General features: G+C 32.2%; 5 protein-coding genes, 1 long non-coding RNA gene and 1 pseudogene across 9 annotated transcripts; 4 read left to right on the forward strand and 3 right to left on the reverse strand.

The window, feature by feature from the left end:
• LOC132037941 (protein GRAVITROPIC IN THE LIGHT 1-like) overlaps positions 1-93 on the reverse strand; it is a 5077-nt pseudogene extending 4984 nt beyond the window's left edge.
• A 5566-nt stretch (positions 94-5659) lies between these two features.
• On the forward strand, positions 5660-9482 carry LOC132037635 (uncharacterized). Its single transcript, XR_009409940.1, has 2 exons — positions 5660-7255; positions 7576-9482. It is a non-coding gene; the product is annotated as an uncharacterized LOC132037635 (long non-coding RNA).
• Positions 9483-23577: 14095 nt separating this feature from the next.
• Positions 23578-29316, forward strand: LOC132036226 (uncharacterized). Of its 2 annotated transcripts, none has more exons than XM_059426508.1 (7): positions 23578-23912; positions 24047-24115; positions 24262-24429; positions 24520-24690; positions 25277-25486; positions 28004-28080; positions 28548-29316. In XM_059426508.1, the coding sequence occupies exons 1-7, from the start codon at positions 23828-23830 to the stop codon at positions 29199-29201; spliced, it is 1434 nt and encodes a 477-aa protein (XP_059282491.1). In that variant the 5' UTR covers positions 23578-23827; the 3' UTR covers positions 29202-29316. The 2 variants fall into 2 exon arrangements, with proteins under 2 accessions (XP_059282491.1, XP_059282492.1); XM_059426509.1 differs by having other exon boundaries at positions 23579-23912; positions 28554-29316.
• Positions 29317-30680: 1364 nt separating this feature from the next.
• On the forward strand, positions 30681-33031 carry LOC132036251 (uncharacterized). Its single transcript, XM_059426536.1, has 4 exons — positions 30681-30914; positions 31014-31142; positions 31934-32053; positions 32657-33031. Exons 1-4 carry the CDS (start codon positions 30836-30838, stop codon positions 32719-32721), a joined length of 393 nt encoding a protein of 130 aa, XP_059282519.1. The 5' UTR covers positions 30681-30835; the 3' UTR covers positions 32722-33031.
• Positions 33032-37069: 4038 nt separating this feature from the next.
• Positions 37070-38395, forward strand: LOC132038309 (F-box protein At5g07610-like). Its single transcript, XM_059428990.1, has 2 exons — positions 37070-37433; positions 37554-38395. The coding sequence occupies exons 1-2, from the start codon at positions 37070-37072 to the stop codon at positions 38393-38395; spliced, it is 1206 nt and encodes a 401-aa protein (XP_059284973.1).
• A 281-nt stretch (positions 38396-38676) lies between these two features.
• LOC132036509 (gamma-glutamyl hydrolase 1-like) lies at positions 38677-42033 on the reverse strand. The gene is made up of 10 exons (XM_059426864.1): positions 41628-42033; positions 41351-41437; positions 41047-41136; positions 40620-40714; positions 40403-40463; positions 39777-39866; positions 39617-39679; positions 39288-39376; positions 39041-39133; positions 38677-38953 (listed from the first exon to the last, which is right to left on the reverse strand). The coding sequence occupies exons 1-10, from the start codon at positions 41970-41972 to the stop codon at positions 38899-38901; spliced, it is 1068 nt and encodes a 355-aa protein (XP_059282847.1). The 5' UTR covers positions 41973-42033; the 3' UTR covers positions 38677-38898.
• A 2676-nt stretch (positions 42034-44709) lies between these two features.
• On the reverse strand, positions 44710-51737 carry LOC132037672 (gamma-glutamyl hydrolase 2-like). Of its 3 annotated transcripts, none has more exons than XM_059428219.1 (10): positions 51360-51711; positions 49701-49787; positions 49345-49434; positions 48160-48254; positions 47688-47748; positions 46226-46315; positions 46037-46099; positions 45478-45566; positions 45148-45240; positions 44710-45063 (listed from the first exon to the last, which is right to left on the reverse strand). In XM_059428219.1, the coding sequence occupies exons 1-10, from the start codon at positions 51645-51647 to the stop codon at positions 44982-44984; spliced, it is 1038 nt and encodes a 345-aa protein (XP_059284202.1). In that variant the 5' UTR covers positions 51648-51711; the 3' UTR covers positions 44710-44981. The 3 variants fall into 3 exon arrangements, 2 of the variants coding, with proteins under 2 accessions (XP_059284202.1, XP_059284203.1); XR_009409961.1 differs by having other exon boundaries at positions 45020-45063; positions 45458-45566; positions 51360-51737; XM_059428220.1 differs by lacking the exons at positions 49345-49434; positions 49701-49787 and having other exon boundaries at positions 51360-51710.
• Positions 51738-72089: the final 20352 nt, after the last annotated feature.

Here is a 72089-nt window from a genome sequence, read left to right on the forward strand (position 1 = left end):
CGGAGCTCAAGGGAGAAGAAATAGAGCAAGTAATAAATGAGAAAATGGAGAGAAAGAGGGCAAAGGGAAAAAGACGAAAAGGACCAGGGAAATTGGGGAAGTGTTGGACAACTTGGGCATTGGGAATTTAAATACTCTGATTTTTGGTTGTGTCAATTTAGGGCCTTTAAAATGACAGAATGGTCCTTTGTATTTACTCCCTCCAATCCACCGTAAGTTTTTCTTTGGTCTAAGAAAATGAATTTTACAAAGCTCAAAGAAATTATTAAGTAGGGGTTTGGCCATGAAACCTAAATATTTCTTATTTCATTTGAAATTTTGAAGTTGGAGTAGGAATTGAAGATGGAGTTGTGCTCGATTATAGTTTTTGTAAAAAAATATTTGGTTGTCTAGATATATTGAAAGTGAAAAAATAATTTTAGGTATTTTTCAATTTCAAGTATAACTTCAAGTTGTATTTAGAATTTTTATAGTCAAATGCTGATTTTCAAATAAAGTAAAAAAAAAAATCGAAAAAAATCGAAAAATCCTCATGGCCAAACAGATCCTAAAGATATGTAGAATATATCAAATATCACTTAATCTTTGTAGTCTTCAAATGCTATGCGGAAAGTTGAAATTTAAAATTTGTCAAAAAAGAAAAAAGACATTCTTTTTTAAACGCACTAAAAAAAAAGTATGACAAATAAATTGAAAAAGATGGAAATGAAGTATAATTACGTGGATTCGTGCAGGTAGGAACTTAGCTGATTGAAGGGTGATTTGGTAATTGGATATGTACAACTGACGTACCGCGTATTCACACAGGTGTACGTATTCAGGAGGAACGAGAGGTGGACATTTTTGAAACATTTAAAATGAAGAGGAAAAAGAAAGGTGGTCGCAACGAAAGAGAAATTATGTTGTCAGTATATAGCATATCGAATCCCTATGAACCTGTCTAAAAATAATGAGAATCTCAAGCAATTTTTGCATTTGAATTTACATATTTTTCCTGTCTTTTTCCTTTTTTCACTTCTCTAACTAAATATTTATTTTTAGTTTTTGAAAATGAACTTATTTGTGATGATTTTTAGCTTATATTGAAACAAATAAGTACTCAACCGAGCCTAAATTGTTTTTTACATTGTTTGTTAAAGCTTTTGACGATTAAAGAGTTAATTGGACAAAATTATTATTTTTTAATATTCAAAAAATACTATATATAAAATTAATATTTTCTATATTAGCATATGAAACAATGCATCGTATACTAATAGGAACTAATGTTCACTTAGTTTTACCACTGAAAAGTTAAAAGTAACAAATAGTGTTACCTTTTTATATTGAGTATTTTTATTCCAATATTCGACGTAAATACTTAAGATCATAAAGTTTAATATTCATTTTGGTACGGTATACACAAATTATATTAATAGAAACTGATGTTCACTTAGTTTTACCCGCGAGAAGTTAAAAGTAACAAATATTGTTACCTACTATTTCTGTTTTAGTTTAAATATTTTTTATCTATTGTTTTTATATTTAGCAATTTTTTAATTCCAATATTCGATGTAAATATTTAACATCATAAGGTTCAATGTTCACTTTAGTACACTATACACAAATTATACTAATAGGAACTGATGTTCACTTAGTTTTACCCACGAGAAGTTAAAAGTAACAAATATTGTTACCTACTATTTCCGTTTTAGTTTAAGTATTGATTAATCTATTTTCTTATATTTAGTAATTTTTTAATTCTAATACTCGAAGTAAATATTTAATAACGTAAGGTTTGATATTCATTTTGGTTCATTATACACAAATTTAGTGTAACGTACAAAATTCAAAAATCTTCTAATTAAATACAGTGTTACATAGTCCAACGGTAATGCTGTTTCGGACTTGATGGCCATTACTAGGCATTAAGATACATACCAAAAGTGAATAGGCCTTACACATATATCTTGGGCGAGAGGAGAGGGAGGGGACGGGGTCAAATTCATCACTTTTGGAGGAAGTTGCGAGTCCACTCCCTTTTACTAGCTTCTTACGAGCTTAATAAAAAGATATTTACTGTATAAAATGAAAAGGAAAACAATCAATTAGGGGACATTTCCTTTAGAGATGTCATTTCACATTTGCAACATCCTTTAACATCGTCAATGTTTTTGTCATACTGGAAAATAACTTTATTGTCGTAGTCACTTAAATATATTCTCCATTATAAAATCCTCATTTTCGTTATCAATTTGTTCAAGAAACATAGAATTTTAAGCTTCTTTAATGTTGTGCAGAAATTTTCAAAGAAAATCTAATCTCAACCTTTCGTAGTTTTCATATCTTGTGATGATAGTGACATTTTTCTTCTAAATCTCATCACAATCAATGAGCATTTATTGATGATATAATTTACTTTGAAATATTGGTCCTCTGACTTCCTCTGCATTTTCCATTGGTTGGTGTATCTATTACGAGAAAAGGTCATAAATAGGCTTATCTGGGGAGTAGATGCAAATGCCCTTAATTATACACTTATCGATTTTAGTCCTTTAACTATCCAAAAACTTATCAAATTTGGTCTCCATCTATTTTTTTATACAAATAGCGTACAAACTCATAAACCCTCGTGAGATTAATCGTTAAACCATTCCTCAGACCTATATTTCTCTCTCCCTGCTTCTTTTTTCTCAAGTTCGTTCTCTAACCTCAACTTTTTTCCTCAAGTTCTCTCTCGCTTTTCGTAACCGATGGACTGCGTCGGTTAAAACCGACCCAGTAGGTCGGTTTTGTTAAAAAAAAAAAAAATTAAAAACCGACGGTCTCATGTCGGTTTTTTTTTTTTTTTTGAAAATTAAAGAATGAAATGTAAGAACTTGAAATCGAACCCGGGTATGTTCCTTGGCATTACAGGGCTTTACCATTAGACCACTGATATTTTTGTTCATATACTTACATTGATTTAATTTATACTGTTTTTTCGCTCTAAAAACCAACGGAGTCCGTCTCCGTCGATTTTTTTATCAAAAAAAATAAAAAATAAAAATAAAAAATCGACGGACTCCATCTGTTTATTTTAGAAAATAATATAAAAAATAATTATATTTTTTCGCGCATTTTTGTGCAAAAAATAACCGACGCAGTCCGTCGGTTTTCTTTAAAAAACAAAGATTTAAAAAAAAATTATTGAAAAAACCGACGGAATCCGTCGATTTTTTCCATCGATTTTTTTCCGTCGGTTTTTACTAGTTTTTTAGTAGTGTTTGAGAAGAATGGTTACAGAAATTTTGTGCCTGAGTTTGTCTTTTCGAATTTTAGAGACTCGAGAGCGGCTTTAAATAATGTTCTTTTTTTTTTTTTTTTTTAACAAGAGGAACTTGAGGAAAAGAAGTTATGTGTCCGAGGAATGATTTAACGATTAATCTCACGAAGGTTTATGAGTTTGTACGTTTGTATAAAAAAATGTGACGGAGACCAAATTTGATAAGTTTTTGAATAGTTAAAGGACTAAAACTGGTAAGTGTATAGTTCAGGGACCATTTTAGACCTACTCCCATAGATAAGGGACTATTTATGGCATTTTCTCTATCTATTACTTTTACCAATTGCTATCCCTGGTCATTTTTTCTCTATTTATTATTGCCTCCTTACATACTTGAGTAACTATATATGTCATTTTCCCATCAAGAGAGTAATATTTTTTTCTTTTATTTTACACAATATGATCGATGTATTAGAGTTAATTTCCCGAATGGTCATCCATATTTGAAGAATTACCTTATAAAATCACTTTTATTTTTTTTAGGACTATAATATCACTCAACTATCACTTTTTTTCTCAAAAAATACAAAACATCATAAAAACTTTCTTCTTTCCTAGTTGGCATAACATGTCACTTTAAAATTCTAATTTTTTAAAAAATAAACTAATTTAACTCATCAATCCTATTTAATCCAACCTAACCCATGTTTTATACCCGATTTTAGATCTGGTTAAAAAAGAAAAGACGTTATTTTATACCCAAATAATATTGGTGATTTAATACCCGAAATATCCAAAATTATTTACACCAACAGCGTATAAAACTTAAACTCTATATTTAAATGTTCTTGAGAAGATATTTTTTATTTACTTATCAAACAGCAAAATATAATAAAAAAAATGACCGATTTATCAAGAAAACATTTTCCATTGTACCACCAAACACACTGTAAGTCTTGCACGTTTTCCCCAATATTTTTTCTACCCTTTATCTTAAATCAAACGCTGATTATAATTATGCGAATTCTTATACGACTAACCAAATGTTTAGGAATTATTATTTTTTATCCCTCTAATCCCTCTCTAATCAAAATATCTTTTTCCTCACTTTATGCTAAGATGATTTTTCAATCCGTCCAATCCGATGATGACCTTGATCTATATTATTGTACCTAAATTTTCAATTATACAAGACTTCTGTCATTTGTCTCTATAGCTAATTAAATAATCGTTGAATATACATAACTCAAATTCCATAGATCTTATCATTGATTGTTGTCATGTCTCATTCGAATGTGCAATCATTTTTTTTCCGATCCGCTAATAGTTGTTAATTAATAGTGATGAAGAAGCTGTGTTTGTAATATGGCTTCTTTCTCTTGTTTTATTACATGATTTTTTTTTTCAAACAGCATTGTACAGTATACTAATCATGAATTAGATTCTCTTATATTTAATTCCACATATACACTATACTTTAAATTAATACTAAATTCATAATAAATTAATTGATAAAAATAAAATAAGAAACATCATAGACTATACAAATGCACGTACTCTGAAAAGTCAGCATAATTTTTTGCTAAAATCGCGTCTTTGGATTTTTTTAATCAGATTTAAAATCGGGTATTAGATATGAGTTGGGTTGGATTAAATGGGTTTGATGAGTTAAATAAGTTTATTATTAAAAAATAGAGTTTTAATGTGACGTGGCACGCCAACTAAGAGAGAAAGAGACTTTTGTAGTGTTTAATATTTTTTAACGAAAAAAGTGATAGTTCAATGATATTATAGTTCTAAAAGAAACAAAAATAACTTTATGAGGCAATTCCCAAAACATGGGTGATCATTTAGGGAATTAACTCATGTTTTGGGTTAGGGGGATGCCTTTCCTGAATTTCTTAACACGTCATCCACATATTTGGAAAATTTGTGTCGAATGAAACCACTCGTCTAAAAGTTAATTGACTAGAAAATGATCATCTTCATTCGTTCCAAACATGTAATTCGTCTTCTAACATGTATATTTCCTCTTTCTCTCTCGCAAATCAAACGATAAAAAGTGCATGTTGTACATATAATTGAAACTTAGGGCCCGTTTGGCCATGAAATTTTTCACTTTTTTCCAAAAAAATGTTTTTACTTTATTTGGAAATCAACGTTTGGCCATGAAAATTCCAAATACAACTTCTTGAAAAACACCAAAAAACTTGTTTTCACTTTCTACACATTCAAACAACCAAATATTCTTGGCAAAAACTATAACCAAACACAACTCCATCTTTGTTGAAGTATGATAAGGTAGAAAGGCAGTTTAGACATTTCACAATGTTAGTTAGTTAGCTAAGTGGTTTGAAGTTAAATACCTATAAATAGGACCTCAAAGTGTAATATGCATTAAGTTGAATAGATCAACTAATAGCTACATTTCTTCTCTCTACTTTTTTCCACTTCTCAATATCAATTTTCATCTTCATGATCCTATTAGTGTTTATTACTTGAATTCATTGATGATTTCATGGTATCAGAGTAGGATGAATTGAATCACTGCTATAATTAAGCATAAAACAGTCGATTGCTAAATTTCAATCGAAACAGAGAAATCAAAGAATTTCAAGGTTTTTCCAATCAAATTAGGGCAAAATTCAAGGTTTGTGAACAATATCAATGGAGATTACAACTGGTACTGAAGCTGGAAACACGAGTACTATAATAGGTGAATCGCAAACACATGTTGTGGATTATAATCATCCACCGTATCTTCAATCTACTGATGTAAGTTGAATTTCCACAATTACTTTCCAAATGAAAGGAACTGAAAACTATACTGTTTGGAACAAATCATTGTGTATTGCACTACTAGGAAGAAACAAATTAGATTTTGTGAATGGAAAGTGCAAGAAAGAAAACTATCTCGAGAATCTATGGGAACGTGTAAATGTGATTGTGTTATCCTAGCTTATAAATATTGTTGCGAGTAACTTGATAGGAGGATTAGTGTATGCAACGAATGCTCAATCAGTATGTGAAGATTTAAAGGAGAGGTTTTAAAAAATAAATGATTCAAGATCTTTTAATATACCTCAAGAAATTGCAAGTACAGTTCAAGGAAATCAGTTTGTGTCTGTGTATTATTCAAGATTGAAAGAATTATTGAATGAATTTGAATCTATGGTTCCAGTACTTGGTTGCAATTGTGATAGGTCTAAAGTTGTCATGTATGTACAGAGGCAAAAATTGTATCAATTTCTCATGGGACTGAATGAATCTTATTCTCAATCTAGAAGTCATATTTTGTTGCTAAGTCCTTTACCAAGTGTAAACCAGGCCTATTCAATGATTGTTAGTGATGAAAACCAAAAAGCTATGACAACTAGTAGTCCATCACTTCATCTATTTTGTTTGGGTCAGTATTTGGGAAAGAATCAAGCAATAAGTGAGACAGATGTTGTTGCAATGTATTCTAGAGCTGGAAACCAAAGCCAGAAATTCAAGAAAAGATACAATCCTAACTACAATCCAAATGCTTTTTGTGATCATTGCAAACTTAAAGGTCACTACAAGATAGATTGTTATAAGTTGGTTGGCTATCCTCTAGATCATCCTAAAGCAAATCAAGGAGACAACAGGTTTAATCAAAACCAGATGGACAACAAGTTTTAGTCTGATAACAGGTTCAAAGAAAGAGTAGGAAAAGGAGGACATGGTATACATACTGCACATAATGCAGTTGCAGAGCATTGGAATACTGGTAATTGGAATGCTGGTAATAGTCAAGGTGTACAAAATCAAGGATTTCCACCTATGAGTCATATGATGGGATCTCAGGCAGGATCTGGTGTCAACAATAGCTATCAAACAGACAATAGTGGCACTCCAAGTTTTCAACAACAGTTGGCACAGTTTCAAAAGACTGAAGGACCAAATCTGTCACAATCTCAATATGCTGAAATTTATCAAATGTTGCTGCTCAGTCTTAGTCTTCAAACACACATGCTACTAATATGACAGGTACCAATAGGGCCTTATTAGTCTCAAATGGTTTACCAGAATAGATCATAGACTCAGGGGCTACTGACCATATGACATCTGACTTAAATTTATTAGATAAAAATACTGTAGTTAAACCAGAAGTTGACAAGAGAGTAGTTCTTCCAAATGGAGGAGTTACTCATGTTAAACACACTGGTACTAGGGCAATATCAACTAGAAGAAATGTTCAAAATGTATTTTACATACCAGAATCTAAGTTTAATTTGCTTTCAGTGTCAAAACTAACTAGACAATTGAATTGTTTAGTCAAACTTTATCCTGATTTATATGTTTTTCAGGATCTTTTCACTGGAAAAGTGAAGAAAATAATGGTCTATACTATCTCATAAGGTCAAAACTCAGACTCACTAAGGAACAAATTGCTGGTTATAGGTTATCTTCTTCAATCAGTAACATCACTAGTGATGATGATCTTAGGCTATGGCATAAAAGAATGGGGCATATCCCTGCTATTACTCTTCAAAAACTATTTCCTGCAAAACTATCTAGTCTTACATTTCTGTGAAATAACTTCACAACATGTCCTTGTGCAAGGCAAACTAGATTGCCATTTCCTAAAAGTACTATAGTTAGTTCAAGACCTTTTGAGCTTGTACATATGGATGTGTGGGGACCTTATAAAACTGGTACTTTTGATGGTTATAAATCCTTTTTGACTGTAGTAGATGACTTTACAAAATTCACTTGGGTGTTTTTGTTGAGATTGAAATATGATGTATTCTTGCATATCAAAAATTTCTTATCTCTTATTCAAAATCAGTATGACACAAACGTTAGTTGTTAGAACTGACAATGAAACTGAATTCGTAAAATCTTTTTGTCATGCACTATTCACAAATCTAAGCATTATTCATCAAAAATCATATCCTTATACCCCTCAACAAAATGGGGTAGCTGAGAGGAAACATAGACATATTCTTGAGATCACAAGAGCTATTAGATTTCAAGCTCAAATTCCCATAAGGTTTTGGGGACACTGTGTACAGGCTGCAGTTTATATTATCAATAGATTAACTTCAAGTGTAATCAATAACTATTCTCCATATGAAAAACTAAACAACAGAAAACCTTCCTCATTACATTTTTGAGTACTAAGATGCCTATGTTTTGCTAAAATACTACAAACAACAGACGAGTTGCAGTCTAGAGCAAGAGCTACTATTCACATGGGCTATTCTGAAACACAAAAAGGATATATCCTATATGATATGGACAGTAAAAATTTCTTTGTACATAGAGGTGTGATTTTCAAGGAAGATATATTTCCTTTCTCAAAAATATCACAGACTACTACTCTATTTTCATCACCTGCACTTGGTCTTGAGCATGCTACTCTTACTCCTACTTTTCCTGTCTATACTAACATTGACAGGAATCACACAAATAGTTCGGAAGAAAATACAAGTGAAACATGTAATGCAAATGGAGAAATGCTCATAGAACATGCTGAAGTGCAACATGCAGAGATGCCTATTCAAGAACAACATGCAAAAATACAAGACGATCAACCAAATCAAAACATACAATAACAGGTGTAGCAAATTCAACCACCAACAAGGAAATCAAGTAGAGACAAACATCCACCATGTTGGATAAAAGAGTTTGTATCTCTAAATGTTCATGATGATATTTCTTATGCCTTATCTAAATACTTGACTTATGATCATTTATCTGCTAAATATAAAACATTTATATCTATTGTTTCAAATACTACTGAACCTGGTAATATGCAGAAGACGTAAAAGATCCAAGATGGGTTGAAGCTATGCAAGCAGAAGTAGATGCACTGCAGCAAAATAACACTTGGAAAATAGTTCCTCTACCAGATAGCAAAGTACCAATTAGATGCAAGTGGATATTCAAGATCAAGTATCAAGCCAGTGGAGAAATAGAGAGATTTAAAGCAAAACTAGTGCAAAAGGCTACAGCCAAAGACGAAGGAATAGATTATCAAGAAACCTTCAGTCCAGTTGTGAAGATGGTAACTTTGAGAACTATCTTGGCATTAGCAGCCGCTAGGAAATGGCATATACACCAAATGGATGTGTATAATGCTTTCCTTCAAGGTGTCTTATATGATGAAATCTACATGGAATTACCACAGGGATTTCAGAGTTAGGGGAAAACTAAACAAGTATGCAGACTCACAAAATTCTTATATGGACTGAAACATGCTCCAAGACAATGGAATGCAAAACTACAATAAGTTCTACTCAGGTTCAAGTTTGTCCAAAGTCAGTATGATCACTCATTATATACAAAGAAGACAAGCAGATATTCACAGCTATACTGGTGTATGTTGATAATATGTTAATCACTGGAGATACCTTAGAGACAATAATTAAAACCAAAACTGCTTTACAAGAAGCCTTTAAGATGAAGGATGTACGGGAGCTAAAATACTTCCTTGATATAGAATTTACAAGATCATAAAAAAGAATTTTAATGCATCAAAAGAAGTATGCATTGGAATTAATATAAGAATCTGGCTTGAATGCTGCTAAACCTGCAACCACCCATATGGATGCTAACATCAAAGTCACTATTGAAGAATATGATCAGCATATCAGAAGAATCAATGCTCAGCAAAGTAAAGAACAAGACAAGAAAGAAACACACACATAAGATGAACTACTTCAAGATAAGGCAGCTTATCAAAGACTGGTAGGAAAGTTGCTATATCTAACAGTCACAAGACCTGATATTGCTTATGAAGTATAGAATTTAAGTCAGTTTCTACAACAACCTAAAAGGTCACATGTAGAAACTGCACTGGAAATTGTTAGATACATCAAAACACAGCCTGGACAGGGAGTATCGCTGTCAAGTAACATAAAGGATACAGTCACAACATTTTGTGATGCTGAGTGGGCTGCATGCTCATTTTCAAGAAAATCAGTAACTGGCTTTGTAATAAAGCTAAATGATTCTCTTGTCTCTTGGAAGTCTAAGGAGCAGTAAATCATTTCTAGAAGCTCAACTGAGGCAGAATATAGGAGTATAACAACTACAGTATCAGAATTAACTTGGCTAACTGGTTTGGTCAAGGATTTGGGAGTACAACTACAATTGCCTGTATGCATTCGTAGTGATAGTAAGGTAGCTATTCAGATAGCAGCCAATCCAGTGTTCCATGAGAGGACAAAACACATAGAGATTGACTGCCACTTCATAAGGGAAAAGATTCAGCAAGGTTTAATCAAGACAGAGTACTTACAAACACATGAGCAGCCTGCATATATACTTACAAATGGGTTGAACAGAGTTCAACATGAATACCTTGTATCCAAGCTAGGTTTACTTAATATTTTTATGGCACCTAGCTTAAGGAGGAGTGTTGAAATATGATAATTAAGGCAGAAGGGCAGTTTGGATATTTCACAATATTAGTTAGTTAGTTAAGTGGTGAAAAGTTAAATACCTATAAATAGGACCTCAAATTGTAATATGCATTAAGTTGAATAGATCAACTAATGACTACATTTCTTCTCTCTACTTTCTTCTACTTCTCAATATCAATGTTCATCTTCATGATCCTATTAGTGTTTGTTACTTGAATTCATTAATGATTTCAATCTTCAACTTCAACTCCAACTCCAAAATACCAAATAAAGTGAAAAATATTTGGTTTTCATGGCCAAACGCCTACTTAGTTTTTTTCCTCTTTTTTTTTTTTTTCCAACTAAAATATCCTTTTGAACGTGCCATGAATATCTTGTCTAAAAATATTATGTTAAGTAAAAGGATAAAGGGATACAATCTAAACTAAATTGCGATGATAACAAGTGGACGATTATCCAATACAATAGTTTTTTTTTTTTTGAAAAAAAAAAAAAACTAGGAACCCTCAACTGCTACCCTTTAGGTGCGATCTGGATAAACCCTGCTTCAAGTTCAATAGCCCGCAAATCACACAGAAAATGTAAACAACACTAAACAAGTTCCGTCCGACGAGCTCAGACTGAGAAGGACGTTGGCAAGGAAAATCCATCTGAGGTCTCCAATCGTTAAGCATTGTTTTTCTTGTTGTTTTTTCAACTTTCAGATCCCACGATTTTTCCCTTTGTATTTAATTTGAGGAATTGCACTTCTGTTCACATACTACTATTTCAAGAGATCCTCTAAAGTTTACTTTAAAATACAGAACAAACCAAGCGCTAAAATCCAGCTTGCTTACATGCCAATGTGTTACTTAGTTCGCCGATCCTATTCAGGAATCAGAATTAAATAATTATTTTATTACTTAGTAGTAGATTGTTTTACCTTCCAAAAATGAACTCTTTTCCTGTAAATAGCTAAACATTCATGAATTATTATTTGAGTGAAGACGCTTAACAAGCCTTTATTTATTAGCGCAGAGTAATCTAATTGTTTATTCTTTCTGTTTTTGTAAGTCGAGGGTCTTTCGGAAATGGTCTCTTTGTCACATAAAGATAGAGGTAAGGTCTGCGTACATCCTATCCTCCCATACCCCACTTGTAGGACTACACTGGGTATGTTGTTGTTGGTGGTGGTGGTGCTGTTGTTGTTGATGGTGGTGCTGCTGCTGTTGTTGTAATTTTGTATTCACTAACTCGGATAATTTGGATTCATGTCATGTAAAGCTCCTTAAAGAGAAAATTGCTAGCTACTAAAAATTTCTCCATTCTCAAAGACTCGAATCTGAAACTTCTCATTAAAAATATGAAAATTTCGTACATCCAACAAATCTCTTGGTAGTTTTTGATTATTTATTTAAAAGATGACAATGTTGTCAAAGTTTGTCTCTTTTTCCCGTTGATCTAAAGAGATAGATTTATGTCATGTTTCATTGTTATTCTTGGATTCTCTCGAATTAATGAAAATCAACCAATAAGTTGGGTCTCTTATTTAAAAAGGAAAAGGAATAAGTCAGACATCCAATTGATTCTTAATCCTTATTCCTTTCATTGATTAAATTAAGTGGTATCCTTCTCATAATTTGTAACGAAACAGCGTGTACCCTTGCAAGTTGCAAGAGTTAACACATAAGTAATTAGTTATAATAAGGTTACCCAGGTGTTGTTACATTCAACGAGTACATCGACATAATCCTTACATTGGTCAATAAAAGCTATACAATAATGTATTTTGTTGTTTGAAATGTCCGAAAAGGTAAATTAATTAGCAAAAGTATATGATTATTTTGAAGCAACTCTTGGAATTGATTGTTTAACCAATTAATAAAGTCAGCGATATTAGAAGCATTAACATTATCCCAATTGAACTTTCATATATTTTCATCTTCATTATTTTTTCAACTATCTGCATATGTTGTTCTAATAATTTTGGCAGATTCGTTCGATGGCTTTCAGGAGTTTTTATCAGCACATTTTCTTTTTCTTTTTATAGCAAACATTTGTTTTCCGACGTGGTCAAAAGGTACTGGTGAGTATTTATAGCTTGATTATTGGAATAAACCCATAGTAAGGGTTATTATTGGGACCAGAGCTAGCATGAAAGGTATGAGTTTGATAGGACTCAATAATTTTGGTCAAAATTTACTAAATGCATGTACTTATATTAAACTTTAGAACACATAAATTTAAATTTCAGGACTCATAAAAACATTCCTGGATCAATCTCTGCATGTACAATAGCCATTTACAATTAATTAAGGCCTAGTGCAATTTTTCTCTCATCTTAAATGAAGATTGGAATTTCAAATCGTAATTCTTACGTTTGGTTTAATTAATCAAATACGTTCCAATTCCGAACCATACAAATTTCATGATTTGATTCGTTGTGAATAAATTCTCCTGACATTAGGTATCATTTAGTAAATTTCTGACCCAGAAATTGATCAAAGATGTAATGGCTGTGGGGCAAAATAGGCGAGAAACCATACATTTGCAGGCCCAAATCAATTGGGAACCAATCAAACTAGGGGAAAGAACTTTCTCGAATCCATCCAGCTTGCTGATTGTGTAGATCTAAATGTTTGGGCAAAACATATTTTTTAATAAGGGAAAACTATGTATATGCATGTTAAAGAAAAAATATTTACGAAATGTAGCGATAGTTTTAAAGCTATTTACAAAACATAACAATATTTTAGGGAACATTACGGATTTTCATATATTTTTCGTTTTTTAATTTTATTTTCAGAAAATATTTTTTTTTAAAAATTTATTTTAAACAAAAAAAAAAACAATTTTATATATATTTTTTTATGTTCAAAGGATTAAAAAATTACCTCAAATTTTTATGTATGAAAAATGTATGAAATGTGTATGTGTAAGCGAAATTTTTAATATAGTTTTTCATACACAAAATGTGAATGAAATTCTAAGTCTTGAACGAGATATACACATTTCATACCATTCTCATACATAAAATTTTAAGCGTAATGTTTCAGCCTAGATCGAGATATACACATTTTATACACAAAATTTGAGCGAATTTTTTAAGCCTTAAGCAAGATATACACATTTCATACACAAAAATTTAAGCGATTATTTTAAGTCTTGAATGTTATATCAAAGTTGTATACAATGTTATTGTAGTTGTATTAATTTTAGAGAAATCTAACATGAACTTTATACACGAAAATGTGAGCGAAATTCTAAGCCTTGAGCGAGATACAAATTTCATACCGTTTTTATACATACAAGTTTGAGGTGATTTCATACATAAATTTTTGAGCGAAAAAATATATAAAAAAAAAAATATATATTTTAATTTTTAAAAAAAAAATTATTTTGTTATAGGTTTGTAATGTTATGTTTTGAAAATAGAAAACTATTGTCACGTTTTGTAAATATATCTCCTTAATATGTATATGTACGTAATTTTCATATTGTTTGTATCGGTTACGTACATATCGACTAATTTTACAGCATATTTGTTGTCCTCATCAAAACATGTACTAAGTAATTTTATTTAGGGAAAAAGGTCAAAAATATCCCTACTTTGAAAAAAATTTAAAATATCATCCGAACTAATTTTGGGTCGAAAATGCCCTAAAGTTATTAAACTTTTCAAACATACCCCTCTTTTAACAGAAATATCCAATCCCCCCAAATAACTATTTTTTTTAGACCCAACTCAATAAAATATTAACCCCTAATCCACCAAACATCCCAAACGTTCTCTATCCCTGTTGCTAAAAATCTGAATCCCAGGGGGTTTAAATATGAACTATGGTTGCTAAAATCGTCAATCAACAACTCCCAATATAATGAATGTTAAGTAAGACAAAAAAAAAAAAAGAAAAAAAAAAAAGGTAAGAGTCTTTAGTATCAATATTTTATTCCAAACAATTATCTGTACTCTCAACTTTCATATTGATACGTTATCTCCACTTTGGGTCCACTTAGCTTTTAATACAGTAGAGTTCCCTTCTTATTACAGTCGTATCCAAATTGAAAGAGATGTAAGAACTAATTGAAGAATAGATTGCGGAGAAAGTTGATAAATTGATAGTTCACCCAGATTCAGTTTTTTGACTTATCATAAATAAATTGTGGTAGCACAAGAACTACTTAGCATTTAAAAAATCATATTGTTGTTACAGGGCAGAGCCAGTAAGCTCCATAGCAGAGCCAGCAAGGTCCATCTTTTACTAGCAATCACAGTGGAATTGCTTTACATTATTTAGGAGCCGTTTAGACATGATTTCATCTCATGAGATGAAATTATGTTTGAACATGTAATTTAAATTTCTTAAGTTGCAGTTTTTTTTATAAACATAAAAATCCGACAAGTTGTGAAAACCATCAATTTTTTTCCAATTCTTATACAATCTTACCAAATGATTAAATCATAATTCATAATAAAATTAATACGCTACTAAAAGCCATTCTAAAAAATACAACATCAATTAATCAAACTTAGTTCAATAAAAAAGAAAATTTAACATGAATAGTAATGTAACTACTCTTTAATATAATCTTTCCACATGGTAAACATGATTGGTAAATATATTTTACCAACTTGCAGATTAATATTTAATACAAATGGTTGGTAAATATATCTACCAACTTATGGGTCTTTTTTTTACAAACTATAAACGTATAGGTCAAATTTTATATTTATATTTTTTGAAATCATGAATTCAAATTCCGAATCATGCCTTTTTGGATGATTTGGAATTTCATCTCATGAGATGAAATCGCATGTCCAAACGCCTACTTAAACAAACTTCAAATTACAGGAGAGAGAACACTTGGTTTTTGGCAACAAATGCACTCTTCAGTGGAAATTAAGTTATTACTAACACTAAATTTGTAAAAGAAACAAGCCAAATCCTCTTGCCTCCTCCCCCCTCACCCCCAACCACCAAAAATGAATCTAGCAGCATACAAACTATGGATATGTAGAACTTCGCAGAAGACTATTGTCAGTCAAACATTTTGAAAAATTAATATAACTTATGGAATCTTTCTTCTTGAAATGCTTTGAAGCCGCTTTCTGTACCTTAATATCACCTGGGGAACGTTTGGGTATTGTTTGGTAGATTAGGGGTTAATATTTTATTGGGTCAGGTCAAAAAAATGGTGATTTGGGGCTTTAGATATTCCTGTTAAAAGAGGGATTTAATAACAGGAGGGGTATTTTTGACCCAAAATTAGTTCGGAGAATATTTTTAGCCCTTTTTCTAAAGTAGCGGAATATTTTTGACTTTTCCCTTTTATTTATAAGGTTTGACAAATAAAAGAAATCGCCTAGTATTTTCGCCTTCATTGAAATTTGAACCTAAAACTTTATAATTCACGACCATAGTGTTAACCACACCTTTCTAAAAGTTTGAATCCTTCATCAACAAGAGAAGCTCCTTTAGAATTAAGTAGGGGTGTCAATGGTACGGTTCGGGCGGTTATTTTATAAAATTTATACCATATCAATTTCTCGGTTATTTCATCTTGTAGAACCAAAATTAGATTTTCGAAACCATCCCGTCATGTCGGTTTCTCTTCGATATCGGTACGGTTCGGTTAATTTTCAGTTTTTTTTTTAAAAGAACATCATGTTACTGTCACTAGTAAAAGTTAAAGACACAATATCATACATACTTCTATAGGACTTCGATAAACACTCTCTAGATATTTTTACTGATTAAAAGGTGTTGAATCAAGAAAACATGAAAGACGACAATAATAGAGATTGATCCTACTATTCTATGGTTGCGTAAAATAATGTTAAGCAAAAATAAAAAATATATTTTACGTTGCATGAGGGGGAAAAATCAATCGAGATGAGATTCAATAACTAAGACTACTAAGATTGAGTATCCAACAAGAGAAGTTAACATCATAAGAGAGGAAAGATATCTAATACTTTGTAGCTTTCTATCCAAGATCGTTGTAATACCTTATGGCTTACTACTCGAGATGCTAGAACTAATTTAATTTCAATAGGAGTAATATAATAGGTTTCAGAGTTGGAACTTTAGGTGTTAATTACGTTGCCGGCTTGTAGTCATTTTCATCATCCCAGACCCAAGGCGAACATTTTAATATTTTATTATATTTAAATTTAATATGTAAAATATATTTTGCATAGATAAACTTATTCGGTTCGGTTTGGTATTTTTTTTGTTTATTTTTATAAAATTAAAAACCTACCTAATTATTCGGTACAGTTATAAATTTATACAAAAACCGTCGGTTTTATTAAAAGAAACCTAAAATCGGTTTGGTACGGTACGGTTCGATCGGTTAAGTCGGTTTTTTGAAAACCATTGACACTTCTAGAATTAAGATGTATGTATAGACGGCTCCTTCATATAAATTAGAGGTGAATTAACAAGAAGTTAAAATTCTATATATCAATCCATCACTATTGGAAGACAATATGAGCAAAAAGTTAAATTCCCTTTCTATTGAAAGAAACGTCGTTCTAAGGAAAGTGGGGAGCACCCCAAAAGCGGAGTTGCGCGATCAAAGGAAGTGAATTAACAAATGCATACAAGGACGAGTCTAATTGAATAAGTAGAATTCATCTAAGTATTTATATAATAAAAATAATAGATGCAAACATTCTGGAAGCAAAACTAGAGAAAATACTGGTTCACTCCATAAACTAAATACTTTGAACAAATACTGTTGGACTAACATAAATATATGGAATAATTTCGAGGCGCCCATCGGGTTTGAGCATAACACTCACCTTTCTCGCGTGGTTTGAGATATTACGTTCACCTCTCTTATTTTGATATTTTTATAACCAAACTTATTTAAATGATAGATTGTCTATAGTATCCCGAAACTACCCTTACCTTCCACCTTTAAGTTTTTAAATAAATATGAACCTCCTTTCACATTTCTCAAAATTGAATTAAGAAGATTTCAGGCAACTCATATTTCATTTTATTTAATTGGGTAGCAGACCAATAATTATTGTATATAACAAAATTTTCGTCCTTTTAACTTTTGCAAATAAAAAAGCGCATTTATTTATAAGCCTAAATATTTTTCTAACATGAAATTTTGAAAATATAAATTGTGATTCTCGCATTGGCTTGTAATTACTCTTTAACTCCACCTCATAATTTTAAGAGTTTAATTATCATTCAGACGAAAAAATAAAAATCCAAGTTTATTTTTCATGAGAATTTGAATATATACGAAGATCCTTAGTAGAAAATGTAAGTAGTTAACCATAACAAAGTCAATAAAAATTCACTTACAGTCTATATAATATTAAATATGACATACTCTTTTTTTCAATCTTTGCAAAATCAATCGAATTCAATTATTGCGCGAGGTAATTCATCTCATTCTCATCATTGCTTTATAATATATTTGAGGTTAGATTGTTAGAGAATGAAACTCTATTAGATTTACTATAACTCCATCCAATTTAATTAAGAAACACATTTAATTTCTTTTTGAGAAAGAAAAATTTCACTTATTACTCTAAAGGTAAAATTTTATACCAATTGCTGCAATCTACCGAGGTGGCATAAAAGAAAACATGCCAATGAATTTGATATTTCGTTTTAATATGAACTTATGAGTCCCTAGGGCCTTCTTTAGTTTTGAGAAATTCGGGAGGAGGTTTATATTTAAAAACCTAGAATTAGTAAAAGATGGAAGATGGTAGTTTCAGAATATTATAGAAATTTTATCATTTAAATGAGTTTGATTACAAAAATATCAAAATAAGGGAGGTAAATGTAATATCTCAAAACCATAAGGGTGGTGAGTGTTACGAAGCTAAATTCAAGGTAAGGTCTCTGAAATTATCCCTAAATAAATGCTTATCAAGAGAGTAGAAAATTCAAACAAAAATTAAAGGAGATGTTTGTACATAATTTGTTTTTTTGCCTTTCTAAAACCTGTTTGGTTTGTATAATCTTTTCACTCCAAATAAAGAAAGTTTTTTTCCTCATAAAATTTCAACATTTTTTCAAATGAAATACATGTTCAAAGATAACTTCAACTTTCAAACAATTTAACTTCAAATACTATTTTCTCCGAATATCACTCAAATCAACCAACTTCATTTTGAGCGCAGTGGCCCTGAAGTCCGAGCTTAACTACATAAAATGGACCTCAGAATGGTCCAAAGCTAAACGAAGAAATTGCGCGTGTTGTCCTTCAAATGGGTTGTCTTTAATTTTTTTACCCTTTAAATTATCTGGTCTTTAATTTTTACCCTTTACCAATTGAACTTATGCATACGGTGCATAAATTCTTTCAAGGGACAAAAGTCATACGAGAAATAACTTGTGCGATTCTGCAAAAATATATACTTACACCCTTTCAAAAGGGAAACTTACACAATTACTAGCAAATAAGTATTAAATTATGTAATCTATAACTATTTTCTAATTTACAGAATCTACCATATATACCCTATAAATGAGTAAAGGAGAAAATCTTTAGATATGGTAATTTTCCTATAAATAAGGTAATTAAATTTGATAGGTTATATTTTTTTCCTAAATTTAAGTAATCTATCCCTACAACTACCTATCAATAAGGAAACATTATCATCAAACCCTAGAAAAACTCCATTAACAGTGGAATTTGCTCATACACTCCATCTTCTATAAGGTATATTGTAATACTGTGTACTACATGCATATTATACAGAAGGTATTATTATGTCATATACTGTATATAATATACAAACTTAAATATATTAATTCCTACTATTATACCCACAAATATTTTATTAACATCTTTTCAATTACACTTACCAATTTGAAAATACCATATACATGGTATTATTATATTATATACTATATATAATATAAAACTTAAATATACTGATTCTCACAATTATACCTACAAATATTTTATTACCATCTTTTCAATTACACTAACCAATTTGAATATACCATATACATTTTTAGTATTTGCCCTTAGAAACAAAAATAGTGTGAAAAAGTGGCAACACATGCTTAGAAATATAAAAAAAATATAAAAAATTGAAAAGCTTAAGTAAGAAACTACAAATATTGCAGATCAGAAGACTTTGAATATGTATATAAAAGCAAAGCTTGAAAATTTGTATTTCTAAGAGCTTGAGGAAATGAATATGGAAGGGAGAGGACATGAAATTGAAAATTAGAGCACTTTTTGATTGATAAGGTAAGTTTTTAGGTGAGAGAATTACATTTTATTGTGTATTTAATTAGGAGAGATATTTTAGGAATATGAAAGACTAGTCAACTTGTCCGCGCTTTGCGCGGTCATAAGAGAAAATAGTAAATTTAGATATGATATTATATTACATTTGATCAAGATATAAGAAAGAACTTTTGTGCACGCGTATAAATACGTATATTTACTCAAATTAACTCCACAACTATGCATATCATCTTTAAGTTTATTTCATTCAAATCCTAAAGTATTTAAATGATTATTGTGATTGATGATCATGCATATTGCTGTTCCTGTTACACCTCTGGATCACCTACTATATGATGCACATGTTACGATGCAAGTTATTTTAAATTTTAAATTAATCAGATACTGAATATATAGCTTATAAATTTTGCAAGTGATCTATTTTTCTCTAAAATGCAATGAACCCGTGTATAATACATTCCTGCAATCCCTTTAGCTATGCATGTGAGTTCGAAAAATGTGTTTCCATTCTAGTCCTTTGACAACCAAAATCTTCTCCCTTGCTGCATTGATTATCTAGAATGATTTCCATATAATGTTATTGACGAGGCCATAGTGCATAGGAAATTTCGCTCGTACTCTGTCAAATTCTAATATAGTTTAAGATATCGTCCCACAGAGATTGAAAAATCTATGCTACGGACTTGTAGTATTTTTGCTTTGCTATTTGAGAGAATCAGATTGATGAAAGGAGAGTAGTGACTTAAATTTGTAAATTACTTTAACAAAAGAAACAACTTTCAAAAGATTATCTTAAAAGAAAGAGTTGGGAGTCGTTGAATCCACTTAGTGTATATATGACAATACAACCTTTTTTTTTTTAGTAAATTCCACAAAACAAAGAAATAGTTCCTAGACTTGATTTGTGTTATGAGGAATAAAGACCTCTTGCGATTAGTCCTTAAATCAATAAACTTATTTGAAACAATCCCCTCATGCGAGAATTAGAATTGAAAGAAATAAGATAGAGATCTCTCAAATCAATAAACTTATTTGAGACTGTCCCTCCGTGAGAATTAGGATGGAAAGAAATAAGATAAAGATTTAAACCTAAGAACTAACTTGAAATAACCCCTCCGTGAGAATTAGGATTAAAAGAAGCAAGTTCAAAGATTTAGAATAATAGATGACTAAAAATTATTATTACATATATATTTTATGTGATTATTATAGTATATTAATTTCCCTCCTTGTTAGAAGTACAAATTAATATAACTATAATCATAACACAAAATATACTAAGTAACGATAATGATTAGTAGAACATATCATTCCAACACAAGGTATGACACTTAAATAATATCAAGACGAGGAATGACTAAAATAAGATAATATAACATTACACCAAGTTTCATCAACTATCCCAACAAAAAGAGATTACTCCATTATGGACTTAGAAAAGAGAAAATATGAATTTAAGAAGCTAGAAATATTGAAAGACTTGGAGAAATATTTTTACTACAAAGGAAAGAAAAGAGAATAGAACAAGATTGACACTTTGTTTTCTAAATTATTGGATGATTTGTAAGCAAAATAATGCATCTATTTATAGGAAAATGTAGTCTCTCGCCCCTACGGGTGCATTCCTTGAAGTAGTGCTCACATCCGTGACCTTACTTGACGGGTGAGAGTATAATAATAGTTGACGGGTGAAAGACTTGCAACTTCTTTCTTGATGCCCACAGTTGACCGGTGTGAATATGAAGCGGTGACACCCGTGAATTTCACACTCGATGGGTGTGAGTATGAAGCGGTGACACCCGTGGATTTCAACACTTGACGGGTGTGAGTATGAAGCGGTGAAACCCGTGGATTTTGCAACTCTTTTCTTGATGCCCACAATTGATGGGTGTGAGTATGAAGCGGTGACACCCGTGGATTTCAACACTTGATGGGTGTGAGTATGAAGCGGTGACACCCGTGGATTTTGCAACTTCTCCCAATGTTGTCTTTTGTAATTCCACATGTAAAACTCCATGGTTATGACTTATGAATTCGTGATTGCACCTATTGAATTCTTTGCTTACTTCTTTGACAATTTATTTCTTCTATATTCTTTTCTGTATTACTCTTCTTCCTGTAGAAATTGTCAGAAAATATGCGAGAATAGGATATATTTATTCATGTTTTATTTAAAAACTTATTTTTATATACAAAATATCATGAATAATTTATATCCATCAGTTATCTTGTTAATTAGAAGGACAAAAAAATGATATAAAAAGCATGCACATGCTAGTCACATAAAAGAGAGTAGACTTGCTCAAATATGGTGTTTGCAATAAAAGTATTAACTTATTATTGTTAGGTGAGGTAAGAATAATAAGTGATTAATAGAAGGATTTGTGTATTAAGGGTACTCTAATAACTTATAATATCTCAGTGTACTTGGCCATCTCTCGCAACTGTCCAACATCCTAATCCTATGCAAATGGAAATGTAATACAGATTCAAAATCTTCAACTAAATGAAGGTCAAAATCCTACCACTCTATTCTACAAACAGAAATAACGTAAGCGTTAAAATAAATTAAGAGACATTAGAAGCAACATATCTTTTGTTAAACTCTGTATTTTTTTAGTTCAGAGCAAGCAAGCTTTGTTTCTCTTGTCCTTCCTCTCCTTTTTTCTAGTGCTATATTACGCAGCCTTCAACAAAATTGCATAGGATGCTTGGAACGCCATAGAACCATATTCTACGCCTTTCTTTTTTAGACGTTGTGAAACAATTATGCTCCTTCTCTTGCTAAATTGCCATGTCGATTTGATCCAAATCTGGCCACACTTATGCAAAAACCACCATAACCTCTATTGTACAATTTAAAATTAAGATAAACTTTGAGAAGAAAAGATAGAAATGATATTAAATAAGCATAAATTATTAAATTTGACCTAAATAGTCATATGAATTTACCCCATTTGGGCCATTATGGCCAAAATAGTGTGACCAAAAGACCTTATTTATAAGGAGAAATCAAAGAGTCATTACCACTATCAGTTTTTCTCCCGCTAATCAGTATAATATTTAATTTTGTAATGAATACAAACATTATGTTATTTTGTAGACACTTTAAACTGCCTAGAGAGAAGAATAACAAATGGTTGTAGAGTGGGTGGAGAATGTGCAGTTAGACAATTAAGAGGTGTAATTAAATAGAATTAAGAGAGTGGCTTTTGAATATTATTAGTACATAAACATAATAATTTTAAAATGAGAGAAAATCCAAAAAAAGGAGAAACAAGATAAATAGCTTTTTAGGCTATAGAGAGGTGCCACATCACTTTATCTATATCTAATTTTATATTATATATAGATATAGATTGTATATAATATAATGAAAAGTTAAAAGATTAGAATAAATTGTATTAATGTAATTTTTTGAAAGTAGTTATAACTTTTAAAAATTCCTTTTTTAAATCTTGTATTTGTGTGACTTTCCCATTTATGGGTCCACATTAATATTGGGCCTCACCAACACTAACTAGGCGCGTGTAACAACAACATCTAGCAGTGCAATTAGCATAACAAATTCCCAATATTATTCCATTTCATAAGCAAAAGTACTTTTCTTAAGTGAAAATAATCTTTACCCGCTTTCCGTCATCCTCGATAAATGCACTTTCTCTAAACAAAAAATGAAATTTCTAAAGCCTCTAACTAAAGTAAAAAAATAAAAAAAAGGCTATCTCACTCATTAGTTACATATTTCCCAAAATTGTTCAAAGTACTACTGCACTTACCAATACAGCTGAACAGTACTGAACTTAGCTTAACAAAATCAATGTGATTCATCTCTAACTTACAGCATTTAGCTGTACTTTCTTCTTCATTTTAAGAGATCCAGAAAAAAAATTTACCCCCCCAAAAAAAAAATAGAGAAAAAATTCACCGTTTGCTTAAATCTTTGTACACTTTTTGAGTTTTTATAGCCATGGGAAATTCCCTTTTATTTTTCACTTTCATAGCCCTTTTTATTGCTTATTTTCAATTTCAGGTCCATGCTGTTGCTCCTGCTGGTAAGACCCATTTCAATTACTTTTTTTTTTTCTTAATGTTGTAACAGGGTGATTTGTTTATGTTATGGGTATGATTTAATTGGTGTTGTTAATTTGACTTATTATTATTATATTTTTTTTTTTTTGCTACTTAGGGCCATTGATTAAGCACTTAAATTCTATACTCAAATGGTCCAAGTCTTCTATTAAAAGTCCTCAATCAGGTAAACCCCATTATTTTATTTTTTTGTTTCCTTGTGTTTGTTTTTATTAAATACCAGTATTAATAATTAGTTTTATTTATGGGTTCATATTGTTGTTGTGTACTAGTAGATGATTAAATTATGTGTGTTATGTTATGTTGTTACAGATGGGAATTTTCTTCAATTTGAAGAAGGTTACTTAGTTGAAACTGTTGTGGAAGGAAATGAACTTGGTGTTGTGCCATATAAGATTCGTGTTTCACAGGACGGTGAATTGTTTGCTGTTGATGCTATTAATAGCAAAATCGTTCGAATTACTCCCCCGTTGTCTCAATGTAAGCTTATTTTGAGTTAGTAAATGGTTGAGAATCCTCTGCTTTTGGTTAATGTGCTTTTTTTGGTTATTAAGATTGTTGACTGTGTAGATAGTAGAGCAAGATTGGTTGCTGGTTCGTTTCAAGGTCACACTGGCCATGTGGACGGGAAGCCAATTGATGCTCGTTTTAAAAATCCAAAAGGAGCTACCATGGATGACAAAGGAAACATTTATGTTGCCGATACAGCAAATCTGGCTATTAGGAAGATTGGAGAAGCAGGTGCTTGTTATTCATGACATCTCGCCTTCATTTTGATGTTCTTTGACAGACATATGACGTTCTAAATTAATCTTTGTTTGGTTACTTTTATGTTTCTTGAGAAAACTAGGCCGAGTTACTGCATTTCCCCGACACTACCTTCAATAGAGGGGATTGGCTGTACTTTACTTATGTTCACAAAGCAAAAAAGGAAAATGATCGAATATCTTGTCTATCAGTTTAGGGGTCGTTTGGTTCGAAGACAACTAGTAAAGTTGGGTTTAGTAATATTGGGACTAGTTATGCGGGCATTATTTCTTATCGACTGATTGGTTTGTTGTATTAAAAATAACATGCATTACATTATCAAGAATAAAACTGAATAGGGTGTATAATAAGTATAAGAATAGTACTGGTATTGTTGATATCATGGTTTACAATGTATGAGAATAGTACTGAATAGGGTGTATAAGTAATAGCTATGTATTAGTTGTATATAGGTGAGGTTTGCAACCAAACATTGTACTAAAATTTTATACCAGCTTTTTTCTACCTAATACACCCCTACCAAACGACCCCTAAAGGTCTTCTTCTTTCTTATTTTCAGGTGTGACAACAATTGCTGGAGGAAAGTCTAATGTTCCAGGATACAGGGATGGGCCAAGTGAGGATGCACAATTCTCAAGCGACTTTGATGTAATATACGTTCGGCCAACTTGTTCATTACTCGTTGTTGATCGAGGAAATGCTGCTCTTAGGCAAATTTCTCTCAGCCAGGAGGATTGTGACTATCAGTACAGCTCAGTGTCAACTATAGGTTTGAATTCTTTAAGAATAGCTGCCTGTTTTGATCTTCAAATCATATTATACTAAAAGTAGGAAACTCCTATCTTCAAAGTTAGATTACCGTTTTGCCCTTTTTGTAAATTAAAATGTAATAAAACATAAAACATCTAATATAATAAATTATACTACAATGAATTTAAGCTATTTTCACCTTTCACATTTGTTACGAATTACTTTTATTATTAAGTTTTTGAACTGCCGTTATAATGCTGGTTCAACACTGAATGCTACTTCAGTTATTGAAATTATTGGTTAATCAATATTCCAATAATTGTTATATCATGGAACCATTCCACCTCCTAAACTGAAAAACGTTTGGTTTTCCTCCATTACTAAATTAACTATATAATGAATCGTCTTATTTGATGTCTTAAGTTTTGCTCACTAATCAATTCATATAAATAAATGTACTTAATAGTATCTGATATGTGGCACGGTATTTCTTCTACATTTAAGATTGCAACTCAATTGTAATTAGCATAAAGGTTACTCATGTTAAATGAAAAAAAAAAACATTTATTCATGCTAACGAATTTATTCATTTGTCAAAGAAAACCAACAGGTATACCTAAATTTTTATTGAATGAGATTATCCGTTGAAGAAAATCATTAGGCACTCAATTAAACTTTGATCAAATATCCACTTATATAAGTGGGCTTTGAAATCAATTGGAATATCTCACTTCCATAAAAATATAGTAAATTTTAGTTCGGCCTCTATGTTCACGTTCTGCAATGCTTTGCAAATGTTATCTCAAGTAAATGCATTTTCTTTTTGGTCATTTTCTATGAGCATTCATGAAACTATATATTTTATATATGTGAATTTTGGCTGGAAACATTTTCTACTGTAATTTAGTATCATGAAATAGTGCCTTTTTTTTTTTTTTTTTTTTTTTTTTTTTACCTTGTAGTAACCATATAAAATAACAAGTGATCGATGTATCAAGCATTTTACAGTTTATTATCATATTTGACGTGGAGGAAATTATGTTCGGTGCTTTTGTTTTCAGGAATCTCTATTAGGTCTGATCTCAGTGGTTGCTGATTAATATTAACTTAACTTTTAATCTTTAGCTTTAATTTGTAACTAATATTCTTTAATAATATCTTTAGGATTTCTTAGTTACCAGTTTCAAAAAATATCTTTAGGATTTCTAACAATTACTAAAAGCAGGAAGACCATATCTAATCATTTTATGTTCAACAACTAAGTCGGCCGAATAAAATCACCATTCATCGGTTCCTTGTAAATCTCTCCCTTCAAATTTAGTGTAACTCATCGCAAACATATTCCAATATTATTTGTATAATTTCAAAACGTTTGTACTATTATCATGGGATACACGTGCAACGCACGTGTCCAGATATTAGTACTATGAATAGCATGTGCTATGTAGAAGTGTTGCACTTACTGTTATCTCTCTCAGCAAAGAAATATATGCCTTCAAATTTAGTGTAACTCATCGCAAACATATTCCAATATTATTTGTATAATTTCAAAACGTTTGTACTATTATCATGGGATACACGTGCAACGCACGTGTCCAGATATTAGTACTATGAATAGCATGTGCTATGTAGAAGTGTTGCACTTACTGTTATCTCTCTCAGCAAAGAAATATATGCCTGACTCTTACGTATGGAGTTGTAAATCTACTGTGGCGATGAGATCTCATTTGGCTAGTATTTCTTTAAGGCTAAATGCTTCGAATCTAGCAGAGAATTGACTGTGCACTTGGTATGAGAAAATCAATGCTGATGCAATGTTTTTCTTCTTGAATAAACTATAAAGACATGAGAAAATCAATGCTGATGCAATGTTTTTCTTCTTGAATAAACTATAAAGACATGAGAAAATTCTCGCCTTTTCGTTCTGTTAAAGTTACTTTTTAGTTGACAGTGTTACTTATAATTGGAAGGCCCTCAGGGATATCTCGGTTATAAAAAAAATGGGGGTCTGAAGAATTTTTGGGGTGCCAGAAAGCCCAACGGGGTGAGATACCGATGAGTTATACAGCACTAGCAACATTCTAGCATGTTTTCATTTCAATGGGACATTGAGCACCTTCTCTGGTGACATTTGATTCTTCATCTTAAACATGAATCACCCAACAATAAGCTGGATTCTTATAGATAACTTGACAGTGCCTTTGAGGTCTGGCCCTCATGCGGTGAACATATTAGCACTTGTCTGTCTCCAACCTTTTCCCTGCTCTGTAAGATTAACTTGCTATATCCAAGCAAAAAAGTATTAACACGTACTAGCCACTCAAGATTAAGAGGATGTGAAATTGGCCTAAAAGAAGAGAAACCGTCTCTAAACACACACTATCCAAATCCAATTAATGGATGGATGATATACAGAATATCAATTATATGAAATTTTAGATGTTTACCACTGGCTGCTTAAGCCTGGTAACATGTGGAGTTGCTGTAAGATGGTTCGCTTAGGTTCTCTCTAACTTTCATCTTATACTTGTGGCAGATGTTGTCATGGTTATTGGTGCTATTGTAATAGGGTACGCTGCGTGCATACTCCAACAGGGATTTGGCTCCAAGACGGTGGGTGATTCTTATCCATGGTCTTCTTTCTTGCATTACAGTTGTGTGATTATTTTGGAGCATCCATCTCTTTGTCCAGTTCTTATTGATTGTCATATTTTTGCTGACCAATGAAACATTGGAATGAACCTCGAAGATCAATTTAAATATCTGGAAATGGAGGCTTTACTTTTTAGGAATATCAGTGATTACCTAAAAATATTACTATGTTAGTTCGGTCTATTACTACATCTTGGCATAAAATAGAAGTTTCTCCTTCCCAAGTTTCTTCCGGGACATTCACTTATGTGTTGTTTCTCCTTCCAGCAATTGCATGCAAGATTAGTATGGCCTCAAAATCATATTGTTAAAATTATCGTGCTATACATGAAAAGACAGGCATGTGCTTGGTATTGTTAAAGTTTTCTTTGCTTTATATGAAAAGACAGGCATGTGCTTGGTATCATGCTCTTTCTAATTGTGTATAGTTGCAGCCAGTACATGTGGAAGTGGAGCAACAGGAACCTTCTTTAATCAAGGAGACGCCCGCCCCTGCTGTTGAAACTGTCAAAGAAGAACAGGAAGCAGGATGGCCATCATTTGGACAGCTACTCTGGGATTTGTCCAAGCTTGCAATAGAGGGTCTTGGTTCCCTTTTTGGCTATATCGTTCCATTGCGGTTTAGACACAAGAGCTTTATTAGACCTGGACTAACTCCATTGAAAGATTCATTAATCATGCCTCAAGATGAAGTTGAACCCCCGTTAGTCCAAAAGCAGAGGGCTCCACCGCCTGCTTCTGAGACCAGACAGGTCCCCGCTGTTGGTGATAAATTTCCCGAGGGCAAGCCCATGAAGATTAGGTCTAGTAGTTCAAAAGACCCTACCTTGTCGACCAAGCACAGGTCTTCCAGACGACATGAGTATACAGAATACTACGGGACCTCAGGTGAGGTTCCTCCATATACGCAAGTTAGGTCTAAAAGCCAGAAGGAAAGAACTAAGTATCGGCGACAAGACAATGTTGGAGCAGGAGTGGAGGCAAAACCTGCTGAAACGAAAGCAGTAAACTATCAGGACCCAAAGTATGCCCATTACAACATGAGGAACAAGTACGGAGACCCTTTCCCCCGTTATCCATGACTATTGGTCACTAACGATTAAGTTTTGTAAGTGGAGGGACAAACCTTTTTGTCATGTAAGTTGTAACTCTAATATTAATGGAAGCAACTCAAGTCATATGTGCTGTTAGTATGAATGCATGGTCATAGTCACAGATTTTGTTAGTCTCTCTGGAGAAAGAAAAAGATATTGGAAAAATCTTAAAGTAGAAAAAGATATTGGAAAAATCTTAAAGTAGTGGTGTGCGTCTTGCCGGGGAGTCAAAGTAATAGGAAAACTGGAAAAGGATGAGACGTTCATGTGATTTCTGAGGTTGAAAGATGACAGCCGTGATATTCTTGATGATCAAATACTCAACTAAATAACTTCAGTGTTGGTGCTAACTTAAGGAGAACCCTCATTTCCATCCCTTAATGAAGACAGCAAGTGAAATGACGACTCACAAGAAAGTGTTTTATTATTATTAGATGGCTTTTTTTGTGCTGTTTCATTTTCCAGTACTTCAATTAGAATTTTATGTCTTTCACAGAAATAAAAATAATACTGGAAAAGAGATCTTCTTGCTACTTACGTCGGCAGAGCAAAAAGTGAGCTTGTTGAAAGTTAGACTGAAATGAAAATTAAAACCAAGGACAGATTTAACGTGATAATCACTACAAGTAAACAGTGAAAAGTTCTTCTACCTGTCCACATCCAGTAAGATATTTTTATCAGTTCCACAATGATGGATGACAGGCCCTATTTGTGAATCACTAAAACAAATCGTGTCTTTTAGGAAATTCGTGAATAAGGGGAGGTGGTGTGTACATAATAGTAGAGAAATATCTTTTCCGGTTCTCTATCAGGTGTTAGGTACTCATTTTGGAGTTTGACTAACTCGAATTCAACGCCGAGAAATCCCATTTCGGGGTAAACCTTTCCCTATGAAAAGGGACTCCATTCCTAAAGACTCGAACTCGAGACCCTCTAGTTCAGAATGACGCAGTAGGGTTTTTTATCTAGTGTCCGTTATTCGTTTTGGAGTCTGACTAATTTGGATTGGGCCTAGAGGTCCCATTTTGGGGTAAACCGTACCCCACGAAAAGGGCCTCCATTCCCAAAGCTCAAACTTGAGACTTCTAGTTAAGAATGAAGCTGTACTTATCACTCCACCACAACTATATTTTCTATGCACAGCATGACTCTCCTCTGCTTTTCATCTAATTAAAGCTTCTATCAACCATGAGGATAGCTATTTGTTAAACTAATTTTTTTACGGTACATAATTGCACTCGATGTTTTACATCTAGCCAAAAAGTTTAACCTTAAATATTCTTAAAAATTAAAGTGAAAATGTATCAGATATACAAGTGATAACAAGCTCAACTTTTTATTTTTATTTTTTATGTTGATCACTTTTTGAATTTTCTTCTATGGTGAAACTTTGGTCATTGATTAATTAGTCTAGTGGCATAAAACGGTGTACTCACGAGAAAGCAACTCAAAGCCAACTACCAACATAACTTTCCTCTTTAATATTATCCATAGTCGTAGTATGGTACTTCAACCTCGTATTTTTGCCCAAATATCTCCTTCTCGTTGTTTACTTAAATCTCATTGCAATTTTAGGAATATTTAGACTACAATTTCCGACAAGTTCTAAGCCACTATGGTTTATGTGTATAATAACTCTACAAAATCTGTATGCTAAAAGAAACATGGGTTCTTGTGCATCGTCTCACGCCAAGCCAACCAGTGAGTAGTCCTTTCTAGGATTATATTTAATTTCTCCTTTAATTAATGCTTTATTTTGGAATAAGATTAATTGTGTTTTGTTGATAATTTGACATGCAGGGACGGTGAATAAAAAGATAATAAGAAAGCCAAAACCATGGAAGCATCCACAGCCAATTACAAGAAGTCAGTTGATGCAGCTAAGGGAAGAGTTCTGGGACACTGCTCCTCACTATGGCGGCAAGAAAGGTACAATTAATACTCTAATCATCTCATTGAAAAGGTTAAGCTGTGTCAGGGTAAACACTCTTTTAGTTAATTAATTATATCCTAAATATATAGTACTCCTTGTGTGTGTTTTGATTAACTTTTTATAAGGATTAAGCACGGGATTTTTTTTCAATGATAGTGGTGTTGGATATTATCCTATATATAGACTTAATATTAACTTAATTGTATTATTTAATTAAACGGGCTAACATATATAATTAGCAAGCATAACTTGGCCCTGATATATGTTGGATTCCATGTTGAGCTTGAATCAAATCATGTTTCAATAGTAGTGTAGCCCTTGTTATGAATCTATGAACCCATCATGGGAGGGCCCATATGACTAGGTCCCCTCTCCCCTTTCAACCTTGGGTACCGTCCCATTCAAATCAAATGTTGATAGAGAAGATCGGAGAGGAAGACTTAGCCTAACCAACCTCGGTGAATTGCTTCCACAGTATAAACAAGAGGGATTAATATATAGATACGCGTCTTATCTTAGTCTTAAAGGTGTGCTCTTGATTTGTGAAATGTTCTTGAGTTTAATTATAATTAACTTACAAGTGGCTGATGGTTCTTTTTGATAGTGGGTAATATAGTGAGAAATTAAACTAGAGTCTTTGCTTATTCTGATACCATATTAAACTGTATATAATTTCATTTAAAAAAATTTAAACCGATAGAAAGATCACACACATTTATTTACACCTTAGACCTTACATTCAGCTGTCCCGACATATATTTATGGACGTTGTTCGATTATGTAACAGAAATATGGGATGCGCTTCGTGCTGCAGCAGAAGCAGATCTAGAACTAGCTCAAGCAATTGTGGACAGTGCTGGAATCATTGCCCAGAATACTGACATGACCGTGTGCTTTGATGAATCAGGTACTTACAAAAACATGACTTGAAGTGATCCACTTGATTAATTTCTTTAGAATGCATCTTCCTGCATACAAAACTAGCCAAGTCAGCAGATTTCGAAGGGATGTTTCTGTTATTTGATGAGAAAATGACAAAACCGTTTTATAGTTGGGGTTGGTTTAATATAGTCCATTAACCATACAGTTCTAGTCCTGTACGTTTATCGAAATCAACCAAATTTTGATCTATCTTATACTTAAAAAACACACCGAGGTAGTTATATTTCACATAATTGACTCGTGAGATGCACGTGAGCCGTTTAAACAAAAGAAACCAGGACGACGTCCCCCAATTCGTACCTTAAAAAACCAAACTAGCAGCTCGCGTACTTGTCACAAGCCAATTCTATCAAAATATAACTATCGTCATGTGTTTTAGACGTAAAGGAGACAAAAAGTGTTCGGTTTTGGTAAACAAAAAGCATTATCTCTGCTTTGGTGTATATTTTTGGGATTATTTTAGATCAATCCTCAAACATAAAACACTATTTTTGTTATTTTTCCTATTTATTTGATCACGCAGATGAGTTTCATCGAAAGTGCTACTAATAGGAAACTTTTCTTGCAGGTACTAAATATGAACTACCAAAGTACGTTTTGAGCGAGCCAACAAACATGATAAGATATGGTTAAGAATTTACATGAAGAAATATAAGTCGCTTCCACACAATTGAAGATGGTGCATATGTTGTAACGTAAAATTACCCATTAGTCGCTACCACATAACCTCTTTTTTAAGTTTAAAGTGGCGAAACTATAATTACCAGCTGGAAAGAGCCAATTCCTTTTTTTGTTTAATTATAATCCAAGATTTACTAGGAATATTAGGAGTTGGGACTCAAGTACTCGTTGTAGTATTTGGTTTACATCTACTGGAACAGTGAATAATTGTGATTTGTGAGCAATTGGTTGCCAATTCCAACTTTTTGTTATGTACGTTTCATTATGTTGCGTTTTGGTAAATGCCATTTAATGGAAGATACAGTTTGAGGGCTAAGATGCCACGCTAGATAGACCTCAACTAGATAATACTTATAGACACTCGATGTTTACACCATATTATATCAACTTACCATGGTTGCCTCTGTGCCTCTGCTCTAGTTCGAGCGTCGGGAATCCCTTGCTTTTGGCTAATGTTTTTTTTTATTCAACTTTTCTCATTCCCCCTTCAATATTACAAATTTACAAACACTACGCACTCACGAACTCATATTAATGCTAGGACTTGTCATATGCTAATTCATAAATGAAAGAAGTCTATCGAAAGTCCTTGATACTCATGTCTAATCAATCACACTGACAGCTTCAAGTAAATTTTGTGTAGTTTGTTATTTCAACGCTTACTAATCCAGTATATGTATAGTAGGCCTCCTTCGCCACGAAATTGACAATGGCTTAGCCCTTCGCCAAGGCAAAGAACCTTTTTATTGATGAGTAAGCGATTTAGGAGGGCAATAATATAGGTATATTAACTTAATATAATTGAGTGATAGGAATAATCAATTAGCAATGCAGCGAGTGGCGTGTCATAACAGTTTACGGAATGCCAATAATTTCACCTTCTAGTCATTTTTCATTTTTTAAGCAATTCGTATATAATTTAAAACATTAAATTTGGACTTATTTCAATTGTACTTGGTTTCTTTCCTTTTTGGGAAAAGGGTCATTTTTGCCCCTCTACTTTCAAATATAGTTTATATATATACTTTCTAATAGACTTTGGGGTCATATATAAGTGTCCAAGAGGGACTAACACACAATAACAAATTGTACCAAAAGCTGTCTGAGTTGTATATTAAATTTGGACTTATTTCAATTGTACATTAAATTTGGACTTATTTCATATATGCACCGTTAGCAAAGTTTCAAATTTACCCCTATTTTTTCTTTCCTTCTTTTTTTTTATTTGAACACAATAATAGAAAAAGCTAACAAAGAACATTAAGGGGAAGGAAAAAAAAAAAAAAACTAAACGTAAAAATTAAAGTGATTTGCAAAAAAAAAAAGGAAAAGTCGACCGGAACAACTAAAGCAACACTTTTAAAAAATTGTAGTAGCTAAGAATCGAACCCTCACCCTCACCAACCGTGCAACTTTAACAAATTCATTTTATAACCTAATTTGGAGAAATTACTTCACGTTGAGTTAATGTGTGCCGGAGCACCGTATTTTGGGTCCGCCCCCCGGCGCGGGACCCATTTATTAAAATGCCACTTTGTATATTACGTTTTCTTATTTTTTTTTAAGATATAAAACACAAAACCCTTTTAAAAGTTTTTTCTTTGTTGCCCATACTTCTACAATTATCCTCGGTTTGACATTAGGTAGTAATTGTCCATCAATAACATTAGTTCATACCAAATACATGAATATTTGCATAAGATAGTTGTCATGGATAATTCAAACCCAAAGAATACCATATACATGAATATTTGTAGAGAGAGAAACAAAAGGAGTGCTAACCATCACTATTCTCTTTCTTCCTCCATAGCACTTTGAAGAGAAAACCCTTTAGTTGTGTATAGTTCAACTAATCGATCAATTTATTCTTCGAACTTCTCCTCTTATTTTGTTGTACATAAAAATGAACGTATTTTCCATGGATTATAATGAGAAATAGCGAAATCCGGCAAATAGGTCATCTTTTGCTATGCTTTGATTCACGATTTTGTTTTTGGTTTTCCTATTTTTCTCTCTTCTACCGTGTTTTAATAAACGGGTCCACCGCCACATTGGAATCTTACTACTTTGCTAACGGTAGGTGGTATATATGACCCCAAAATATAACGTGTAAACTATATTTGAAAGTTTATGACCCTTTTTCCCTTCCTTTTTTTCCCTTGTGTGTCCATATTACTACTACTTGGTTTGCCCCTGCACACGTGTATTCCACTTTTACGTTATCATATTTCTTTACTTCTACACTTCATTTTTATTACTCATATAAATTATACTTGCGAGGACTAACATGTATACATTTCGAAGTTTAACATTAATTCTACCTCTTATGTCTTTATTTTTTAGGTCCTCACGTGTCCATGTATAAGTCTCAATTTAAGTGTCTAACTTTGATTAGATACGGTGTTTAAGAACTAAAAATAGACTTTTGAATCTTGCAGTTCTAAATTAAAAATGTGTATAATATAATAAAATATCCTTTGAATCTTGTGATTATAAACTTGACATATAGGATATTTGAATTGTTAACTTACTAAATATAAAAAGAGGTAGACATAACCAAAATAAGACAAATTTTAACAACAATTGAGAAATTAAGGGGAAAAATAAGAGGAAAAGAAACAAAATATGGAGACTCACTAAGGACAATCGCGGTATTCTTTGCAAAAAATACAAACCATAAATATGTTTGTTTGTTTTTTTTTTTTTTTTTTTTCAGCAATCCCAAAATTTCTTTTTAATCCGATCAAATAAGGAAAAAATCTTCCTTTTTTTTTTTTTCGTACTCTTTCATAACATAAATATTGTTAAGAACTCTCCGGCATGAAAACAAAAAGTTTGTGACGCTGAACTGAACTCCCGATTGATAAGAGCAAATCGGAAATACCCCGTATCGCATACTTCTCTCTCGATACAGAATCTAATGTTTTGAAAAAGAAAAAAAAAATACAAAAATTTCTCATATCGAATTCGAAGTGCCATGCTATTATTACTTAACTAATTCATATTTCCGAGGGCGAAGGCATAGTATTTTTTATCGAAAATAAAAAACTCATTGGCGCCAAGCGTGAGGGAATGCTATACGTTTGGTAATTTCTCCTCCGACTAGGATAAAGGATGCTATTGAAGCGGCTAATCCCATGCATACTATATGGACATCTTGTTGCACAAATTGCATATACCCAGCTCCCAGGAGAGCTTATAAACAAATACAGTTCTTTGGTCTCATCCTCGATACTGAGATATACCATAAGACCAATAAGTTGATTCGAAATCTCGCTATTACTCTCTAAAATGAGTAACCAGATTAATCATGTTGGGTACCGTGTATCGCAGGGGCAGTGGCGGAGCCACATAGAGCCGAGGATGTTCATCTGAACCCTCTCGGCGGAAAAAAACACTGTTTTTTAGGTATATATATAGTAGGTATATATAGTAGGTGTTGAACCCCTTTAGGCTTCTTCTTATGTTTACTTTTTTATATTTTTGAACCCCCTCGGCGGAAATTCTGGCTCCGTCACTGCGCACGGGCATAGTTTGCTAGTAAAATTGATAAATGTAGCTCTATTATTTTATTGTACGAGTCTCATTTCCTTTAAAAGCTAACTGCCTAACCATTTTCCCTAATTGCGCGAAATCGTTGTCATTTTTCCTAAAAACTGTTACACTACCAATATCATTTTCGTGGCTGTCATGCTACTAGTTTTACTGTTATGAATATGAAGACAATTTTAAGCGCCTGGATTGAATGAATGCAAATTTCAAGCCGTCAAAAATGGTTGGCCACATAACAAAATCAAAACGAAATCTAAAACATCTCTACTTAAACCTTTCACTCTACTCCTAAGTTACAAGTTCATCAGAATTCAGTAATGACTTTGGCCAAAATAACTCTTTAACTCTATATTTTTGTCAACAAATTACTATTCCTTCCGTCCCACTTTAAGTGTCTTACTTCTTTTTTTATCTGTCCCAAAAAAATTGCTTCTTACTATATTTAGTAAGTTTTTCAATTCCAACATTTTACGTGGCAAGTTTAAGATCACAAGATTTTAAAAACTACATGCATCTACAACATTCAAAAGTCTAATGATCATTGGGGAACAATACATAATCCCAAAGATGCGCTAGGATCTTTTCGATTGCTCGTTCGAGAACTACAGTCTTTAGCTCTGAAACTGAATCATCTCCTTTTCTTAAACTCCGTATACAATCAAACTAGACACTTTAAATTTATACAGAAGTCAGCTGTATAAATTAGAATTCATAACTCATAAATTCAATTTTTTTCGTTTCTGCAACAATGACTGAAAACTTCAAGCAAATGATATCAGAATCATCATTTTGGCAAGCTGAAAAGATCGCCGGTAGCGATGATCTCCTCAGGGAAATTCTTATACATTTGCCGGTTAGTTCTCTTGCCTGTTTCCGGTGTGTATCTCGTCAATGGCTTTCTATAATCTCCGACCCTGATTTCCGGCAACTCCATTCCCGCCAGAGCTCCACTGCCACCACTGGCCTCTTCTTATTCCGTAAATCCGATAAAATGTACCACTTAGACCACCTCCTTAATTTCTCCAAAACTACTAATAAGAAAGGAGTTCCTTATAATATCAGTACTTTCATTGAAAGGTTCAAATCAGTTGAACCTATGCACTATTGCAATGGTTTGTTGTGCCTTAAGCTTCACCTTGATAACAACAACAACAACAATATAGCTAGTGTAATCCCACAAGTGGGGTCTGGGGATGATAGAGTGGACGCAGACTTTACTGCTGTCTTGGCAGGTAGAGAGGTTGTTTCCAATAAATCACCTCAGGTTGATAATGATGAGGTAATTTATTGTGTTTATAACCCTTGTACTAATGGATATACTAATGTTCCACTGCCTGAAATTGATGGTGATGATGAAATTGTTTCTATGAATTTGGGTTTTGATCCTTCAAAATCAAGCAATTATAAGATTGTTTGTATTGTAAGAGACAAGTTAGGGTTATTTAGGTTTTTCACATTTTCTAGTGATGCTACTTGGAAGGAATCGGGTCGGGTCAGAGGAGAGTTTTATTATGGAAGAGGTGTATTCTTGAATGGTGTTATATATTTTGTTAGTAAACATTCACATTTTATGAGCTTTGTTTTGGATAATGAGAGTTTGGAAATAGTGCCTTGTACTTCTGTTCCTGAGAGGCGTAGCGGAAGAAAAATTAAGTATTTTGGAGAATCTGCTGGAAAATTGCATGTTATCGAGGAAAATGTGCTTCGACCTACCTTACTTAATGTGTTTGAATTGGAGAAAGATTATTCAAAGTGGTTCGTGAAGTACGTGGTGGATCTTGATGATCTGACTCGTTTGTTTCCTCTAATGGTGATTAATGAGCCTGAGTCTCTTGATGTCATCGGTTACCACTTTGACGTACTGTGTTTCATTGATGGTGAGAAAGAAGGGAAGACGATGCTCGTGCTGTCATTACCAGAAAAAATGATTTCGTATGATATCAAGAATATGAGTATCAAGGAGCTTCTCAAGGTGCCGCTAGAAGAGCTTCATCTCAGCATGGAAGGTTTTTTGGTGTACAACTACAAATGGTATCATGCCTACAAGCATGTTGAAACATTTGCTCTTGTTTAGTTTCTATAATTAGCTTTTAAGCTCAGTTGGACTTTAGTAGGATCAGAATTTGGTGAATTCAACTTGACTTTGAGTGAAATGCATTACTTTTGGAGGATCCGACACGCATCTAACGACATTTTTGAAGAGTCTGAGTAACATAGCATATGAGATAAGTGTCAGAGTTTTGAGTCAATGAAATGCAGAGGTTTATGATTTTCTTTTCTTTTTATCCCAATTATCTGATGATTAGTTTCTGTGCATTTAAATTCTATAATACCTCTACTAGTACAAGGTAACTGCAATCTGCTGCAGTACTTCTATCCATAATGCAAGATAGAAACCATTCAAGAATCTTTGTTAAAACACAATGGTACAAGAGTGGAGCTAGTATAATCAAGTGCTAGTTTTTTCGAAATGAAACTGGAGATTGCTCGAAGCATCAAGAAGTCCCTTCGATTACTAAATCTTACACTCAGGGTTATTCTAATATTCTTACTAGTTCATTTGCATTTCCTCTGCATCTAAAGAGAGCTCGCAGCAGGACCGTTGAAAATGTAAACCTCGTCGTAACCCTTCCTGCAGGACGAAAAGCATAGATACATCAAATTACTGGAAATTGAGGTGATTGCTAACTAGAAATATTAAAAATGCAGAACAACTTACCCAGCTTTCCCACTATAAGTGGGACTGTAATTGTAGATGAGATTATCTAGTACTTTTTGAGCCTCAGGTTTATTAGAAGACTTCCTTGTTTCACTGCATTATTATAATATAAAAGAAGAGAAAGCTTTCAACCATAAGTAAAATCTTTGAATAAAACACACAGGCAAGCTTGTTATCGTTGTAAGTGTTAAACCAGAGTTTTCTTCACTAGGGCAACGAAAGGCTATAATAAGAAAAAGAGGTGTACCTGACAAAATAGTTGGCAACAAGTTGAGTCACTTGAACTGCATCCTCAGAATGTGGAATTGCTGATGATCCCCATTCAAAAGCATTTTTCTGCAGTAACAAGAACTATTAAACCAAATAAGTGTTAACAGTATAATTCTAATTCAACTTTTACATTCAATAAGTTCAACCACCATCAAGGAAATACATGAAAGGTCTTAAAAGAGAGGGTATTACCCTGCTTAACTACTTCACCTATACTAATAGAATATGCTATATTGGATGTAATAAGACAAGAAATAATCATGATTATTCATAATATTTCAGTACAAAATTGGGTGCAGATGTTACCTCTGGGTGCCACTGTAAAGCAGTTATGGGATAGTTCTCTGCTTGAAGAGTAGAGACATAAACCTGATTCATCAATTAAGAAAATTAGAAAACTTGTTGTGTTGAAAATGACAATAGTCATATGTATGACAAAAGTGGAGGAAGAGAATAGACTATGTACCCTGTTGCGTGTATCTGTGCTAGTAGTCAACATAATAAAAAAGCTCGATAGATCATCATTTGCTTGAAATTTTTCTGGTGATAAGCCATACTGTTGCATGAGGGAAACAGAAAAATCAGTCTAATAAACACTGCTTGATATTGTTCATGTGAATATCACAAAATGCACAGATCAAATAAAAGGGAAGACCAAGATGAAAGTTCAGAAAAAAAATAATACCACTCAGTCGCGGAGATAGGATTTCCACCCAGGGAATTCAAAAATAAAAAAGTAAACATGCGAAGAAGCCAAAAGGATTCAACATAAATATACATACATAAAAAGAAGATTGACCATATATACTTCAGATGAACCTCTTCGCCCCCTAGGTCTGCCCATGATCGCACTTATGAGTTACCTAACTTTAGGATAATCAACATAATATCTTGATAAACTTCAAGACTGTTATATAAGACTCAGAATATGATGCTTAGTGATCTAAAAGTTGGTGTTGTAGACAAACTATTGTCAGGGGTATGATTGTGGTCTCATATGGAGTAGGGGAAAAAATTATTCCCCAGTATCACCAAGAAACAATACAATTTTTTCAGTGCTATAGAAGTGCAAGTAAATTTTCTAGGACTCACTTTAAGATTTTGTAGTACAAGGCATTCCTTACTCAACTTCTTTACCAATGTAGGTGGGAATCTGCATGAAACATATTGGCAAAAATAAAAAACCAGTCCTCAATGAAAAACACATCTTGCCACATTCGTCAAAAGAGTTAGTATAAATCAAATTGATCAATATTGAGTCAAGTAATTAGATTGGCGATTATTAGTAATCACTTAAAACTAGGAATACCTCCCAAAAACAGTATCTTCAATATTAACGGTTTCCACGAACTGGAGTTTGGTTGCCTGATTTGATACACTGAATTTCTCAAGAATATTCTTGTCCTGTTACAAAGCAGAAATTTTTTTTTGGAAACAACTAAATGTCACAACTACTCAGTAGTTACCCTATAAAAGGATGTAACAAATCTGTTACTTATTGTGTTTGAAAGTTTATGTGACCAATGTTATTATACATCATTTTCATTTTCGTTGAAAAGAGTCCAAAGTTTCTAGCAAAGCAGAACTGGAGACTTTTTATGTGTTGAAAAATTATATTGTGTATATAGAAAATTATAATGTGCATATAGACCAAAGATAACTTTTTATACATATATACTAAATCAGAAACATCCTTAACGAAATTTCTGATATCGCCACAGGTATTCGTGAATTACCTTGGAGACAATCATCATCAAAAGATCAAATCCAAGGTTGATCGCAAGGAGAGGGAAATGTTCTCCGGCATCATTCTTTTCCAAAACTTTCTGTAAGTATCAACAAGGAAATGTAGAAAAATCAGATATAAAGTGGTAGTATCAGATAAATCCTACTGCATTAATTAATGGAGTAACATAGTACTCCTAAAATTTTAACTACCTGGCCTTGCCCGCTATAACATGTTAAACTATATTACACAGATAAGGTAAAAAAAAATATTTCATTGAAAGAGTATAGTAACTTAAATCCATAAATAGTCACCTTGAAAATAGCTTTGACAGTCTCAAAATATTGTCCCTTCTTGGCCCACCCTCCTGGGAAGATCACGCCATTCACTAGATCAAGTTTCTGCAAATAGATATTCATGTTAATAATAACTGCAACTACGTACTAATTATGGAAAGATGAACCTCATTTGAAGAACTAGCTAGGTACCAATATAGAGATTGAATATGACATACAAGATGCATGGTATACTTCAACGTAAAAGCTTTTAAAATAAGAGTTGAAAAATATAGGAGGCAAATTAAGTGCTGACTTGATTTAGAAGTTGAGGAGAATCCTCAAAGAGAAGTGGAATGACCCTAGCACCACCCGATTCAACAAACTTCACATATGAAGAGGCAATGTAGGAAACTTTGCTGGAATTAACTATACGACCGGAGGCTCCGTCACTGGGATGGCTGATAATCCCTATGACTGGCCGGTAATTAAGGTCATGTTCCGGCACAGGGCAGCCAGCGGGGACAGAAAGCTCCGGCGACTCAATGGCGGTGACAGCTACCACCAGGATGAAAGAGAGGGTGAGAAGGGAAATGAGGAAGTAGTTCAACATTTTTTCTGAAGTTGATAGTATTGTGTACATAGTGATTGAGGAGCTCATGTAAAGTTTTTATAGAAGACTCAACTATTAATGTTAAGAATTAGATGAGTATAAGTTCTCTCACGGATAATATGTACGTTTTTTTACTATCAAATTACATTGACGTACAAATTATACAACAAATCTTACTCCCTCCGTTTGAAAAAGTAATGATATTTTTTCCTTATTATGTCCGTTTAGAAAAAAATGACACTTCCTAAGTTAGAAGCAATTTAGTTTGAACTTTCCATTTTATCTTTAATGACAAGCTATCATATTTCAGATTATAAGTTTCAAAAATTGCAGTCACGTCAATATATATATATAAAAGTAATATATTCAAAGCTACAGATTTCAAAAGAAATTCTCTGTTTTAAATTTTGTGCTTAGAGGATACACAAACCAGTAAAATTGAAGTAACCCAATATAACCAACTAAATCGTACTACCAGTGTATAAATGCTTAGAGTCATGCATGGTAGTTGTTGAAGGTGTTGGGATATATACTATTAACCATGTGTTTGGATATAGTAGTTGTTATAAAATAATTATTTATTCATATTTTAATAAAGAGTTAAATAGATCATGTACTAGTATGTGTGTCCTTTACTTATATATATAGTAGATGATTTAGTGTATAGAGTTTAGCTTATACACGGAAGATTAAATCATCGATTCTTATAAGTATAAAGTTTATGTTCACAATCTAAGATGAAAATTGGACAAAGCTATCGGTATGATTGTAGCACAAGATTAAATATAATGTATCTTCATTATTGGAACGGTATAGTTCCATCTTCTCGTGCTACTACATTTTGTATGTATTGAACGGACCAAGTAGAGATAAGTGTTTTTGTATTGAATATATAAAACAACCTCTCTAGTTCATTAAATGTACTTATACTCTTAATCTTGATATGATTATTATGATCAATGTGATTTGTTCATTATTTTGATTTATTAAAAGACAATTGTGGGTCTATGTCTTCCTGGTAAATTGAATAATGGCAAAAATACATTTGTGAAATAATAATCAGTTGATAGAATCCATGTCTCGACTTTGAGATTGATGATACCCCTTTATGGATGCTTATAAGTCTCATGTGAAAACCCTGCAGGTGGATTTTGTATCCGTCACATGATATAAGTTAAGTGGAAATATAAAGAATTCAATTAGTCAATGAATTAAATTGTTAGTAATTTAATTTAATTGATTGGTATCTGTAATCTTAACATGGGGAGTTAAATAAGTTTTAATGTATGATTTCGAAATTGAACTGAGGAGTGCAATTACGAATTTTTAGTGGAATAATTCGTAATTTATTATGGTAGGATTAATTCAGATATTTCGAATTAATTCCATAATAGGAAGTCTCGTTAATTAAATTCTATGTCCCTCCTGTGCCCGAATAATAAAGAATTGAATGGAATCTGATTTCTTGGTGGAAAAGAAAGGCCTAGCAGGTTTGGGAAAAGGGTTTAAACCCTAAAACCTGTAGTTATTTAAAAAAAAAAAAAGGGTCTTATTCCATAGGGAGGCTAGGATTTTACAAGTTTCTACCCTTTTTCCATAGAAATTCGCCCACACGAATTTCGCAGATTCTGGTATTATTCGGTTACACAGTAAAAGACCGTGGAACTGAAGGATGAACGCGCGGATGATTTTTACTCGTGCTTAAAGGCTAGATTCGAGGTTGCATTGACGCTTCAAGAGATAAGTATCAATTTTATGTTTGATTAATATCTTGATTATATGTTATCTATATTACATGCAAATTCAGTCCTGGTTATTTGCTTCCGCTGTTTATGCTTCTATTTCATCAGAAGGGAGGTACATGTAATTATTGCTAGGAACAATATGCCCATAAAAAGGAAGCTGCACTCTCCATCATTTTTCTTGGTTCTGAAAAATCAAGCTGCACGCAATAAGAATCACGCAAGTCTCTCAAACTCATTTCGTACTCATACCTCATGCTAGTTACCTGTCAAACTCATGGTGTTTTCACGGCGAAATCTGACCCGCATCGAATGTGTATACTAAAATGATGCACTTTTTGTATATATATATATATATATATATATATATATATTAAGGATTATTTCTTGTAAAGGGTACATATCAAGGACTAAAACAGTCCAATCACTATAATTTAAGGACCATTTTGGTCATTTTCTCGAGTGGTTCATCTAACTACGGTAAGATCTTGGCCACACACTTGTGCTTTCCTGTCAAAGTGTTGAACTCATCGGACTGGTGCTGTGCTCAAAAGGTGATCTTGTAATACCACTTCGAACTAGTTCAGGGATATTAAAACCTCCAAAAACTTGAATTGTGTAATTGAAAAGACAGTTGGTGTTTAGCGGTCCTTATGTATTATTCCTAAAATAATTCAAATCCCTGTTTTATTCCATGCATATCATGATCATCTATTCGAAATAGCATATCATATTAGAAGACTAAACAAGCAATGGCGGATCTATAATTGAAGTTACTGTTCGGCAAAATAGCTTTGGCTCATACACTGTATTTGTGTTGAAATTTTCACTTAATATATATAAATATATATAAAATATTTATTGTGAAGTATTTAAAATAAATATTTTTCTCATACAACAATTAGCAATGCGCATCTAACACCCAATAAAAAACCAATATTTTTTTCCCGTAAAGTTACCTAATTTATTTGTTACCCACGAATGGGTTTGGGGAGGGACTAGTGTATAGAAGCAAAGAATGCTTCACCAAAAGCGGGTACCTCGTGGAGGTAGAGAGGTTATTTTCAAAAGACCCTCGGCTCAAAATCCTGAATCTAATCCAGAACTTGGCTAACAAAAAGTTTTGTGATCCAGATCCCGTATTCTTAAAATCCTGGATCCACCTCCTAACAAGCATCATACAACAAGATTTAGAATTCCCTATTTGGTTGTGAGAACAGTATCTGAAGATTGAAGGCCAGTTCCAACAGTGAACATCACACACTGACCGCTCCCAGGTCTCGACGTGCATCTTAGATTGTGCAGTTGTTATTGCTCAATTACACTGCTCTTTTTTCTCCACAGAGAACTCTAAGGCAGAATGCGGAGTGAAGAGATAAACTTCATCATATCCCTTTCTACAGATCAAGAGGAAAACAAATTAAGGTTCTGAAAATCAATGTGCTAATTTTCAACCAACCTGAAATTGCTGTATGACTTACCCTGCCTTCCCACCATAAGTGGGATTGTAATTGTATATGAGCTTGTCAAGCACTTCGCGGGCTACTGGCTTGTTAGAAGACTTTCTAGCTTCACTGCATTTTAAGATGAAATAAAACTCATAAACTTAGAAGCACAATAGCAAAATAAAACAATACAACAATAACTACATATGCCACAATCCCAAGGAAGTTACGGCTGGCTATATGACTCCTCACTTCTCCAGTGTTTAAACGATTAGTTCTATCAATATGTCATTTTGCACCTCTGAAGCCCTCCTTGACAGACAGGAAAAGCAAGAAGCGTTTATACCTTATAAAATAGTTGGCAACCTTATAAAATAGTTGGCAACATGTGTAGTAACTTGAATTGCATCCTCAGTATGTGGAATCCTTGATGAACCCCATTCAAAAACATTTTTCTGCAGCAACATACAAAACGAAAGCATTTAAATAAGGAACTTCAGACAAAGGTATGGTGTCAAAATAAAAGGCCACGTGTTTGTATTAAGATGAGCTATTCTCTCCAAGGAAAATAGTTGTATTAGCTCTCTTCGTTTTAAGATAATATTTTAGTTCTAATGGAAGCATGAAATTATAAATAATGAGAGAACAGAAGAAATATTTTTTTCTTATCAGATACCAAAAGTGCAGCTTAAATCATGGCTTGGTCAGTGTCAGAACCTGTTTCATAAACCTACCAATATCCTTTGAGCAGTAGCCACTACAATGTGATTACGTAATTTAAAAACACCAAAGACTCTCAGAGAATAAACAAGCTAGAAAAAAATTAGAATATGCTCTCTCACATTTGTTATATCTAACAACTATTAGTTTGCTATATGTTCATGATAGTAATGTAAATCCGAAGTCATAATACCAAAGATGGTACCTCTGGGTGCCATTGGAAAGCAGTTATAGGATAACGTTTAGCTTGAACGGTAGAGACATAGACCTGAATCAATTAATTAATGAATCAAAACAGAGTAGTTCAAAAACAGTTTCTACAAGATTTCATATTATTTGGAAGCATTCCCCAGAAATATCCCACTAGAGAAATGTGGTTAAATTCAACATATACCTTGTTGTTTTCATCCGTACTAGTTGTCAACACCCTGAAAAAGCTACTCAAATGTCTATTCGCTTGAAATCTTTCTGGTGATATACCAAACTGTTGCATTAGTAAAGAAACATGCAATTAATCAGCCGCAGCACAGCATACCAAAAGCGCTAGCAAGACCGGAAGCACAAACTGAAAGACAAGTAGAATATCTAGCCTGCTTGAAATGTATTCTAAGATTAACATGATTCATTCATCTAAAGGGGTTGTCAAGCCTGTATTACAGTTTCGCAGGGACTTACTACACATTGATCTCTAGGTGACAGTCTATGAATGATGCAAATTTCATGGAAGAATCTAACAAGTAATGTGAAGTAACCCCAAAACAGGTAAAGCAGAGACCAAAACGCTCTAATGTTGGGTTTGGAAATCAATCAACACAAGAATTTTATCATTTCTTAAAGGGAAAAGGGTCAAAAATACCCCTCTACTTTCATAAATTGGCTACTTTTATCCTCCGTTACAAGTTGGGGCCAAATATACCCTTACCGTTAGAAAAGTATTCAAACATACCCTCATTTCTAACATATTCCCACATAAGCAATCCTAGTCATTGGAACTGGGTGACATGGACGCCACATGGCATTTAACTTATTATATGTGGTGCCTATGTGGCAATTTTTTTCAAAACAATCTGGAAAATTGATTTTTCTAAAAACAAATCGGGAAAAAATGGCATTTATTAAAAATCTGAATTTTTTTTGATTTTATAAAACCCGTTTCTTAATAAAAAATAAAAATAAAAACTGAAAAATTGGATTTTTTTATTAAAAAATCTGGAAAATGATTTTTTTTTTAAATCAGTTTTTTCAGATTTTTTTAAAAATTAATCCAGATTTAAAAAAAAAAAAAAAAAAACTTTACAGTTTTCCAGCTTTTTTAATTTAAAAAGCGAATTTTCGAGAATATATTTTTAAAAAAACTGGTTTAATAAAATTCAGATTTTTAATAAAAAACATTTCTTCCAGATTGGTTCTTAAAAAAATCAATTTTCCAGATTGTTTTTAAAAAAATTGCCACATAGGCACCAAATAGAATAAGTTAAATGCCATGTGGCGTCCATGTCACCCAATTCCAATGACTAGGCTTGCTTATGTGGGAATATGTTAGAAATGAGGGGTATTTTTGAATACTTTGCTAACGGTAGGGGTATATTTGGCCCCAATTTGTAACGGAGGGTAAAAGTAGCCAATTTATGAATGTAGAGGGGTATTTTTGATCCTTTTCCCTTTCTTAAATCCAAAACTGATATAAAAACCTTACTGAAAAGCGTTAGGACATTATTCAAGAGTAATACCATTGAGCTATTACAATTTCCACTGGACAAACCAAAACATGTAGTTAAGCTTGTAACGATCATAACTAAGCTAACAGATGATAGTGCCACACAAGGACAAGAAAAATCCTATTTTGTGAAACTTACATGATGATTTTGCATCACAAGGCAATCTGTACCCATCTTCTTTAGCAATACAGGGGGGAATCTGCAGGGAAGTCGATAGCAAGCTGTATATCAGCAAATAAGAATTATCACTGAAACCTGACACATAGCTCTAAAGAAAGTATAAAGAATAGTTTACATGAATGACACTATACTTTTTTCTTTGATACACGAATGTAGGCCATGAGTGCTCATTCAATATAGAGTTGAGCACGCTATAAGGTCAACAGATCAGACAAGCTGTTTACCGTTTTCCTATCAATGTAACACTTGAAATTACCATTATGAACTATCTTTTTATGTTTACCTTTAGAGGACCTTAAAATAGGGGTAATCTGGCATTTTTCCAAAGAGAAATGAAATGGAGAAGGAAAGAAGAAAGCAGGAAAGAGAAAATTGGAAGAGACAGAGCAAAAAGAAGGCGAACACATAAAGGAACAGAACAAGCATATACCTTCCAAATACCGTTCCTTCAATATTTACATTTTCCACAAGCTGTACTGTAGATGCTTGACTTGCTGCACTGAATTCTTCAAGAATGTTGTTGTCCTATTGCACACAAAGAAATGTCTTGAATTCCACCCAAGAGAACAACTGAACTCAAGTTTTAAAGTCTTGAAAAGGTAACAGACTTTGTTGATAAGATAGGAGTAAGTTTGTGCCACATAGAGGTGATCCACATAGAGGTGATCCCCTACATTATCTAGAAGGCAGGATTGTTTCTCTCACATCTTCTGTTTGGTTAGTTATTGTTTCTCTCACATCTTCTGTTTGGTTAGTTATTGTTTTTCTGAAATACCCTAGGTTGACGCTTGACATGTTAAACATTTCGCAATTTTAACACGTGTGATTAATATGTAAACATCAAATTACTAATAGACTACGATAAGTAGAATATCCATATGAAATTAGGTATACATATCAGAAAAGTAATTTACACCAGAAAAGGAATATATATCAGAAAACACCAGAAAAGGATAAGGAAAATCTAGCAGGCAACAATATGTTACCTCACTATTCTTCAATGTAATCATTTGATTTCTAATCATTATTTGATCCAAGATCCTTTCCAACTTTTACAACATGTAGATGCTATAGAGCATCGTACATAGAATGAACTCACATTTATGCACTTAGGGAATGAGTATGCTAAGCACACATTTACGAGTAATTGACTTTCAGGATTCCATGAGAAAGGAACATAACATTAGCAGCTTCACATATTTTGCATAAAACGCATAAAGGAATTCCTTTTTGACTTTCCACATAAATATTACTCCCTCCGTTTCAATTTATGTGAACTTATTCCTTTTTAGTTTGTGCCAAAAAGAATGACTTATTTCCATATTTGGAAACAATTTACGTTTATGCAATGATTTATAGCCACACAAAAAATATGTGCCTCATTTTACACCACAAGTTCAAAAGTCTTCTCTTTTTTCTTAAACTTCATGCCCAGTCAAATAGGTTCACATAAATTGAAACGAAGGGAGTAGTATATTGCAGTTTGCTCATTGATTTTGTTGCATCAAGTGTCTATGCAACTAAGATTTTATATTTAAAGGTATTGACTTCTCAAAGTGTGCATTCTCAATAAAGCTAAAAGAAACATATAGATTCTCCCATACACCTTCATTACCTTGGTGATGATCATTGTTAAAAGTTCATATCCCAGGCATATTGCAAGTAGAGGGAAGTGCTCGCCAGCATCATTCTTCTCCAAAACTTTCTGCATGTATCAAGGAAGCAATTTTCATCAACAAACATCTTTGCTATCCTTTAAAAATAAAAAGACACATGATTACTGAGACGAGGCATTTCAAAATGAAAAGTGCTACAATCTACATGTTCTATTCAAATTACAAGACTAGGAAATTTTCATTATGTCACATTTTTTTGGTCATAGATTCCATCCGACATGCATAGCATTTGATAAAATATTGCAGCAACAGTGGCATGATTCGAGGTAGGCGCGTAAGCAAAGCAGATAATCACCTGGAAAATTCCTTTAATAACATCAAAATAGAGGCCATCCTTAGCCCACCCTCCAGTGAAGATAATGCCATTTACTAGATTAAGCTTCTGCAAAAGAAATCAAATTAGCAAATCCCAAACTGCAAATGATAACTACAGGAGATGGAAAATAACATTACTGCTTTTGATACCAAGAAGGAAAAAGAAGAAAAAACAATCCAAGCTTTAATATCTTGATGGCGATTGAGGTACATCACTGAGGTTGAGCCATGTTTTGAACTTTAGGATTCTAAATTCTAGAATACCGACATCAAGTATTAGTAACTGGGTTCTGAATTCAATTTTTGGCCATATTTAGTGAACTTCTTAGTACAAATATGAAAATTTTGATTAAAATTACTGGCTTCAGAGGACCTGTACCTAACCTTCTAGCTCCACCGTCAGGTACTTCCTTTAAATCTCTGAGTACTGACTGAATTCAATTATATTTGAGATACTCCCTTTGTATCAATTAATGTGGTTGGTTCGAATTTCGGAAGTCAAAACTTTTAAATTATGACCACAAATTCGAACATTGAATCTTTTGCAGAGGTTAGTAAGTAATAGAGTGTTGTCTCGTGTATCCTTCCATACTAGTAGGCATATTATTATCTTTGTAGTTTTCTGCCCTTCAATTATCAATTACTATCTGTTATCTCTAGTACTTCATTTATCGTATTAGTTTGTTGCAGTTACTGTTACTTTTCTTCATAATGCTTATCTATAGTGTTTTGCCATGGCTACTTTACTTTTGTCAATTCTTATCTGACCCTCTTGTCATGCTTTTCTTGAGCCGGGGTCATCCGGAAACAACCTCTTTACCTCCAAGGTAAAGGTTAGGTCTGCGTACACTCTACGCTCCCCAAACCCCACTTGTGAGATTACACTGGGTATGTTGTAGTTGTTAAGAATCTTTAATTTGCTTGAAATATAATATACACTTTTGGAGATTATGTAAAAAGTATTATGAAACTTCAAAATACTTAAAGCATATGAATAAATTATGGTCAAAGAAAAATTCGTCTAAATCTCGAAATTCGAAAGGCGCTACATAAATTGAGACTGACAGACCGAGGTGTTGGGATCGAAATAATCAGGGCGTCATGTGGAAGCTATCAATTGCAAACCTTGAACGACGATAAATAATACGACAAAGCAAGGTATACTAAGTATACATAATATTCTAATAGGGTTTGGTTAATTGACCTACATATGAAAAAAAAAACTAATTAAAAAAAAAATTATTCTAAACCTATTGAGTGAATAAATCTCCCCCCAAGCGAAACTCTCTAAATTACTACACTGTGGATGATTTTTTGTGTCATTGTTGTATGAGAGGGATTCTTCAATATATAGAGGTCCAAAACATTTTCCCCCTATAAAAGTGCTAGCCAAATATGGAAGAGAATTATATTTTTCCTTTCAGGAAAAGTAAAGCAATATGCTTATACTTTTTCTTTCCTTCGAGAGAAAAGTAAACTCAAAATGGTAAGAAAATCAGACAAAACCTTAACACGAGCGAGCATATGATAACTGCCAAAGATTTTTATCAATACCGATGGACTATCAATGAAGTGAGAAATTCGGAAATTAAGGAGATGATAGCAATAATAAAGAATGACGAGTGTTATTATTACGTACTTGATTGAGAATTTGGGAAGGCTCAGTGTATAGGAGAGGAATAACTGTAGCACCAGCCATTTCAGCAAATTTAACATACGAAGCTGCAATGTAGGACACATTAGTAGCGTTGCTGAGACGGCCGGTAGCGCCATCGCCGGGATGACTAACAATTCCGATGACCGGACGGTAATTAAGTGTAGAGTCCGGCGCCGGACAACTCTGCTGGGTATCAAATAGTAGTTGGGTTTCTGTAGTAGTAATCGCAGAGACAAAAAGGAAAAGTGAAATTAAAAGGGAATTTCCCATTTGAATTGAAGTTATGCTATGGTATCATTAATGCTATTTGAATATTGAGGTTAGAAGTTATCATTTCTAAGTTAGGAGTGTGAGTAAAAATACACCAGAACCATCCTTTATTAGTGAATTTTCTTCAAATGCGAAACTCGCGAAAAAGAAGTAATACTTTTAAGTATGTTTTTGACTCTTATCACTAATAAGAGTGTAATAATTGGATGTAATTACACAATTTGACTTATTTGTTTGATCAAGTAATTACACAGTTAGATGAGAATTGAGTGTAATTGAGAGGGTGTAATTACACTCTGCAATTCTCAAGGGGAGCTGAGAATTGGGTGTAATTACATCCTATAATTATATGGTTACTTTTTAGTTTGTTTATTTTTTAATTTTAAACTTCTTTTTATTTTTGATTTATTTTTTATTTCTATTAATTTAATTTCTTTTGATTTTTAATTTATTTTTTATTTCTATTATTTTAATTTCTTTTTTATTTTTAATTATTTTTATTATTTAAAATGTATTTTTCTTTTTATATTATTTATTTTTCATTTTCTTTCTTCTCATTCTCAACCTTTTACTTCTGCGTTCCACGTAATTGCTCGTATTTTTTTACTTTTTTATTTTATTCATTTAGCATAACCGTATTATTTTTTGAATCTACACCTCTTAATATTAATAGGAAAGAATGAGTCATTAACAAAGTTGACATTTAACGAGTGACGTTATTCAAATAGAATTTCATTGTGAATGATGTTATAGAATTATATTTTTCCTTTCTTTTGAATTATTTACTTAAGTTACGTTGGAACCTACTTATGTAACGTTAGAATTTGACATAAGAGTATTATGTTGAACTTTTTCTTTTGGATTTTGAATTTAGGTTATATTTCCAATTTTCAGTTATTTGCTTTCACATTGCATGTTGTTTATTTTTCACTCACATTTGTTGGACTTTTTGTGTCAAACATTTGAATAATGTTATGGCATTATATTTATAAATATTTTTTTTTTTGTCAAACATCCAATCCATGACGTTCTCAAAAAAAAGTCTTCTTTTAAGTTTTATAATTAATTAAAATTAAATATTATTAATTTAAAAAGTATTATATCAATTATTTCTATTAATATATGATTATTAATTAATATATTTTCAAGAAATAATGTGTTATTAAATAACTAATTTAATATCATTTATAAAGGTAAATATTTTTTAAATATTAATTTTAAATTTTTTATAATTAAATTTTATTTTTAAATAAAACTAACTGTGTAATTACACTTGTGCAACCAAACAACACACTTGTAATTATACTATAATTACGTTATGACAAACAAACAGGTCGTTGTAATTACACTATTGTGTAATTACTACCCTTGTAATTACACCAATTCCAATTACTAGGTGGCTTTCCAAACAGGCCCTAAATTTTTTGCTATATGTACTTACAAGTGAATAGCGGTGAAATATATATATATAAAAGGTACCTCGTATAAATAAATATTTTTTTTAAAATTTTAATAGAGTGACCTTTTAGGACTAGTTGGAGGGTAAATACTTAACCGTATCGGGTGTTTATATCAAATTAATGTAGCGTACTGTAGTTAAGTAATTTAATGGAGTGCATGTATACATTAATTAACTATAGTTAAATAATGTTATTGTATATTCAGACACATGGCATGCATCAATTAGTTTGGTTATAAACATCCGGTGCGGGTAAGTTAATACTTACCGCACCGGATGTCTACACCAAATCAATGTAGCTTACTGTAGTTAAGTAAGTAATATAGTGGAGTGAATATATACATTAATTAACCATAGTTAAATAATGTTATTGTATATTCAGACTCATGGCATGCATCCATTAATTTGGTGTAAATATCCGGTGCGGGTAAATTTTACCACCGAAAACACTGAAATTACATCAATAAGTTCGAGAACAAGGTAAGAAAAAAGAGATGGGATTGTTACGCAAATGTACTGCCCAAACAAACAGTTTACATCTTACATAGCCCATAAATATTTACACTTAGACTAGCCAAAATATGTTTACATTGAATTTTAGGAAGTCAAATCTCTTTTAATATTTTTTTACCTTGTTCTCCCTAGCCATCGTAGAACCCTCTTCATTTCTATATTATCCATTTTTAAAATCTATATATCATGATGTATAATTATATTTATACACTTTTATACGTTATCTATATATAATATAAAGCTAGGCATAAATAAGGTGATGCGGCAATTCTCTATGGCCACCAATCCTATTTATCTTTTTTCTCCTTTTTTGACTTTTTATCTTAATTTTCCTATTTATCTTATTTTTAAAAAGCTTGAAAATCTCTAAATACATCACCCAATTAATGAGGAAACAAAACTGAAAGTGTCCAAATGCATTTTTTTACCCATTTAGTAAGGAAGCACGTCCCTTTGGGATATTTGTCAGAATTAAAGCACATTCAAGTGAATGAAGATGAAAAGACCAACCTTTCATACACGTTCAAATCTTCTCCTCTTCTTCTAACCGTTTGACAGGTGATATGGCTGTTTCCATGGGACTTAAAAAAGACATGTATACATATATATATATATATATATATATATATATATTAAAGCTAGGCATAGACAAAGTGTAATGACACCTCTTTATAGCTAATGATTATATTTATCATTTTTCTCTTGTTTTTGGTCTTTTTCTTCCTTTTCCTCTAAAAAAATTTCTAAATATTAACTTCCCATGAACTTTCAATTATAAATCTATATATAATATAAAGTTAGGCATAGATAAGGTGATGTGGCACCTCTCTATGACCAACATTGATATTTTTGACATTTTTCCTATTTTTCTTCACCTATGTGCCATTAAAAGAAAATTAAAAATCACTTCTACTTTAATTCTCAATTTACGTTACTCAACTGCACTTACTTTTCTCTTTTATTTTCTTAATACATAAAACCCAACCGTCCTAAAAAGAATGTTAACTGCAAAGAGTAAGCAACATTTCATATGCCTTAATAAATATAGGCACCATATATAGGAAGTTTATTGCTGATTTACTAACGTAACAATTGCGTCTTTTTTAGTAAAAAGAATTTGGAGAGGTGGTTGTTCCAATGAGAAAATGGATCAATACCACTCTCTGTAAATATAACCTCCAAATCCTTTAATTTCTTTCCTTTGTTGTCTTTAAATATTTGTCATGTACAATACAAGCTTAGGGTTTAATCTGGCTGTTGCCTGTTTATGTAATTGATTAATTGCTATCGGAGGACTGTTTTGTACAACATGATTAGAAAACAATGTCCTATAATGGCGGTTAAATGGAGGTTATTTTCATCTTTTTCTTTAAAATTCTTTACGTTGTGTTTATTGGGTTGTAATACAGCTTCAGGATACTCCTCCAAGAAGTAGATTGCCAGAGCTACTGCTACCAATGAAGTTTCATGGTCCTGTGAATAGCAAAATTAGTAGCTAATCTTTTTATAGAGGAACTCTAAAATATAATTGAGTTCTTGCAACCATGACTGGAAAAAGAAGAAATCTAAAGTTGTAAGTCTTCAAAGTTTTTGCTTTATGTAGTTCAATATATGTTTTTTGCCTTTTACTTTATTCCTTTTTTTTTTCTTCTGTTTCTTGAGTTTAAAGTTATTTGGAATGACTTGAATTGTACTTAATATTAATTGGGTTCTGATTTAGTGTTTGATTATCTTAAAGAAGTTTATGTGACCTTTTCCATTCATGAAGGTATGATCATTAATTTCTTTTTTCCTTGCCTTAATAGTAATTTGCTTAATACTTTATATTTTAGTGCAGCATAGTGACAACTGGTAAGGAATTTTCATTCTCAATATTGAGTACCAATAAAATCAGTTTTGTGCCCTGCCTTTTTTTTTTTTTTTTTTTTTTTTTTAATTTAAATTTCTCACTAGCAATATATGAATCTATGGAAGGTCCAGCAATAAAATTATTTAAAGCTCCACTTTGGTTGTAAAAATTGTACTAGAATTTCTCATATGATTTCACCTCAATTTTTATTTTATTTTGCTTTTGCTATCTCAATTAACCATCTAAATATTATTTTGTCTTGGTGTTACTTTTGGAAACATCTCGCGCTGACACTAATTTTGCTTTCTTATGTTTCCCTTGGAAGTTTAGGCAATCGGATAACGCAAATTTGGATCAAATTAATCAAGTCCATCAAAGGCTTAGCTTCTATGGAAGTTGGAACGTGTTATTTTCATATTGTTGTCTGCACTCCGCGACAAAAGGAGCAACATAATGGAACGGACATAATGATATTCTTTAAAAATAAAATTTTAATTGAAATTATAATAAATGAAATTCTTATTATATTCTTTATGTACTTTTCTTCCATTTATTTCTTTTTTTCAGTTTCTTCTTTTTTTCCCTATTCCTTCTTTGTTTCCTTCTCTTTTAGTTTTTACTTAACTTTTCTTTGAGAGAAATGAGAAACTGTCAACTTTATGCAACATATGAGTGAACAATTAATAGAAAGAAATAAAACATCAGTAAGAAAAGGCTTTTGAGAAATAAAAGAAAGCAAGCCACATGTTAGGGTACATTTCAAGATTTTTACATTATCGTTTTTTCTCTTTTTCATTAGTTTTTATTCTTATTTTTATATATTACCAATTCAATTTCACATATATTGATCTAAATGTGTTGTTTCATGTTAATCTAAACGGAAAAGGGCCAAAATTACCCTGAACTTTGAAAAATAGTTCATTCATACCCTTCGTTATACTATAGGGCCAATTATACCTTCTTAGTTATCTTATGAGATCAATTATATCCTTATATGTAACGGCTGCCATCGTCTCGGCATCATCTCGGAAACCTTTAAAATTCTCTCTCTCCCCTCAAATAATTTTTTCTTCAAATTCCAAGTTGACTTAAAAATAACGAAGGAAAAAGAAATTTATTACATTACATCAAACTCCATGTTACAACATTGGCCAATAAGGACCCAACCTAATATCTAATATGCATATTCACATATTTCTCGTGTTTTTTAATCTAATAATAAGTATCATCCCCGGAACAAACTTGACAATCAATATTGGAACATACTCAGACGCACAGAACGATAAACACTAGATAAACTTTGGTTTTGGCTTCTGGAATTATGTTGCTTTCGCTTGCCATCTACGGGAATAGGCCCATAGCACACTAGAACGTGGACTATCTTTAACTTCATCTACGCCTGCATCATCTCTATGGCAATCATAAACAAACAGAATATAGAACATCAACCTCTCCATCAATGGACTGAAATTTGAGAGAGAGAGAGAGAGAGAGAGTGTGTGTGTGTGTTTGGGGGGAAATGGTTTTTAGGGTAAATGGGTTGGGTCCGTATTAGTTGGGCTGGAAGAAATAAATTTGGGTCGGGTTGGGTTATTTTAATGGGTAAAAAATTATTTGAGGGAAAAATAATTTTGAAGGTCTGAGATGATGTCACGTGACAGCCGTTACACATAAGGGTATAATTGATCCCACAGTATAACGGTAAGGATATAATTGGCCTTATAGTATAACGAAGGGTATGAATGAACTATTTTTCAAAGTTCAGGGGTAATTTTGGCCCTTTTCCGTAACCTAAATAACCTTTATGAATTCTTTCCATCAAAATAACTTTTTATTTTCTTTATAACCATGCGAAGCGCGGACGAATACACTAGTCCTTCGTTATAAGCTTTAAACAATGGAGTATTAAAATCTACACAATGTCTTGAGTCTCTTGAGTTTCCTATCTTTATTATAAAAAGGGAATGAAAGATTAAAACTAATTGGATCGGGAAAAAAAAAAAAAAAAAAAGGACGAGATAAAAGAATCTGAGAAACATCTTCCTTTCAACATCTACTGGTATGAATTCAATTACATATATGTTTGATTGTCGCATTTGGCAGAGCCCTATAATCATAATGAAAAAAAAAAAAAAAAAAAAAAAGAAGGATTCTTAGTTTCGGTTATATTCATTATTACCCATGAAGCACTCAAGAGGTAACAATAGAACGAGGAGATTAGATCATTTTATTGTACTTTGATAAGTTTTTGTTACTCAACTTTTTTGTACTTAATTTTACCTTACCTGTTTTTATGACTTATTATGGATGTGTCTGTATTGTTCTTTGTAAATTTTGTAAGAAAAATTAAAGAAGCTAGAATTTTTATTTGCATTTTTTGGTTACTTAACTTTTTTGTACGTTTTTCTCAAAATTCTTTTTCTACAACTAGAAGCTTAAGCTTCACTGTGGCACTGCAAATTATATTTTCAGTTGTAACCAACCATCAAAAGTCGTCATCTCTTGAAATCTGACAAATATTGTCATCAAACTATACTATAGGATTATAGAGTTAGTGTCAATAGAAAATTGGCTTTCGGAAAGATTAATCACGCACAGGCGGCACATTTAAAATACGGAAAATATCACAAAAATAGTTCATCAATGTTATACTATGTCAATTATACCATGACGTGGCATCATCCTAGAAAAATTATTTTACCCTCAAATAATTTTTTACCCACTAATACGAAATTATTTTTTTTTCAGCCCAAACTAATACGAAATTATTATTTTTTTTTTGCTGGAAAAATTATCCATATTATTTTTGCTGAAAAAAAAAAAAATTTGGGTCGGATTGAGTTATTTTAGTGGGTAAAAAAATTATTTGAGGGTAAAATAATTTTGAAGGGCAAAGACCCATAATATAAAGCAGTATAATCAAAGATAACGAAGTGTATTTAACTATTTTTCAGGGTAAGCTTTTTTTTTTCCGTTTAAAATATCACAACCATCAATGTTAGTGTCCATGAAGAAACGGTAAGTCAATGATGAAGCGGGATCATTAGTGTTTCAAGACCCAATATAATACGTTGCATCCTTTCTCCCATTTTTTCTCTATGATAATTAAAAAAGAAAATATTACACCACAATTGTTTCTAAATGTTTTTTCCATTTTCTTGAATAAGAGTTTCATCTCTCTGTCTCTTTTAATTTTTGTACGTGTTCCTTCTCTCAAACATGAATCAAGGTCACAAGTATTTTTTAGTTTTTGCAAAAAAGAAATCTATGTTCATGACTTCTTGCAGTAATGAAATGACTTTTTTTTTTTTCTAGCCAATCTCATGCTACACACTCGAGTGATGCACATATATTTAGTGCAAACATCCGGAGAATGTGCATAAGGAAACCAATTGACAAAAACCAGTTTACTGATGGCACTGGTTCTATGTGGAATGCGAATTTGTCTCGAAAAGTCTACAACAGGAGGGACTTTCATGAATTTCGTCTATATACTGATCGTGGCGGCTATTACAGGAAAAGAAAACATATATACAATTATATATATATATATATATATATATATATATATATATATATATATATATATTTGATGTTTCCTGATCATTTTTTACTTGAATTCATAATTAATATTTTTCTTTTGTAATTGGAGTGGCTTAATTGTAAATTTTGTGTCAGTAATATAATTTTTAATTAGCTTCTCGCCATAAAATCGTGTGTTGTTTATGCACTTCGGAAAGAGGAGGAACATTTTTCACTTTGTCACTACCTTAGCTAAGCAGGATTTTAGTGCTATTATTGTTATTACTCTTTTTAGGTATTCATGGAAGGATAACCTTATTTATTTGCATGTATTTATATTTATGTCATTCATACATCAATATTTTCTTGCATGTGTCATTCTTGTATTAGCTATCAACAAAGTTGAAGCTTATGTTAAGGGCATCATATTTGGCGTGAGAGGAAAATAGAAGAAGTAAAAGAAAGGAAAGGACGAGATTAGAGAAAAACAATCAAAATATCTATGAACCACATTAATATCTTTTTTGTTTCTTTTTAATTTCTTTTGTTTCCTTACCTAATAATTGAAAGTCCTTTCTATGAATTCAAGGTTTCTTAGGCTTATTGGATTGAAAGTTAGAGGAGAGATGTCAAAATACTAAGCTCTTGCTCATATTTTCTTAGCAGCTTTTCTTTTGTCCTTGTCCTGATTGTGAATTACTGAGTGACATGAATCAAATGCATTTAACTCACGTATTATTAATTGCTTTTGTGAAGTTTTTCCTCTCTATTATTTTTTAGAAGTATTAGCTGATGCTGGATGATTATATATTACAATAAAAATTTATAAAATTTAGTTTGAATTAAATTGATCATGTTGGAAATTATACAATAAAATTTGTTTCCTTATTTGACATTTTTAGTATTCTTGGTTTAATTTTTCTCCATCGTATATATGCAATTAAAAGTTTAATATTTTTAGATGCAAATTTTTAATCTCATTAAACTTTTTCACATCTCATTTGACTTTTGTCTTATTATATATGCGGTGTTCTGGTCCTCCATTAAATTTATGTTGGATTATTATACGGTTCTCTTATTCAAATTACATATAGTTCTTTTATTTTTTTCATTCTTTAACTTCAGATGCTTCTCAACAAATTTTTCCCGTCAAATAATTTTCTACACATTATAATAATATTAATATTCATTCTTAAGACCGCGTGAAGCGCGGACAAATATACTAGTTATACAATACATATACACCCTTATATACTATTATATAATTTATATACATTATATACGTAGTGTATATGGTATGTATAACCATGTATAAACAATGTTATACACAAAATCAAAACTGAATCAGATCGTCTTCTTCATCAATTTTCCAGCTTTGTAAAATTTCAGATGTAGAATAAACAAAACTTCGAGATCCCAACAATAGTGGCCTTTTGGATTTTGAACCTTCACAGTCAATAATCATCAAAATCCAATTTAATCGAGTTCGAGAGAATACATGAATATCCCTTGGAGATGACACCTTTTTTTAATAAGACACCTAAACTTTAAGGGGTCCCATGACATTTAGAACAATTTTGAATTGGAATTAATACATCCTTTTCGGCCACACAGCGTAGAGAGTGTATATCACTCTCCTAGGGAGAGTGAGGACCTAAAAAAATGATAAATTTTTTTGACAGCTATTAAAAATATTTTTTCTACTTATTTCTCTTTTTATTTTACCTTTTTCCTAATTTCATTTCCTTTTCTTTTTTATTCTTTTATTTGACCCATCTTCTTCATTTTTTTCCAGGCCATTGATGGTGATTTTCTTCTCTTAGCTTGTTTCTTTTAATGGTGGTATGGAATGGTTCTGGGCATAAATGAGCTTTTAATTGTATTTTAGGGGAATTAGAAGAGGAAGACGGAAGAATATTAAAAAGTGGTCGTCGGCGAAGATATGGCGAGGCGGTGGCGGCCGGCCGGCCATGATGGCTTACGCACAGTAGAAGAGAGTTTTTCAAATTGATTATTAAGCCATAATTGTTTGTATAATTTCAGGAAGAGAGGGATAGACCAAATGCAATGGTAATAGCATAAAATGGTGGAGTGATTCTTTTGTTTTCATTTCTGAAGCTAAGCACACCTCCATTGTTGTTTCAGTGAAGCTCACGGTTAGGGGAAGGGGAGAAGGTGGGGTGGATAATTTTTAGATTTTTGTTTGGTGGTAATTTTAGTTTTCAGATTTTGATTATTTTGTGGGTTTGATTTTCAAATACTGATTGATGATTAGTTGGTGGTGATATAGTGGAATTGGTGGTTGTTGCAGTGGCGGCGATGGTAGTGGCTTCATCGGAGGAGCTTTTACACAGTTGAGATGAAGAAAAAAGGGAGAAAATAAATAGAAAAAGAAAGAAAAGGATTCAAATAGAAAAAACAGAAATTAAAAGTATTTAAAAATTAATTTGACACGTGGCAAGTGACAATTGGTGCGTGATTTGCACACATTTTTTATAACTGGGATTGACCGAAAAAGGGGGTCTATATACTACTCTGAAGTTGTTCAAGGGGGTCATAGGACCTCCGCAAAGTTTAGGTGTCTTATTGAAAAAAGGCGTCATCTCCAGCGGGGTATTTATGTATTCTCTCAATCGAGTTCCAATCAAACCCATACTCATATCTCGAAAAAAAGTTATCAATATTTAAAGCATTGAAAGTGTAAATTTCCTAAAGAAACAAAGACAGAAATGGAGTATCAATTTATAACTTTTGAATAGGAATTTAAAGCCCTATAAAGAGAAGACAGGTTTTATACAGTCAAATCTCTCCATAGTGCAACGTTAATTTGTCCGAAAATTTCATAACTGCTATATTGAGGTGTTGTTATGTACGTATACTGGCATTTGATGTTTGGATCTCATAGAGCTGTTATAAACAAAATTATGCACAAATTATTTTTCTGTCCTTTTTATGTTATAAACGAAAATAAAATACTTATTAATTTTAAAATCTCAATTGATTTTTCTATTTCGTTAATTAAAATTTGAAGTGAGTAATAAATTCATAACTAGTTGTACCATACCGATAAAGAATTAAAATCTAAAAAACATGTGCATTTTAAATTAATTAAGAATTTAAATATTTTAAGTTTGACGTAACAATTTTACAATTATAGGTTGTTTCATATATCTCAGTCTCTTTGTGATAATATAACGCTTGAATTAATGAAGATTTTTGTCCAAACTTTTAGCAAAGAGGAATTCAATAGCTTTTCCCTGATGATTACCATAAATATTTTAACATTTTATTTTTATACATAATATATTTCTTACTAAATATTACTCCCTTCAGTTCAAAAAGAGTGTCCACAATGCCATTTGCAAACTTCTTAAAAAAAAATACTAACTCCTGGGCAAAAATAGGTAATTTGACTAAACTATCTCAAATTAAATAGGTATTGCGATTTGTTTACTTAATACTTAATAAGGGCAAATTTGAAAAAATAATGTTAATTCTTTCTTGATTTGGTAACTGGACTCTTTTTTGAACAAAAAAATAAAGGTTAAGTGGACACTCTTTTTGAATCGGAGGGAGTCTTACACAATAATTGAGTATGACTGTTATAGAGAGGTAATTTTACAAAGAGTGTACCACTATAAAGAATGTCACTGCTGTTTTAGGTAGAATGTTATTATAGGGAAGTAAAATATAACATAAAAAAATTAATTTCGGAGAAAATCAGACCGTTATAGTAAAATGTTATTATAACGAATGACTATTATTGAGAGGTTTGACTGTAGTTCTTTATCAGCAGCTTTAGTGCAAAGATTTAATCTAATAGTTGGCAGAGAAGAAAAATAAATTCAGCACTATAATTCCACACAAACATGGAAGCTTCCTTTTCAATATCAACAAGTCCCAGATAACTTATCCAAAGTAAAGACGACACAGATGCAGATTAATACATACTAGTTGTCTTATTAATCATGAAATTTATTACCAAGGGGGGAAAGGGAAAATGGAAAAAGAAAAGCAAAGAGATTGCAAGAATTAGAAACTAAGAAGTTACTTAATAGCAAGCAAGCAGGAATGGCGTTGATTGAGTTACACGGGTAATTAACAAACAGTTTGGCCACATTTGGTAACTTAGATAACCGAATGGTATGATACGGTAATTATCTCAAAAGAAGGGAAAGAGATTGAAGTGAAGGCCCAAGGTTGAAGCCCATGAAAGAAGCCCATTAGAGGGCCACCATGCAACCATTTTTTTGTTGGGCAAAAAACATATATGTACATGGTAAGAGGGTATATTTATAGAACATGATGATATTTTTCAATTTACAAAATATATCAATAGACTTGTTATAAAATCTATACGAATTAGGTAAATTAAAGGGAAACAAATAAAACACATTAAATAAGGTAAGGAAATAGTTTTACTTATTTTATCCACTTTTCTCTCTCCATTCAAAATTAAGGGATATAGTTCCCTGATTTTCTCCAACTTTTGTTTCCTTATTTCATTCACTTTTCTCTCCTCGTCCAAAATTAAGAGATATTGTTACCTAATTTTCTCCAACTTTTACTCAAAAAGTCCAAAGATAATCGGTAATTTTTATATACAAAGTTCATACACCAAAAAACATATATTTATAATTTTCATATTTTCGTATGAAATATGTATAAATGTATAAATTCGTTATAATTTATACGTATGAAATATGTATAAAAGTTGTATGTATATTGTGATTATGATTGAGTACATATAAATTGTATAAAATTTGATCAAAGTATGTATAGATTATGAGAACGTATATATGTATAATAAGTTTTCTGATTGATACAAACCAAATTCCATCCACATTTCATACACATATCAGTTTTCAACATTTTTAAGACTAATTGATATCGAATTTGTTCGCATTTCATACACATTGTGCCGCATATATCTAAAAAATGACATATAGCAGACTCCATACACATTTCATACATATATTAGTTTTCAACATTTTTTAAAACTACAGTTTATATAATTTATGCTGATTTTCAAAATACACAATGATCATATATATCTCAAAACGATACAAATCAATTTTTATATACAATTAATACACAAGTTAGTAATCAAAAATACTTTGTAATATTGGTTTGAAAATTTATACTAGGAGAGAAGATGGACTTTAGGTATGAAAATGGTGTCTATCATAGAGGGAGAGAGAGAGAGAGAGAGAGAGAGAGAGAGAAATATTTTTAAAAAGAAGAAGAAGTTGAATGGTAACTATCCTAGAATTAAGTCCACATTTAAAGTCAGATTTTCTTCCTTAAAAAAAAGCCTAAAATCGTGGGTATCCCATTAAAGCCCAAATATGATATATTTTGTAAATAAGAAAAAGTATCCTTATGTTTTGTAATATAGAGTCTTAAATAGGTGTTATTAGGTCATTTTTCCCTTTTTTGTTCTAATGCACAGGTCTTTAATTTTTGTCCCTGAAATTGGTGGTCTTTAATGTTTGTCCCTTCCTTCTAATGCCATGAGGTTTGGGGTTTGAATTCCAGCTCCGTTAAAAATAAAAAATAAAAAGACAATTTCGCAAGACAAAGTTTTGAAGCAAAGTTAAGCCCATTCGGGCCAAAGCTAGGCCTTAAGGCAGAGTTTTGCCTTCATATATAAGGCAAAACTAGGCAGAGTTTTGGCATGCCTGAGGGCAAAACTCTCCCTGATCAGGGAGAGTTTGGCTGCAAATTCTACCTTAAGGTAGAGTTTCAAACTCTGCCTGAAGGTAGCAAAATTCTGTCTTGCGAATCCAAACTCTACCTTGCGATTTTTTTTAATTTTTAACTAAGCGGGAGTTCGAATCTAAAACCAAGAAATTCTAACGAAAGACAGAAATGAAAGACCACCACAAAATAAGGGCATTCCTGCCAATTGCCCCATGCGACCACGTTATGCCTCATTTGGGCTGCTGTAAAAAATCATGCAAAATGCTAGAACCAATCTTGGTGACTTCTTGTAGAGCTATGGTTGATTCTCTATTTAAGAATTAAGACGAATAAAACTTGTTTTTTAGGACTAGTGAAGAAAAATTGAATTCTAATTTTAATTTGGAATTCTAAGATTACTTTGGCATATTCCTTGTTTCTCCTCTATGCTTGAATTAAGGTCAAATCTATCGATAGACACTTGTGGTCGTCCGATTCTTTCACTTGAACACCTCAATTAAACCTTATTTCATTTAGACACACGAGGTAGGGTCCGACCATGCCATTTAGATAGTTTTTTATTGAATCGGTAAATTTACAAAGCGTGTGCAATACACTCGGCTCTTTGTGGCAAATGACCAATAAAATGAGGACATGTGTCTTTTTTAATTTACAAAAACTATTTTAAAATATTTAATAACAAATTAAAAGTAATACTCTAAAAAGAAAAGAAAAAAAACTTTATTTACACCCAATCAGAAAAAGACACATTATTAACAACAAGAAAAAGAAATAAAGCACACATTGAAAATTCTGAAATGAATAGTTATTTTTGGCGTTAGTGTTCTTCACCATCTTTACGTTGTTCTTGTTACAATCACGATTTAATCCAAATTTTCAAGAGAAAATCCTCGAAATTTATTATAACTTCAACTAAATATTCCTCGTGAAAACCCAAAGACAATCCAACATTAATTTCTCAAAATTTTTATCAAATCAATTAACCTATTTTAAACTGTCAGGCTTTCTAAAGACTCCATTAAGAGCAAGTTTTTTTTAATTTTTTCTTTTTTTGGGAATTTTATTTTTCTTTTGTTTATTAAATAGATTTATCCAAAGAAAAATCATCTTTCTTGTCCTGTAAACGCTTAGGAGAGAGAGGGTGGTGGCGGTCTTTATTTTTTTAGGTGAATAAGATAGCAATGGTGGAAGGTTTGTTAATAATAGAAGGTTTGTTAAATGGAGAAGAAAGAAAAAAAAAATAAAGAAGAAGAAGGATATAAAAAGAATTATAAAGAAAAAAGAAATTTTATTTATTTATTGGGCTCTTCACGCGCCAGTTTGGTATGCAAATCACGCAAGTTGCCAAATTAACGAAAAGTATCTAAATAACATAATCGGACCCTACCTCAGGTGTCCAAATGAAATAAAATTTAATTAAGGTGTTCAAGTAAAAGAACCGAACGATCACCGATAGTTTCACCTTCAATCAGTTAGTACTCCTTTCGTTTTCAATTTTCATTCTCAAAGTTCAATTTTCTGACACGTCATGTGCTTACATCAATTTTGCAGTAAATGTGCTTTAAAATTAAAGAGACGTGCAAGTTAGTGAATTTAGCGTGTCTGGAAAGGTGTGGTGGCAATTAGCAAAATTTTATAATCTCTCCGTCCCAAAAATATTATTTTTCTTTTCTTTTATTCTGTTCCAAAAAAATTAACACCCTTTTATATTTAAAAATAATTTTTCTTTTGTTTTTATTCTGTTCCAAAAAAATTAACACCCTTTTATATTTAAAAATAATTTAACTTTATTAGATGATTTACAGTTACACAAATATTTACGACTTATTTTGAACCACACATTTTAAAAGTTTTCTTTTATTTTTTAAACATTATGTCAAGTCAAACTAAGACAAAAAAACATAACTAGGCTGTATTTCAAAAATAATTGCACAATAGTAGCAGCATTAGTTAGTTAACATTCCATGTCAATCAAATATTAACACATCTATCAGCTTCCAAATAACCATCCCTAAAATTTAGCTGGATAAAATTCAACCACGCCAAACTTTTCCAATTTTCTTGCTCATCTTTTTTAATCTTCACAATCAATCCATTATTTTTCTATCTTTTCCCTTTCTCATGCTTCTACCTATATAACGTACATATACAATTTATATATTTAGTATAACATACATATAAACAAACATATATACAGTATATCTAACTATATATACAGTATAATAAAGACATACCTGATATAATAAAGACATACATGGATCCCTAAGGATATTGTATAATATACATGACCAAACTGAAAACATGTATATTCCTTAATTAGTGGAAAAAATAATAAAGAAAGAGAAAGGGATACGTACATATTAATTAAAATCATTCGTAAACTAATTTCTTAGTGAGAAAGATGATCATGAAAGAGAAAATGATATGTGTTAATTAGGATGTAACTTAATTCCTTAATCAGGGGTTAATCGCAAGTGATTTTAAAATATGCTAAAATGGTAAATAAGCCTGTCATTTTTGAAATAAAAGAGTACTCTTATTAATGAAAATACTTTTAAAAAATTGACTTCTCGATTAAAAATCTCCATATTTTTTGGGACGGAGGGAGTAGTTGGCTATTGTAATGAGGATTATAGCAACTCTGCATGCATTGGAGTCAGTGCCTTCCCAGTTGTTGGTACCTGGTGAAATAAGGCTTATGTCAGCTAGTTGCTGAAGTACATTGTAACTTATCTTCAGAAAATGTGCATATATCTCTTGTTTTTATCATTTTTTCATTGTATATACAATTCACCGTATACCGCCCTTAGAAATGGATTCATGATTTGAAGTTTATAGGTTATTAAAAGAATTTTAAATTAGTAATATATAATAATAACTAGATTCACAGTCAAATATTTAATAGAATTAGATTTCTTTTGCTAATTAAACAAATCCAAAAGAACAAAATGAACATATGAGAAATGACTTGAGTTGGACGAGGAGGGTTACTGTTTGTTGTTTAGCTCAAATTAACTGATATTTGGCACAAATATCATGTTTTGTGTCATTTTACATCCTACTCTTATGACTTTTATCGCTTAATTCATGATGCAATCGTCGTATTTGAACTTATGTTGTCATATTTCATGTGCATAGGTATGATGATGACAAACGATGGAAAACTGTGCTTAAAGTGAGTGATTTTGGAGCATATGATGATTAGACGAGGTGACGAGTCGAAGACCACAAGTGATGAACTAAAAGGAAAAAAAACTGAACTGAAGATCTCGCTTTTCATCCGCATCGCGTGAAGAAAGCGAACAAGACCAGCCCAGGCATTACCCTCAGGCGATCCTTTCGCATCGCGGAAGGAAAGCGGGAAGCCTCAGAACATTGCACGATCCTTCCGTAAAGCGAGTTTCTGCGCAGCTTTCCCGGTTCGACTAGGATTTGGTTTCCTTATTTTTTGATTTTACCCTAGACTATATATAGACGTTTTATTAGCTGAGAACGGTGTGCTGGGATTATTCAAAGACTTGTAAGCCACCGTTCTATTTTCTCTCTCTAGGTTTATTTTATTTTTCATCTTCTTCAACCCTAGATTATTCATGAATTCTTAATACTATGATCGAATCATGAGTAGCTAAACTTCTTAATTCTAGGGTTGTGGCGAAAGACTTGAAAGTTGGTTTGATGACAATTATTATCTATTGATTTTCCATATTTTGGGTTGCTTATTTATTCTTGATCTTAATTGTTTGATTATCTGGCCAATAGTTAGACACTATCGAATTAACGCGATTTGGACTTGAGAAAGGGAATTCACGTACGTAATAAGAATAAATAGAGTTTGTTCGATTTAATCGTTTCGCTGCGAGGATAGAGATATACCCTTTAGCCCTACTTAGTTGAATACGGAGAAATAAATGCGTTAGCATTACCTCGATGACCATAGAGATATAGGCGTTATAGTAACATTTACAGGCTTGTGAGTAGTTCGAGAGAATATCATAAAGTATAATTAACCCGTCAACTAGTAACCCAGGAAATAAAATAGATGGAATTGTCCGAAGATCAACTGGATTGTCGAAAGCCATGACCCTAGATCTTTCTCTCATCTGATAATTCTTACAATCTTTGTCAAGATATTCCCAGTCACAAAAACACCCATCACAAATTGTTTACTTTTCAGTTTTTAGTTTAGTACAATAAACATCTTGATTTTCACTTTCTTGAATAGTTCATCCGAATTTGAATTAGCTTAACAACGAGAATCTAAGTCTCTGTGGGATCGATATACGACTTAATAGTCTATATTACTTGTACGACCACGTATACTTGCGTGTGCATTTGGGAGCAACATTAACCCATCCGTTCTTGACCTAAGCAAATATTTGTCGGTTTTGCCTAGGTCGTTTATTGATTTAACTCATTTTAGCCAACATAATATTAGCTTTAACCTGTTCATTTGACACCTCTATTTTTTTGGAACAGAAAAAATGGAAGAAATTAAGCAGTATTTGATATTAAAACAATTGGAGTATAGCAGTATAAGGGTTACCGCCTACGTGCTTATGTTTGGAGTATATTGGATTAGTAGGATGGAAATACAACCCCGGTATGCTTTAACACACTTTAGTGAGTTAGTGCATCTTTAGAATGTTCATTAATGAGTATATCAGCGCCCTCGAGTATACATGTGATGTTTGAAATGCACTTTTTGAGTTACCTTTTTTTACACTTTCTTTACCATGTTGATGGAAAAAAAGTGTATGATTGAATATGATAGTGGAGAACATCTAGGTGAAAAATAAAGGAGAGATAGTGTATACATGATTGAATGGGAGAGTGAAGAACCCCACCAAGGTGATAATTGAAGAAAATGTAGTGTATGATTGAGAGTACTGGAGACCACTAAGGTCATGATAGACATAAAGACATTGATGGGGTTTGCTTTGCCTTTCCCACTTTGACCAACTGACTTTTCCATTTTATGATTTTTTCAGGTGTAGCTTTGTATCTCAGATAAATTTGATCCGAACAGAGGCGAATTTGAGATTTCTGGAGCATGAATTTACCATTAAAAAAAAAAAGAGAAAAAAATGTATTAAGCGGGAATTGATCCCTAGTCTCTAGGTAAATAACTCAACTTTTAACCAAATGCATTATTTAGTCTTTTGTAATATGTGTTCCAGTAGGTAGTATTATACTAAATAACTCAACTTTCAACCAAATGCACCATTTAGTCTTTTGTAGTATGTGTTCCAATAGGTAGTATCATACTAATTATAGAAAATATATACATAAAATACGTAATTTTACGGCGAGACCATGTGTTCACGTGCTCCAAAAATAGGGCCTAAAATCGCCTCTGGATCCGAAGGAAGAAGTTTTACATAACTTTTAGCAATTATATACAACAACAACATACACAGGGTAATTCCACAAGTGGAGTGAGGATGGTGTGCATGCAGCATTACTCTTACGGTCTTACCTTGTGAGGGTAGAAACATTGTTTCCGATACACCCTCAGCTCAAGTAACGTATATGAAAAATAATACAAAAAGGAAATGCGTAGTGAATAAGCCATTAGAAAATACTGGAGAAGGAACCATAATAAAACGATAACCGAAACAAAGATAAACTCGATGTAGTAATAAAAGTCGAACAACAATAAAGTTTTTCGTCAATATGGAGATACCAATCATTGTTGCCATTCCAATTGTGAGCCTATAATCTATATCAGCATAAAATGAGATTATTAAATCACTACTAGTTACTGCTCTAGTGGAGTAAAAGTAGTCCTTGTCATCCGTGGCCGACCAACGTTTATCAAAGGGGTTCTACTGAATCCTTTTCGTCGAAAAGTTGTATTTTTTTTTTTTATATGTAATATGTATATATGAATTATTAATGGGATTTTTTCGTTCATGTCACTTCAGCCAAATTTAATTAGCGATAATGGCTCAAATATTCAAAACACTTATATGTTTATTATACGTATAGTATATGTAAATTATACTTATAGTAGATATATACTTAAGTATAAATATATAAAATCTATACTTTTACGCGCTATTTTATAAATTAAAAAACCCAATTGTAATTATCCCATTATTAATTCCCTTAGACAGTACAAAAGATTTTTTTTTTCTTTTTGTATTATTCTGATCTGAAATTTCTGCCTATTCTCTGCTCGCCATTCTCTTTTCTGTCATTATCGTGGTGCTGTCCAAGTATGACTTTCTGATACTACTGTGATTTATTCGAGGTTGGCAAAAGCTTTTTCGTCTTGGCATTTTTCGGATCTAAATGATTTTTATGGGGCTGAGTTCTCATCATTTAGTGTGTATGGTGATCAAGATTATTATAATTTTAAAACAAAAGCAAATAGGTTTGCCTTGTTGGTGGCAGGCAGATCATCTGCAATGAGAGCTTACTTCTCTTTTTGTTACTAAAATGTATAGATTGGTCCCCAATAATCAGCCTCACCCACCTACGTGATACACACACACCCCCTTAGTCCAACATCAAAACAGACCCCAAATCCAATGGCCTTAAGTTAATCTTACAGCTAACTAGAATGCTCCTCAGTGACGGAATCAGAAATACTAACAAAAACGTTCAAAATAAAAACAAAACTGTCACATCTAAAATTTCTTTATGTTAAAAGAATAAAACAATTTATATAAGTATAAAAGGAGTGCGTTAATTTCCCGAATGGTAAGTTTTGACATTGCTTACAAAAATTACTTTTACTCTGTCACCATTTCCTTCAAAAAAAATACTAAACACCTCAAAAGTCTCTTTTTCTCCTAGTTGACACTCATGTTATTAAAGTCTCATTTATTTAATAATAGATTTATTTAACTCATTTAACCGTCTATATAACTTAAAGTTGATTTAGATTATAAGAATGGGATTATGAAATCAAATTACAAGAGAACACAATATGTGTCTTTCTTGCATTTGCTTTTCTTGGGCTCACTGTTTGTTTATTTATAGAGAGACTGAGAGAAAAGTTGGCCAAATGGGCCAAATACAATTGCTTTTTGTTGACTATGAGCTCTATCATATGGTACTTTTTCACAAGGGGATCACGTGAAAGTGGCAGAGTCACCGAGTCCTCTCGCTTGCTTGTTAGGTCCACTTCCAATTGGTGAGTGCTAAATTGTTGGGTACCAAGTAATTGATGGCTAAAGCCTTCTACCACGTGCGCCGAACTCTGTCACGTGTGAGGATTTTTTCTATTCTATTTTCTTTTTATCTCCATACTTAATTTTGTTATGCCTTACTTTGAGCCGAGGGTCTATTAAAAACAATTTCTATACCTTCATAAGGTAGGAGTACGGTAGTGAACACACCACCCTCACCAACTCCGCTTGTAGAATTACACGGGCTATATTTTGTTATT

The sequence above is a fragment of the Lycium ferocissimum genome, chromosome 11, assembly GCF_029784015.1.
Source record: "Lycium ferocissimum isolate CSIRO_LF1 chromosome 11, AGI_CSIRO_Lferr_CH_V1, whole genome shotgun sequence".
Lineage (NCBI taxonomy): Eukaryota > Viridiplantae > Streptophyta > Magnoliopsida > Solanales > Solanaceae > Lycium > Lycium ferocissimum.

Coding starts and splice junctions, on each gene's coding strand:
- LOC132037672 (XM_059428219.1), bottom strand. CDS start 51,647: ATGGGAAATTCCCTTTTAATTTCACTTTTCCTTTTTGTCTCTGCGATT. Junction 46,100..46,225: donor GTACGGATGAAAACAACAAG/GTATATGTTGAA, acceptor TAATTGATTCAG/GTCTATGTCTCTACCGTTCA. Junction 45,064..45,147: donor ACTTATGGTGGGAAGGCAGG/GTAAGTCATACA, acceptor CTTGATCTGTAG/AAAGGGATATGATGAAGTTT.
- LOC132038309 (XM_059428990.1), top strand. CDS start 37,070: ATGACTGAAAACTTCAAGCAAATGATATCAGAATCATCATTTTGGCAA. Junction 37,434..37,553: donor ACCTATGCACTATTGCAATG/GTTTGTTGTGCC, acceptor CTGTCTTGGCAG/GTAGAGAGGTTGTTTCCAAT.
- LOC132036226 (XM_059426508.1), top strand. CDS start 23,828: ATGGGAAATTCCCTTTTATTTTTCACTTTCATAGCCCTTTTTATTGCT. Junction 24,691..25,276: donor TAGGAAGATTGGAGAAGCAG/GTGCTTGTTATT, acceptor TCTTATTTTCAG/GTGTGACAACAATTGCTGGA. Junction 25,487..28,003: donor CAGCTCAGTGTCAACTATAG/GTTTGAATTCTT, acceptor TACTTGTGGCAG/ATGTTGTCATGGTTATTGGT.
- LOC132036509 (XM_059426864.1), bottom strand. CDS start 41,972: ATGAGCTCCTCAATCACTATGTACACAATACTATCAACTTCAGAAAAA. Junction 39,680..39,776: donor GCACAGATACACGCAACAGG/GTACATAGTCTA, acceptor TTGATGAATCAG/GTTTATGTCTCTACTCTTCA. Junction 39,377..39,616: donor CTTTACAGTGGCACCCAGAG/GTAACATCTGCA, acceptor TTGTTACTGCAG/AAAAATGCTTTTGAATGGGG.
- LOC132036251 (XM_059426536.1), top strand. CDS start 30,836: ATGTGTATAATAACTCTACAAAATCTGTATGCTAAAAGAAACATGGGT. Junction 30,915..31,013: donor GTCTCACGCCAAGCCAACCA/GTGAGTAGTCCT, acceptor TTTGACATGCAG/GGACGGTGAATAAAAAGATA. Junction 31,143..31,933: donor TCACTATGGCGGCAAGAAAG/GTACAATTAATA, acceptor ATTATGTAACAG/AAATATGGGATGCGCTTCGT.